The sequence below is a fragment of the Spinacia oleracea genome, chromosome 4, assembly GCF_020520425.1.
Source record: "Spinacia oleracea cultivar Varoflay chromosome 4, BTI_SOV_V1, whole genome shotgun sequence".
In the NCBI taxonomy this organism is placed as follows: domain Eukaryota; kingdom Viridiplantae; phylum Streptophyta; class Magnoliopsida; order Caryophyllales; family Amaranthaceae; genus Spinacia; species Spinacia oleracea.
The window spans coordinates 152989708-153061796 of NC_079490.1; the positions used below are offsets into that span (position 1 = coordinate 152989708).

Consider the following 72089-nt stretch of genomic DNA (forward strand, 5'->3'; position numbering starts at 1 on the left):
CTAGAATCGAGTGCTTTTTCTTACGCTTTCGTAGCAATTCTTTTTTACGAACGTTTTTTTTTTGGTGCTACGTGTTTTTTCCTTTTGCGCAGGCACCGAGGCTGCTGCGCCTGACCAGAAGGCCAAGCAGCAACTTCGGCGCCCAGCGTCGGGCGTGAGAAATTCTGGCGCCCAGCCAGGGGCGTTGAAAATGCGTCCCTGGCTGATTCTCGTTTTCTGTTTGCGTCTACTTTTGTTTATGCGACTTCGATTTGCGTGCTTGCCTAGTAACGTTCTTTACGCGTTGTGCAGCGTTTGTGGGATTCGTTGCAGGCCATCCCGAGCGTCGCTTATTTTGTGGCGATCATTCGGGTTTGCGGAACACGTATTTCGGTATAAATCTTTGGCAAATTAGTCTATGAATGTTTGGGCAATTTTTAAGGTCGTTGGTTTTCTAGGATAGTTTGTCACACACAATCACATATTTCGCTACACATAACTAACATTCATCATGAGGCGATAATAACATGTCATGTAGTTTATGATAGGCTTCTACGGGTAGTTATTTGCGCCTGGTTTGGTACCGCTTCTATTTTAGATCCAACACATGCCCCGGTCGAGGTAGTGTCTTCAACAGACGAATTTCGCCCAAGAGGCCAACCCGCAAGTGCAAGCCAAGGGGGCATGCAGGCGAGAGGGACCTAGTGGCGAGCGATTGGGTTTGGGACAGGTGTACTACTAGCGAAAGTGCCGAGTGGACAACATTCGAAGCGTATGCACCCCCCGATTGGCGATGGGTATCCTTAGTCCAAACTCCCTGAGGGAGCCAAGATTCATTATGCGGTTCTGCCTGTTCACATTAATATGCTGATTTTTAGGTCGTCCCAACTTGATGGGGAAATAAACGCGGGGTAGGATCGTTTCACCCTTCGGCTATTTTGATTACCTACAAGCCCGAGTATTTCCTTCACTTTCCCCAGTGGAGTCGCCACTGTGAGGGGGTCGAAAAAGCACGAGGCTAATGCGTGACCTCGTCCCTCGTGGGTGTGACGATTCTTTTTATTCAATCAAGTGTAATTGGATTTCCTGTGAGTTTACACCCAATTGACTAGTAATATAGGAGTCGCCATTCAGTTTTTAACGACAATGAGAAAAACTGACAAAACCCGGTTATCGTGACATAAAGGGAGTGCAATTATGTTTGACCACGACGGCCGTAGGTTCCCTTGTGATCCCTGGTGTGGGGATCTCTCAACATACACCCGCAGGGTAGAGATTGAGGGTTCGGGGGACTGTAACTACCAAGAGTAGTACTCGCTCGTCGATAACTCCAGAGGCAGGATATCTTTACTAGCTCAGCATAAGCAATTGAAGGGACATGCGTTAACTATTAAACTAATCTGAGTTGATTTTAGCAATATGCAACATATAATAGTAGATCGATCGCGATTATCTGATTTAGATTGCAATAAGGGACCTAGCATGATAATCCAATTTCCCAAAAATATTATATTTATTAAGCGTGATAGAACAATCAGATTTAGTTAGTTTAACAGTTCATAAAAAGGGCGAGGAAAGCAATTAAATCATAGAAAAGGGACACATTACGACGCACCCTTGAGAGGTGCGTCACGGTTCTCAGAAAACTAACCACTTTGACTTTGTTATTTCTCCTTTTTATTTAACGAATCTCAAATTATGGGACAAGATACGTTCTGTTCGATTTATGGATCGATTGCGACAGAACGCGTGAACAATTTCGCAGCGTGAGGCTTAGGCTAAGGGTTGGAGTCAATACTCAGAATATGAATTGTGTGTAGGGATGGAAATGGGTGGGATTTGGATCGGGTGGAGCATCACCCGCATCCATCCGCTCCACACGGTCCATCCGTCACCCGCTTTACTCATCACCCGCATTCCGTCCATCCATCACCCGCGGGTGAACCGGGTGGATCGGGTGATATTCGGGTGAAAATGGTAAACCATTAAAAAATCACCACCTAATAATATGCATAATAATTAACCAAAAGAAAAAAATTATATACCTACATTCATCTCCGAAACATATAATTATTTCTTATTACGCATAACTTATAACTAAAAAAAAAAAAACAAGCACTAACTTTAATAAGTAATGGATTTATCAACACATTTTATGTTTAAATATAAATATAAATAATATATTTAAAATAAACGGGTGACGGATCGGGTGGTAAACGGGTGATGGATCGGGTGATGGATAAAAAAACATCACCCGCATCCGACCCGCATCCATCACCCGCTTCACCCATCACCCGCTTTTCATCCATTTAATTCGGGTTTTCATCCGTTTAATTATAGCGGGTGACCGGATTCATGGATCATCCACTGGATATTTCCATCCATAATTGTGTGTTGTGATTTCACGTCGAACTTGGGCTATATTTATAGAAAAGAGTTTGTGGAAAGATAGAATTGCAGAGCTCTAATCCACGAAGAATTAGGAAAAAACACGTACCCAGGTAATTCCAGCGCCCAGGCCTGGGCGCCGAAGATTTCGGCGCCCAGAGCCAGGCGTTGAAAATAGGGTATGGGCTGTTTTCTTAGTCAGATTCGGATTCCTGAAATCCATAGTGTTTGAGACTTAATCGAGTCTTTTGGTGCGTATCAATTTCATGACGGAATGCGTCTGGGCCCGTTACGAACTCTAGGCTCGTTAGGATTTTATTTAATACGTAACTCTTATTTCCGAATCATATTAGGAATAGGATTCTCGCAGTTTTCTATCTCATTTAGGATTTATGTTGGAGTGCAACACCTAATTCTGACAGGTTTCTATCTTTTATGACTTGCCACTTTTAGAAGCTACCCTTTACGGCAGTTACTATTTTTAGCAGGTTTCCATAAATAGCAGGTTTCGGGTGAAACGAGAAGGGTGATTGAGATTCGTTATTTTTATAGGAGATGCGTTGTCAAGTGGAGATTTATGTTTTCATCATCGAACCTTCCCTTTCGGGAATGGGGACAAAAGTAGGTGTCTACAGAAGGGGAGATAAGAAGAGGTGTTTGATTTTCATATTCTAATTGGAATATATTTTTGGATAGTTTCTACTTTTGGAATATTATATTTGGGAAGTTTATGTATTGGGAATATTTCTTTTCGTGGAATGTTTCTACTTTTGGAAAGTTTCTTTTTTGAAAATATTAATTCTTGAAATGTTTATACTTTTGAAAATTTACTATATTTGAAAATTTACTATTTATGAAAAGTTACTATTTATGGAAACTTACTATTTATGGAAAGTTTCTAATTTTGGAAAATGAATCTTTTTTGATTTAAATTAAGAAAGTTTGAATTAAATGGTTTGTGAAAGTATGTTCAACTATATATAAATGTTTTACATGTCTTGCATATATTCGTACTTAGCTTTTGCTAACCCGTATTTCCTATTTGTTTTGGCTTGGCCCTGTTCACCTTTTGGTGAGTAGTTTTCAGGAACTTGATGTGATGATGTGACATGCTTGCATACGGGGTTAATGGAAAGTTGAATAGTTAGGATTTAGTTTCTAAGTTGGTTTCATTTGTGAGTTCAGATTTTAGTATTTTAATTTCAAGGGTTTATCGAACATACACTATTATTATTTCGATTACTATTATTCAATAAAGAAAAGTATTTGAGTTATTCCGCTGCATTAGTTGAGTTAATTAGCCTTTAACGTAATCACGTGGCGGTAATACTCCTAAGTTTCTCTTAAGATTGGTCTTATTTAATTAAAGGTTGTTTTTAAAAAGAGAGAAATTTGGGGGGTGTTACAACAGGGTTTTCAGAGATTATCTTATTTAGGCGTAATTAATAAAACAGATTAGGTGAACAAATTTATATGGTGATGAAAGCGGTAAAAAGGTAGAATTCAAGTTACAGTATAGCGTAGGCTATACTGCGGTTTTCAGGAACACTAACCACTTGATTTTTCTACCTTTCCTTTTAGATTTCGAACTTCCTAGTAACTGACTGATTATGGGGTTAGATTCTTCCAGAGTTCCGTGTGTTTAGGCTATGGATTTTTTCATAACTTCGATAGTATTTGGACTGGATCGAACTGCCGTGCGGGCAAAGTCTGATTTTTTCATAGAAATATTTGCATTCTCTCTTGCTTGTTCCACAATAAAAGCCCGGTTCTAGAATTTTGTAGTTATTCCTTTGCTTTTGTTAGTTTGTTTTTAGTCTTTCTTTTCTTCTCAGTGCTTGCCTTGGCCGTTTTTGGAGAGTTATGGGTCAATCTCTTGGAAAACCCTTGCGAGATCCCACTCGCCCTCATGAGCGATCGTAGGGTTCAAAGAGCTTGTTGCATGTGCTTAAATGCAACCGTGATTCCTACGACAGTGAGTTAGTGTTTATTCTTTTAGTTCTTGGTAGTGTGCCTTTTAATAATCTCATTCTCCTCCCGTTCCTTAATTGATTTGCTAGAGGACTAGAAAAGGCTTAGCTTGGGGGAGTTTGATGAGCGACATTTATGTCGCTCCAAACCTTTATTTTCTTATTATTTCCTTTTAGTTTTCGTTCTTATTTTCCCTTTTATTCTATTATTTCGCTTACATTTTAGTTTTAATTCAATTCGTAGTATTTCTTGGTTTATTTCATGTTTCCTTAGATTTTATTTTGTTTTTGTTTGATTTTATAGGATTCCGGATGGAGTTGAAAATGGAAAACAAAGTCTGAGTGAGAATGCAGAACGGTGCGCTCGCACCTAGTTCTGGTGCGCGCACACAAATGAGAGCCAAGTTACAGGAATTTTTGATTTTTGAAAAAATGTCATTTCGGTGAAGGTGCGCCCGCACCAACTTTGGTCGCGCCCGCACCAAAATGCTCAGAGTTACAGGAACTTTTGGAATTATCAGAATTAGAATTTCGGTGAGTGTGCACCCACACCAATTCAGGCCGCGCCCGCATCTGCCTCCGTAGTTGGTTTTTCACTTCATGTTGAGCCTCTCTAGGCCTCTATCGCCTCTGAGGTGTGCGCCCGCACCGAAGACGAAGCCTTATAATCCCAGTTTTCTCTCACTCATTGGTGCGTCCGCACCCAATTTGGGTGCGCCCTTGAAGACCCTTATTTGTGCGCCCGCACCAACATCCGAGAATATAATTTTTAGTTTATTTTATTCTTTTTTAGGAAAGAGTATAAATACTCGTTTTTTCCCAATTTTTAGGGATCTCATTATTGTTCTTATTTTCCAGATTTTAGAAGTTTTAGAGAGAGAAACACATAGTTAGATTTATTGCTTTGATAATCAACCAAGTGTAGAAATCTTTTGAAGCTTCAAGTAATTCCTTTCCTCTTTCATCTTGTTCTTTCAATTTTGTTCTTCATTCCTTGTTTCTCTTATTATTATTGTTGATTGCTTTCAATTTCACTAAGAAAATCCCCAAATATCTTTGTTTGAATTGTTGAATTTGATCTTGCTTTGTTTAATTAGTATGATTTCTTACATGAATTCCATGTTTAGATTGAATTTCATTTTAGTTTCCATGTCTAGTGAGTAACTCTTTGCTAGGGGTAAGGGTGATGCTTGGGAATCATTTGGGGTATTAGAATTGAATTGATTGTGATTTTGTGATTAAATTTGATGTGTTGGATAGGATTTCCATGTTTGGCTTGACTAGTAGTTGCAAATGCTAGGATAGTCATTTTGATTGGAGTGTTCTTCATTAATTTGTCAAGAGATTGAGAGTTAGTGATAGCATAAGAGTGGGCTTGTTGACTTAATGAACCATGATAGTTTTGGGGAGACGTGAGAGTGTGGTTTTGGGATTAGCTAGGCATTGCATTCTAACCGAGAGGGGTGATATGCTACATTATTGGTTTGCTCCCTTGATTTCACGTCTTTGCATTATCATGCTTTAATTCCATTCGCCTTTCCCCGATAAAACCAAGTTGATCCCCAATTCCCTTAGCTTTTTCCCCATTGCTTGACTTGCTAATTAGTATAGAATTGTTAGCTCCCATAATCCAATTTACTTTCTTATTCAAAGCTAGCTTGACTTAGTTAAATTCATTTATCACCGTTCTCTTGGGACGATCCCGAACTTATCGCTATAATCAATATAGTTGATAGGCTAGGTGTTCTTATAAATATTGTTTGATTGAGGTGTATTCGTTTAACGACGCGGAAAATGCCTCATTACACATTATTTCTAATTATATCCCTAACAATATCGCGCATATCTCACGCGAACGTGCCTCCTTTTACTAATGTAGGATTGCTTATTCGCTTCCCCGATATATGGAAACTGATGGAGGCGACTTCCCCCATAATGGAATATAATTCAGCAAGTTTCTTGGCCATTCGACTTCCTAACCTGCCAATTCCAAAGTAATATACTCATATTCCATTGAAGATTTAGCAATAGAAGTTTGTTTAGATGATTTCGATGAAATAGCACCACTAGAAAGAGTAGAAACATAGCCACTAATAGAACGAATCTCAGCATTACCTGACACCCAATTAGCATCACAATATCGATCCTTCTAGAACACTAGTATTCTTTTATAATGAAAACCTCAATCGTTAGTTTCTTTCAACTACTTTAATAGTCTAACCAAAACTTTTCAATGATCACGATTAGGGTTATAAGTATATCTGCTCAATCTACTAACGACATATGCATTATCAGGTCTAAAACTATCACCTTTATTCTTTCTCAAACTAATACTAGAATATAATTATACGGGGTTTTCGAAGGTGTAAAACCAAATTGGTTAAACTTCTTAAATATTTTCTCAATGTAATGAAAAAGGTATAAAGACAACCCATATGCATATGAAGTTCTAGTAATTTTTATGCCAAGAATAACATCTGCCTCTCCTAAATCCTTCATTTCAAAGAAAGAATTTAGGAAGGCCTTGGTTGCATTAACTACGTCTATATTGGTTTCAACAATTAGCATATCGTCCACATATAAACATAAGATAACACAGCCAAGCTAACAAGTTTAGAATATACACAAGCATCATAATCATTAACACAAAACTATCAGAAATAATAGTTTGATGAACTCCTTCAAAACCCTAATTTTTCTAGGGGCTACCACCAACCATTAGGTTGATGGTAAGCCCCTTTTTTCTTGTTTTTCTAGCTTTTGATTTTCATGTTCGGAATAAATCTTCATTCTCTTCCTATTGGAGAGTCTTTTTACCCATTTATTGGGTTATCTCTACCCATTTATTGGGTTTTATCTCTCTCCTTGTGAGTGTTTGGGCTATGATTTTAATTTCTCAGGAAAAGTTAATTTATTGATGAAGATTTGTGCGGCGTTACAGTGGATGTCAGTCTTACGTCTACAATCAATTGAGTCAAATTTAATTCAATCTCAAAGCTACAACAGATCGAAAGACCCCCTCGTAGAAGGTTGTATCAAACAACGATGTGAAAGAGGGTATTCATCATTGTCAGATCTCATCTACAACGATCGTGGTTTTGCTAGATTATAATTTCGTTTGATCCAAATTTTTTTGTATTTGGTAATTTTGATTTCTATTGTAGATGTCGTATGACCTTTTTATTAATGAACTAATTTTACCTTTCAAAAAAAAAAAAAAAAAGTTTGATGAAACTTGTCGTACCCTTATTTAGGTGCTTGTTTATACCATACAATTATCTGATGAGCTTACTGCTTACATAACTTGTTTTCCTGCATAAGAGCAACACATCCCTCTGGTTACTTTATGTAATTAAATCTCCTATTTTAAATCACCATTCAATATGCACAAACAAGTGAGGTATTATCTTAGTGGTTAAAAATGGGGACTTATGAACAATATTTTACATGTTTAAATTCCTTTTCTCCAATTTATGAATTAATTTGTATAGCCTTGTGACTCATTTGGAAAAAAAGGATAATAGTTATTATCGGTACAAGTCTTATCCTTCAATATAGATTAGCAGATAATTAAGTATTTACATGAAGTATATATATGTATACACCTCGAGCTTCTAAAAAAAAGAGTTTATATAAGCATACATATTTGAATAGAATTGAAACAAGAAATCGAATTGGCTAGAAATTAATCTCTATTACATTTTGGTATATATGTACAGAAGTAGTACTTATCAAAACGTGGTTACGTAGACTTGAGCTTCTCCAGCCCATATGAACTCTGCAGGAAGAAGTATATATGCATAAGATCGATTTGGTAAGATTTAATTTGTTTAGGTACGTAGTTCGAGATCAAATGTTTAATTTGGTACTGTAAGATTTAATTTGTTTAAATAGCAAATCAAATATTTTGTTTATCAATCTTGTCAACTTTGAGTACGATTTAATTTGTTCTTGTCCTTAGTCATTGTAAAAACATAGGTAGTACTAAGGTGGAGTAATTCTTAACATTTAGTACGGATGGATGGGAGTAATTGATACTTACTAGAGTAGAGTGTAGATCTTCCAGTAGGGGCACGAGTAATGAAATGAAAGCTTGTATTTCGTCTTTGAAGGTGTCAATATTTTGACCTTTGTCCATGAGTAGGCTAATGAATGTATCAGTATCAGGTACTAGTTTTAGCGCTACCTGCATGGATCACAAAAAATCACAAAGACACAAACGCACGACGACGTTCATACTTAATTAATTAATTAATGTGGTACTTATATTATTTTGAAACAGAGATAGTAGCGCACTAGCTAGGTAGGGCCGGGGATTGATATTCAATAAACGCATACTTTATAAGCAGCTGATGAAATCCATCCATGCCAAGGTTTCAAAGTGGTCTCGTAAGATTTCCCCACAATTTGCTCCATGTTTTCCCTTGGTTCACCTATTAACTTTTCAAGCAATGCTGCCGTAAAGTCCAGGGACCTTGCATTCATTATTCAAAACAGAATGAAAACATTATAGTACGTCCCATGAATATATACGATATGGACACAAGGATTATATACAGGCCAGAATAATATCTTTCTATGTATATTTATAAAATTCTTGTAAAAGACAGTCTAACATATTTTATTTTATCAAACCATGAATTTGTTAAGCAAAACCAGAATTGATGAATGATGATATATAAAACTAACTTGTGTGACAAGAGTAGACCTACCACCTACGTACTAATATTGTACGTGAATGTTTGAAGACATTGCTCAATTGTCGAAATATTATTATTGTCTATTCTACTACTAAATTGGCTAATTCTCCCCCATCTACACTCTATTGAGATTTGTTAAGATATGTTAAGATATTAGATATTATTCTGTAAATATTCTGTAGAGTCCTAACTATGGTATGTTACCTAATGTGTACCTAGGGTTTAGGTAACTGAGTTGTACTATATATACGTGTGTGATTAATGAGAATGATACGAGATTACACAATATTTGACATGGTATCAAGAGCCTAGGTTAAAAATCCTAGTTTTTTTTTCCGCAATAATCTGAGAGAGTGTAGCCGAGTATTGAGAACAGCGAATTTCTTCGCTTGTTGAGTATCGAGATTAGGAGTTAACCATTCCTTAAGTATCACCATGAGTTCCGATGAGGAGGCACCATCAAAGGTCATCGCCGCCGCCGTCGACCTAGACTACTATCTCGGGTCAGGCGACGGTCCCGGTATTGTTATCACCCCTGTGAAACTAAGAGGAGCATCGAACTACGATGAATGGGCCAAAGCCGTTCGTCGCTCGATGATTTCAAAATTCAAATTTGGATTTCTTGATGGTTCTGTGAAGGAACCCATTACGGACGCAACGAAGATGAAACATTGGATTGCGGTCAATTCGATGGTGGTGTCTTGGATCACAAACACCATAGACGAGAGTTTGCGTTCGAATCTGGAAGATTTTGATATTGCTCACGAGTTGTGGTGTCATTTGAGGACGCGGTACTGCGTCGTGTCGGGAACTAGGGTCTGCCATATTAAGATGGCTCTGAGTGGCTGCAAGCAGGGCACGTCTGAGGGCGTCAAGGAGTACTATGGCCGCTTGTCGAAGGTATGGAAGGAGTACGTACAGTATACACGAGTTCCAAGGTGTATATGTGCGGGTTGCACGTGCAACATAGCGAAGCAGGTGGGGGACATTCATGATGAAGATCGTCTGCACTATTTCTTAATTGGCCTAGACGATCACTATGAAGCCATTCGTGCACAACTGTTAGCAAGATCGCCGTTGCCAGGCCTCGACGAGGCATACCAGACGGTTATGAATACCGAGACCATGCGCGCCAAGGCAACGAGAGGTAAGGAGAGTGTCATGGCGTTCAAGGTCGAGACTAAGGGTCGGTCGAGGTCGGGAGATGCGAGTGACAGATTTTGTGGTCATTGCAATCGTGAGGGTCATGAGGAAGAAACTTGTTATCAGCTGATTGGTTTTCCCGAATGGTGGGATGAGAAGAAACGAGGTGGTAGAGGGCCTGGTCGAGGAGGCAGGACGTCGATTAGAGGAGGTAGAGGAGCTCGTGGGGCAGCGTCGTCGACCAGTGGTGTCGCTCGCGCCAATGCCGTGAGTAATACCACAGCAGGGGCGACAACCACTGTGACGAGTGGAGGCGGATCGCAGGGAGCAGTGACGACAACCAATCATGAGCTTGTTGGTGTGACGAAGGAGCAAGTCCAGCAAATTGTTGACATCTTATCACGACCACCAAGTTGCAAGGTAATCTTGATTTACGATGGATTGTTGACAGTGGGGCCTCACGTCATGTGACGGGTGATATTTCAATTCTGAGAAATATCAAAACATCGAGTAATCAACAGGTTGTGTTACCAGATGGTCAACCTGCAAATTCAAATCAATATGGTTCGGTGGTCTTGGAGGATGGTTTTGTGCTCGATAATGTTCTATTTGTGCCTAAATTGAACTGCAATTTAATTTCTGTAACTCAATTAAGTGACGAATTACATTGTGCTGCTCAATTTACTAACAAAATGTGTGTTCTTCAGGACCGCTCGACGAGGATGGTGATTGGCGTGGGTGATCGACAAGAAGGACTATATTTTTTCCGTGGGGCTCCAAGGGTTCGTGTGCTAGCAGTGGAGTGTGTGGTCGACTTGTGGCACCAACGTATGGGGCATCCGTCGGAAAAAGTGTTGCGGTTACTTCCTCCTGTGAGTCATAAGATTAGGAATAATAAAAACATTTGTGATGTATGCCCACGGGCGAAACAATGTAGGGAGAGTTTTCCAAATAGTGATAGTCGTGCAAGTCGCCCATTCGACCTTGTTCATCTTGATTTATGGGGGCCTTACAAAACACCCTCGTCGAGTGGGGCGAAGTATTTTCTTACCATTGTGGATGATTATTCTAGGGGTGTGTGGATTTATTTATCGTGCAATAAAATGGAAGTTGAATCGTCGTTTCTTAATTTTGTTGCCATGATTAAATGTCAGTTTAATCGATCCCTGAGAGTTGTTCGCAGTGACAATGGTACTGAGTTTAATTGTTTGCAAGGTTATTTCTTTAAAAATGGGATTCTGTTTGAGTCGTCATGTGTTGGGACACCTCAACAGAATGGGGGAGTCGAGAGGAAGCACAAACATATTTTGAATGTTGGGAGAGCGTTACGGTTTCAAGGGAATCTTCCTAAAAAATTTTGGGGGGAATGTATTATGGCTGCTTGTCACTTGATCAATCGTACACCTACACCGGTCCTTGACAATAAAACCCCTTATGAGATGTTATTTGGAAAACCACCATCGTATGTGTCTATCCGGGTATTTGGGTGTCTGTGTTATGCGTATAATCTCCAGAGTAAAGGGGATAAGTTTGCGTCTCGTGGTCGCAAATGTGTGTTTCTGGGTTACCCGTTTGGCAGGAAGGGATGGCAACTGTACGACCTGGAGACACACGAGTTCTTTGTCTCAAGGGATGTAAAATTTCATGAACGGACGTTTCCATTCGCAGACACGTCGACTATGTTGCCTGCAATGCATGATGGTGGTGGGGTGCTTGACCAGTGGGGTTTGGATGAGAGTGGGACTGGATGTACTCAGGAGGTGTCGCCTGCAGGTGACAATGAGGAAGTGTCGTCACCTGCAGGTGCCACAGAGGAGGTGTCGTCGCCTGCGGGTGACACGGAGGAGGTCTTGTCGACTGTGAGGGAGGAAAAACATGATACACCTAGTCGAGGTGAATCAGACGTCGTCTCAGGTGTAGATGAGACAACGGGTAGTGATGAGAGTGAGACAAGGCAGTGTGTGGAGGATACGGAGTTAGGAAGGGGGAAGCGTGTGAAGTTTCCGTCGACAAAGCTGAAAGACTGTGTGATACATACAATACGGGAAAAATATAGTACTTCCGACAAAACACCTACGGCGTCACCACCCTCAGGTACTCCTTATCCTATCACATATTTTGTTAATTATGAGCGTTTTTCGTCAAAGCACAGGCATTATATAGCAGCATTGCAAGAAGGGCAAGTTCCTAAGAGTTTTGAACAAGCGATGCAACATGAGGGGTGGCGTCAGGCAATGGCTGCTGAAATCGACGCGTTGGAGGAAGAGGGGACATGGACGTTGGAAAATTTGCCGGAAGGGAAGAAAGCACTGGGGAGTAAATGGGTGTATACTGAGAAGCGTGACGAGGATGGAATTTGTTGAGACTGAAGGCTCGATTGGTATGTTTAGGGAATCATCAGGAGGAAGGGTTGGATTATAATGAGACATTTGCTCCCGTCGCGAAGATGGCGACAGTTCGAACTTTCCTAGCTGTCGCAGCTGTCAAACAGTGGGACGTGCATCAGATGGACGTCCACAATGCGTTCTTGCACGGTGACTTGGAGGAAGAGATCTATATGAAGATTCCTCCTGGATTCAAGAAGAATCACTTTGACAAAGTGTGTCGAATGAGAAAGTCGTTGTATGGGTTGAAACAAGCACCTAGATGTTGGTTCCAGAAGTTGTCGACGGCATTGACGCACTATGGATTTCGACAGTCGCTGTCCGATTATTCGCTCTTTACTCTGTCTAAAGGTACGTTGCAGCTGAGTGTGCTCATTTATGTGGACGACATGATTATCGCAGGCAATAACAAGTTTGCGCTTGAGAGTTTTAAGGCATACTTGAAGGAGTGTTTTAAAATGAAAGACCTCGGGGCTCTGAAGTACTTCCTTGGGTTAGAGGTGGCACGAAGTAGTCAAGGGTTCTATGTATGTCAGAGAAAATATGCCCTCGACATCATCTTAGAGGCCGGATTGTTGGGAGCAAAGCCTGTGGACTTTTCCATGGAACAGAATCATAGGTTGGCATTGGCAGACGGGCCAGACCTGTCGGACAGTGAGCAGTATAGGCGTCTGATCGGACGTCTGGTTTATTTGGCTGTCACGCGACCAGACGTTGCCTACTCTGTACATGTCCTATCTCAATTTATGCAAGCACCAAAGGAGGCACATTGGGAAGCAGCTTTGCGAGTAGTGAGATACTTGAAGAAGTGTCCGGGTCAAGGTATACTACTTCGGTCGGACAGTGCGTTGCAGTTGGAGGGGTGGTGCGACTCGGATTGGGCAGGGTGTCCAATGACGCGTCGGTCGGTGACTGGATGGTTTGTGTCACTTGGTATGTCGCCAGTTTCTTGGAAGACCAAGAAACAACATACTGTTTCTCGGTCGTCTGCTGAGGCAGAATATCGATCGATGGCAGCTCTGACGTGTGAGTTGAAGTGGTTGAAACAACTACTACGCGACTTGGGGGTGACACACGACCAAGGCATGAGGATGTATTGCGACAGTCAGTCTGCGTTGCATATTGCACAGAATCCGGTGTTCCATGAAAGGACAAAACACATCGAGTCAGATTGTCATTTCATTCAAGATGCAATCAAGGAAGGGATCATCAGTCCGTCGTACGTGTCGACGAAGGTTCAGTTAGCAGATATCTTCACCAAAGCGTTGGGGAAGGCGCAATTTGAGTTTTTTTTGAACAAGATGGGCATTCGAGATCTACATGCTCCATCTTGAGGGGGGATGTTAAGATATGTTAAGATATTAGATATTATTCTGTGAATATTCTGTAGAGTCCTAACTATGGTATGTTACCTAATGTGTACCTAGGGTTTAGGTAACTGAGTTATACTATATATACGTGTGTGATTAATGAGAATGATACGAGATTACACAATATTTGACAAGATTGGACAATCAAGTTCTTGAAATTCATATAAGTAGTACTTCGTATTTATCACTACAAGCTCTTTTGTCGTGTGTACGTACGTTGCTAAAACCGTCGGAATCCGCAAGTACAAAAGGCTTATATATTGTGATGATGTTTTAGTTTATATTAACAATATAGTAAGTAATTAACAAATAATTAAGTATGTGAATTATATATAAATAAAATAGGTAAGTTAAGTACTCCGTACCTGGTAAGCCATACCAAGGCTTTGCTACAGGTATCACCTTTTTTAGCACATCGTTCAACTGCTTCTTTGTTTAATATCTCTACCAAATTTGAATATGTTGTCGGATCAGTATCGCAAAGCATCTCCACTCTCTATGGTCAGGCCGATTTCATCAACAAAACCAAAACCCATTATCATTTTTTTCTAATTAGGTATATCTTGTCTACCAATTAGGTGAAACTAGTATAGTACCTATATGTATGATGCACGATTTATGATATGAATATTAAATTTGCATATCTAAGCTATAACTATATATAGACAATTATTATCAAAATAGAGATAATAGATAATTTTTTATCAAAACATGATGGATAGATTTGTTAGTGCCCCATTCCGTGTCTTATTTATTTAACAAATTGAAAAAAAACAAGGGTATATAGATAAATTTATGTTCTTCCCCTTTCATAACCCATGTCAAACATAAATTTATTCTCTTCCTCTCTTTACTTCGATGGTCATACATATTTAATACTCCCCTATCATCTACTATCATTACCCGATTATTCAACATCTACCACAACCATATACTTTATTCAGCTAGAGTTAAGTTTGAAGCGAGGTGGGGCAGATCCCTCAACACTTGTGCCTGCCTAAAATTCTCATCCCCATGTCCGTCACCACGATAGGTACGATACTCATCCCCTTCTTCACTCCACCTCGCGGGCAGAAAATAAAAGTAACCTCGCTTCATCACCCATCCATGTATCCACACCCACCTACAACAAAGCCCTATATGGTTGTACGAGACATTGTTTTTTGATTAGAGAGTTTTGAATTTTAAAACTTGACAATTAGGTTGTATGATTACATTTATTATACTTTGGACACATATAGCGTATAGATATTCTCCTAATTAAAATTAATGTTGGATACATTTGTTATTGCCCCATTCAGTGTCTATTTTATTAAAAAAAGAAATCAAATAAGGGTACATAAACAAAATTATTTTCATCTCCATTCATCACATGTGTCAATCATAGTGTTATACTCATCCAACCTTCACTTCGATAGTCATACCTACTTAACCAGTTTATATTTACATCATTACTTGGTTACTTAAGACTTACTTTGCTATTTACTTTATTCAGCTAGTCATGACTTTGAGGCTGATCGGGTCTCCACACTCGTACTTGTCTAAAATTATCATCCCTATCTCTATCCCTATCCCCGTCATTCCGTCCCCCAGGATAAGAAATGTACTACCCTCCCAATCTCCATCTTAATGGGTAAATAATAAAACACATCCCCGATCGGATAACCCACCTGTGTATCTACACTCGCCTCAAACCCACCCTTGGACTCAACATTTTATTTTGGGGTAAGAGAGTTTTGAATTTTAAAATTCTACTGCAGAGTCTTCTGCAACTCCAGTGTCTTATTAGTATAATTGACTAAATAAAAAAATTATTAAAATATGTACTCTCTCCGTTCGAAATTAATCGTTGCAATAGGCTTTTCACGGAGTTTTATGCGATAAGTTATTGTGAGCTTATCTATTATAATTTAATAGAAAAACAGGTATGCTGGGAGATAGTGAGAATTTTTATTTTTTTTAGAATCAAGTATAAGAGAGGCAAATCAAAGAGAGATATATCTACACATTAATTTCCGTTATCAGAAATTGCGCGCAAAGATTTTTCTTTAGATTACAATGTAAAATAAAGGAAAATATATTACCCATCAAATGATCAAAGACAAAGAAACTAATAATATAAAATAAAACAAAAAAAAATTCTTATAATTAACTTTCACTTCAAAGATTAAGAAACTATTAAATAAAAGGATCAGTAGAAATTATAAATTCGAGAAAGAAAAAATACAAAGTTATTAATTAAACAATTTTTTTTTTCCAATAAACATGTTTTACACAACCTTGATAAATACTACTTCGGATATTAAAGCAAAGGTAAATATTCGTTATGCATATCCATAATCAATGTAAGACACATATTTTAAATAAAAACTTACAATGCATAGGATTACATGAAACTTTTATATAAGGCGGTCTTACACAAAAGACCACCTCGGTGTCATATAAGTTAAACAATACAATCAATTAGTTAAGCACTAAAACCAATTAGTTAAGCAATGCAACTAATTAGTTAAGCACTAAAACTAATTAGTTAAGCAATGAAACTAATTAGTTAAACAATGAAACTAATTAGTTAAGCAATCAAAGTGGTCTTTCTGGTAAGCGGTCTTATACAAAAGTTACCATACAATTATTCGTTAGCAAATACTTCCTCCGTTTCAAAAAGATCTTTACACTTACTATTTGCACGGACTCCGGTGCAATGTTTGACCGTTAATATATCCAATTTTCTATGGAAAAAATTTATAAAAAGTTATATTCTCAAAATGAATAACGAGACCAATCTAACAAGATCTTACATGTAACATTTTGATGTATATAATAGAGGGAATTTACGATCAAAGTTTTCATACTTGGGACACATTTTCCAAAGCGTAAAGAACTTTCCGAAACGGAGGTAGTATAAGTTAACTATTTTAATACAATCTAAGGGATGTTAAAATATTAAATAAAAATATGTTTTAGACAACCATGTTAAAATATTTTTATTTTAAAAGGATTATTGTCATATTTTTATTGTACACCTTGTGCGCGCAAGACCTTTTGTTCTTAGTATAACTTTTTAGTCAATGATCTTGATGTATATATAGTATATTTCAACATGTTAGTTTAGTAATATATTTAAATAAAGAAATTTAATTCCATAAGTAAATAAGTATTTCGTAGTATATTTGATTTATTACCCTAAGTAATTAGAAGTTTTACGTAAAAAATATACAAAGTACATTAATTATTTTATTTTAAGTTTAATTATTTATATTAAAAGAGAGGTGAATCATAGACATTTGTCATCTCCACATTGATTTTCTATACTACTAACTGCTAAGCAATAAACATGCCACTGATTACAATTTAAATCCAACCAAATTCGTCTTTGCGAATCGGAAAGAAAAGAAATTAGGCCAGATGATAATATTAAATATGAGCATGGGCAAGTTACAAATGGACATACGGAGTACAAAATTTGGGGTGCTAATTATATGCTAGAGATCGAGAAATCTTGAATAGTTGAATATGTCCATTGATTCCATTAACAAGCAATCGGTTGTTAAAACAAGAGCATCCACAAGAAACGTTGTCAAACATTAACTAACTATGTGGTAATACCAATTGTCTGTTGGTTCAGTGGTGATTGGGGCTGAACTTGGTAGGGAGAACTCGTGTACGAACTCCCGCAACAACAATTGAGAGGGGACTGGAACCTATCCACCCAGAACTCGCCCTGAATCCGAATTAACGCTAAGGGTGAATCGGGTGCTAACACCAAACAAAAAAACTAACTATGTGGTAATATAATCAAACTTAATTTGATTTTAAAACTCTTACTACACATTTTATGCAAACATTATTCAGTCGATTTCAGAATCATACTTTATCAATTATTATAAACTTTAAACATATATTAAATTTATTTAATACCCCCTTCACCTCTTTTTATTCTTCTTAGATGAAATCCTTTCTCTTTTGTTTGCATCGAACTCTTTTGTTTCCTCAGTCACTAAATATCCTTTTGAAGGAATTATGTCCTTAGACATTTCCGGCAATTACTAAATATAAATAGGAATTAATTATGAAGATAATAAATTAATTATTTTAGTAATCATATTTGCTTGCTAGAGAATAAATGTGATTAGTAGGACAATATTGATTGGACCTACAACTAAAATATATTAATCCTATAAGGTCACACATATAAGCACTAATTGGAATGGGCCCAAAAGGTCCTATGGCAACCGGCCTGCTAAGAGAAATAAGGTTGGGCTTTGTGTTAACTTAAAAGCCCTAAACATTATAATAGTTATAATGTCAGGGATTCAATAACAACGTTCATTGAATATCTGACACAAAAAGCAAACACAAAACCCTAACTGTAATTCTCTAAACGCCGTACATCCCAAACAAAGCAAGAGACGGATTGTGATCGTTCTCTTCCGTACTAGCATACGTGGGATTCAATTCGTGCTTGTGGACTGAGTAGAGGAGCAACAAGTGGGGCTCTAAGATCTTCGAAGCTTGCATACGACCGGGAGAACACGCTTCAAAGGTGATTATTCTTTCGACTTAATCTGATCTATACTATCGTTATGCATGAGATCCTGTGATAGATGCTAGGAAATTGTTTCCTGAAATTCCGCTTTATGCATCTATATGTTCCTACAGTGGTATCAGAGCTAGCCTCTTGCATAATATTTTATGATCATGATTGTATGAAACATTATTATTTTGATTCAATTAAGGGAAGATTTATTTATGGCTTGAATTTGCAAAATTAATATATGATATTAATTGATTGGAATCATTAAATCGTGATTTAATTAATTTTTGCTCAAAATAAATTTATAAAATTCCGAAATTTTTATCACAGGGTCGAAATTAACAGTTAATATCACATAAAAAATTTCGGATTTTTTAAAATTAAATTCGTCAGATTTTAAATTATTTATTGGTTAATAAGATTAATCATGGAAATAATTTGTTAACAATTAAAGATTTGATTTTTAATTTGTTAAATAAATCTACTGATTATCCCCTAATTTTTATACAACAGCCGAAATTTTTTGGTAATTTTTTAACTAATTTTCGGAATTTTTGTATATTAATTATTGAATTTGGTTAATTTTTATGTTTAATTCGATTAATCATAAAATTTAAGGATAACAATTAAAAATTTTGATTTATTTGTTAAGAAAATTCAATAGAACCGCCTAATAATTTAATTCGAATTTTTCGGATTATAATTGTTATTTTTCTGAATTATTTGAATAAAATGAGATAATTATGCCCTAAAATTTTGAATTCTTGTTAGATTTAATTTGAATAAAGATTCTAATTGAAACCTAACTTTTTACAAACCTAAAATTCAGTTTTAATTTTGTTAATTTATTCAAATTTTCTGCCATAATTTTCGGATTATCACACCTAATTAAATTTGTTAATCATTAAACAAAAGTTGGATAAAGATTAATTAAATTTGGGTAATTGTTGCACAAATTTACAAATAAAACAACCCACCATGGCTGGGTGGCCCCACCTGAAACGGTGGAGCCACGATGGAGGGCGATTAGGGTGGCAGAAGGGGCGGCGTTCCCGGAAATCAAAGGTGGCGGAAGGCGGTGGCAGACGCAGCACAGCAGGCTGCTGTCTCGCTACAGCTCCACCGTGGCCTAGCGCTGGTTGGCCTTGCTGCCGGCTTCGTCTGGTGGCTGGGTCGACCAGCGTGACTGGAAAATTTGGGTCGCTGGCCGGCGGTCCTGGTGGCTGCTGGCCGGCGTGACTGGGTTTTGGCGATCGTGCTTCATGGCGAGGAAGGTGCGGGTCTCATGCCTGCCTGCTGTTCTCTTTATATTAAATTAAAAAAAAAAAAAAAAAGGAAATTCACCTCCTAAATCAGTTATTCAGTTTCACGTGCACATTGAAAGGAAAATCTGATTTTCCTAAACAAGGTCCAATTTCGAAAAGTTGGAAATTAATTTTATTTTTTTTTGAAATTATTTTAGTTTAGCCATTCTAAATTTAAAATATTCTTATTATTATGAGTAATTTGAAAGTATTATTTTTAGAAAATCATATTTTCTTTGTTGAGCGAAAATCAATAAATTTCATTTAAATGCAAATTAGAGATTAATAAGATTATTCTAGCCATATTTAAATAAGTAATTGAATTAAAATAATAAAGTTTCCTAAGTAATATTGAACTTAAATTGTTTAAGTTTTTATAATTATTTTGGAAAAGTTATTTGCTTATTAACAGTTAATAAGTAAATAATTTGTGTTTAATATAGTTTGATATTATATGCGTGTATGGAATATATATGATATTTTGTTACAGGCGAGTGACTAGTATGGCCCAAAATAGGATAGAAAATACGATCTGCGTATCGTTTTGTATTCTTGTAAATTTTGAAATACGATCTGCGCATCGTTCTGTATTATTGTAATTTAATTCAAAAGTTTAAATTAGATTATAAAGTTCGTATTATGAGCTCGATGGAGTAAGAAGGTTCAATCCGAAATTCAAGGATGGAGATCCAAGAAAGATGAACAGGAACCCAAGAAGATTTGAGCTTATTTTTTAGGGGCCATACTAGGATCAAATTCATTTTTATGCATGTTATATTGCCTTAAAATGCTTATTGAGTTTATGTATGTGGTTATTTAAAGCAATGTGTTCACTTTTAATTAACCAACATAGTAAACTTAGGTCCCAAATAATATTGAGTTTATGTGCTTTTCCATACAACACCTATAAAGCCTTAAATCATGAGTAATAGGTTCTGCCAAAGCAGGGTGTTGCTTATAATTCCGGGGATAGTAGGGTAAGTTTTTTTGAAACTTACATGTTAATGTTTGGTTTAACTCAACAAAACTATCAAAAGACAAAGTTTTGGGTTTTGAAGCTAAGAGATAGGAAAATACAAAGAGTTGTTAACCTGTCTACCAAGAGTTATAATCAGTTATAATTAGTAAAATGTTTACTTACCTCGAATACTATAAATTAAAGTAGCAGGGCCAAAGTCCGTTTGATTGTAGTGGGAGGGGATCTTGGTTAATTCTTTATTCAATGGGGAGTTCTAATTTTGAATAAAGGGTAGTAGTTAATTAAATTTGTTTAATTGCTACTTTTGATAAACATTATATTGAATCTTGCTTTACCTTTTATTGTAGTTATCATGTCTGGTGCAAACAACAACTCTACTTTTAACTTGTGCCCTCTAATTGAAAACAAACTGAATGCACACAACTTCCTACAATGGGAAAAGGCTATGAGAATTGTTCTCAGAGCGGAAGGAAAAGAAAGTGTTCTTGAAAATCCACTCCCTCTTGAACCCCCTGCCACAAAATGCTACTGAAGCTCAATGTCGAGCTAAACAAACTCTCCAGGATAACTCTCTGCAAGTAACATGTTTGATGCTTGCTTGCATGGAACCAGAGTATCAAAAGCGTTTTGATGGTCTGGATGCCTACACAATAATCCAGCAACTGAAAACTTTGTTTCAGAAGAATGCTAGATTAGGGAGGTTGCATAGTATGATGGTTCAGGACGAGGGGAACTTACCTGGTGAACCTGAACATAAGGATGTTCTAATGGTCAAGAGAGGTAAGCAGTTCAAGAGTATCAATGTCATAGAAGTTAATTTAGCTACAACTACTTCCTGGGTATTTGATACCGCTTGTGGGTCGCACATTATTGGTAATGTGCAAGGACTAAAAAGAAGTAGAAGCTTGAGCAAAGGCGAAGTAGATCTCCGAGTAGGCAATGGAGCAAGAGTTGCTGCTTTAGCTGTAGGAGATTATAGTTTACGCTTTCCTTCTGGTTTAATATTAGAACTTTATAATTGTTATTACGTTCCAGTTATTACCAAGAACATAATTTCTATTCCGATTTTGGATTCGGAAGGTTTTTCATTTCAAATTATGAATAATTGTTGTTCAGCATATTTGAATGGTATGTTCTATGTCTCTACTAAATTATCAAATGGTTTATATGTACTAGACTTACAAAACCATTTCTATCACATAGAAAACAAGAAACACAAACCAAATGATTTGAACCCTACTTACCTATGGCATTGTCGATTAGGCCATATAAGCTCAAAGCGCATAGAGAAACTTCATAAGGATGGAATTCTCAAATCATTTGATTTTGAATCATTTGAAGTATGTGAATTTTGCTTAATGGGAAAAATGACAAAGTCTCCTTTCACAGGCTCAAGTGAAAGGGCCAATGATCTTTTAGCCCTCATACATACTGATGTTTGCGGACCTATGAGTACTTTGGCTAGGGGAGGGTACGGGTATTTCATTACTTTTACTGATGATGTGAGCAGATTTGGATATGTTTACCTCATGCGACATAAGCCGGAATCCTTTGAAAAGTTCAAGGAATTCCAAAATGAAGTACAAAACCAACTTGGAAAGAAAATTAAAGCATTGCGATCCGATCGTGGTGGTGAATATTTATCTCAAGAGTTTGGTGATCATTTGAAAGATTGTGGAATACTTTCGCAATTGACTCCACCAGGGACACCACAGTTGAATGGGGTTTCCGAAAGAAGGAATCGAACTTTATTAGATATGGTTCGGTCCATGATGAGTCTTGCTAACCTTCCTGCCTCATTTTGGGGATTTGCGCTTGAAACAGCGACATTCACACTCAGCAGAGCTCCTTCCAAAGCAGTAGAAAAGACGCCATATGAGATGTGGACTGGAAAAGTTCCAAAATTGTCTTTTCTAAGGACATGGGGTTGTGAAGTTTATGTAAAACGTTTACTTTCTGATAAGCTTTCACCCAAGTCCGATAAGTGTCTTTTTGTGGGTTACCCAAAACAGACTAAAGGATACTACTTCTACAACCAAAGCGAAAACAAAGTGTTTGTTGCTCGCGATGGTGTCTTTCTGGAAAAGGAGTTTATTTCCAGAAAGACAAGTGGGAGTAATGTATATCTCGAAGAAATTCGAGATGAGCAACAAATGGATGAGGTTCACACCTCGTCAGAGACGACACAGCATGAAAATGCTCAGGAGGCGGTGCATTCCATTCATGCGCCTTCTACCGTCCCACTTGGAGATAATCCATGCGAAGTCCCTCAACCTAATGAGGTGGAAACTTCTCCTGTTGCTCCCCAGCGTAGGTCTAGTAGGACCGTCATTCCGTCAAAGAGATATATTGATTTCCTTTTGACTGAAAGTTCTGAAATAGAGATTTTAGAACATGAGGAACCTACTAGCTACACAAATGCTTTGACGAGTCAAGACTCCGAGAAATGGCTTGAAGCCATGAGATCCGAAATGGATTCGATGTTTGAAAATCAAGTATGGGACTTGGTTGCTTTGCCTGATGGGGTTAAACCCATAGGTTGCAAATGGATTTTCAAACTGAAAAAGGACAAAGATGGAAACATTGATGTCTTTAAGGCAAGACTAGTGGCAAAAGGTTTTAGACAAATTCATGGTATTGACTATGATGAAACCTTCTCACCAGTAGCCATGCTGAAATCCATTAGGATAATTCTTGCGATTGCTGCCTTTCATGACTATGAGATCTGGCAGATGGACGTCAAAACCGCTTTCTTGAATGGGTTCTTGAAAGAGGATATGTACATGACACAACCACAAGGTTTTGAAGATCCAAACAGTCCAAGAAAAGTTTGCAAGCTTAAGAAGTCCATTTATGGGCTTAAGCAAGCATCCCGGAGTTGGAACCTCAGATTTGATGAGGCAGTCAAATCTTTTGGCTTCCTCAGAAATGAAGAGGAATCTTGTATATACAAGAAGTTGAGTGGGAGTAGTATTGCTTTCCTAGTCTTGTATGTGGATGACATACTTCTCATAGGAAACGACAAGACCATGCTTGAGTCAGTCAAGGAATGGCTTAAAAGTTGTTTTTCCATGAAAGACCTAGGAGAAGCTGAATACATCTTGGGAATAAGGATCCATAGAGATAGATCCAAAAGGCTGATTGGACTTAGCCAAGAGACTTATATTGATAAGGTTCTTGCAAGGTTCAAGCTGGAAAACTCCAAAAGAGGTTTCATTCCCATGCAACATGGCATTTCACTTGGCAAGACTCAGTGTCCTTCGACACCTGATGAGGTCAAGCGCATGAGTAATGTTCCTTATGCCTCTGCAGTAGGGTCCATTATGTATGCCATGGTATGCACTCGACCGGATGTTGCATATGCTTTGAGTATGTGCAGCAGATACCAGTCAAACCCAGGAGAGGCGCACTGGATGGCAGCAAAGAATATCCTTAAGTACTTAAGAAGGACTAAGGATGATTTTTTGGTCTATGGTGGAGATAATGAGTTGGTTGCCACTGGATACACCGATGCAAGCTTCCAAAGTGACAAAGATGATTTCCGATCACAATCTGGTTTCATATTTTGTCTCAATGGAGGGGCTGTGAGCTGGAAGAGTTCTAAGCAGAGTACCATCGCAGATTCTACAACAGAGGCTGAGTATATTGCATCAAGTGATGCAGCAAAAGAAGCTGTTTGGATCAAAAAGTTCATTAGTGAACTTGGTGTAGTTCCTAGCATTGAAAATGGCATTGAGTTGTATTGTGACAACAATGGTGCCATTTCCCAGTCCAAGGAACCCAGATCGCACCAAAAATCCAAACATGTGCTCAGGAGATTCCATCTTATTCGAGAGATCGTTGAAAGAGGGGATGTGAAAGTAAGCAAGGTTCATACTGAGGATAACGTGGCTGATCCTCTGACTAAACCGCTTGCTCAACCTAAGCATGAGAGTCATACTAGGTCTATGGGGCTTAGGCATATGGGAGAATGGCTTTAGTTTGTTTACTTTATGTTTACAATTGTAAAGACATTTATTATGCTTTGAATGTTTATCAATAAAAATTCATTCTTATTTAATTGTTTGGTTTAATATTAAATAAAATGTCCAAATAACTTGTGTTTTCAAATAGGATTATCGAAAACGTTTTGATAATGGAACCCTATAAAGTGAACTGAAATCACAACTTATTAAGTCCCTAGTCTAAATCACTAAATTGGACATAAGTGATTTATGTGAAGACTAGCATGTAATTAATTGATAGTGCAGTTCCATGGGCTATGGAGACATAGGGATGTCTAATTGATTATATGGATGTATACTTGATGCATTGAGACTTGACCTAACTAGATTCTAAAAGTAGAATCAAACTTCTATATTTAGTGGATTCCTTAGACATGAGTATGTCTTAATAACCACGAGACAATTAGTTTAACTTTGACGCTGTTAAACGCCGCGCCGTAAAAGGAGGTTATAAAGGCAGTGATCAGATGGGCTAAGAATTGAGTGGGAGTTATGGTCATACAAGAGTGAATAAGTCCTCCTATTTGATAGGAATGGTGTCTGGGCCTCTTGATGAGCGAGAACTGAAAAATGCATGGCCATGCGGAATGGGATTAAAAGTTAATCTTTATTTGAACAGTTCGAACTCGGCGATCAAGAAACTAGAATTTGAGAATAACAGTGTGTTATCAAGTTTTGGCATTAAGAGACTTAAGGAATTTAGCATTGCGTTCTTGTCTTCGGACAAGTGGGAGATTGAAGGAATTATGTCCTTAGACATTTCCGGCAATTACTAAATATAAATAGGAATTAATTATGAAGATAATAAATTAATTATTTTAGTAATCATATTTGCTTGCTAGAGAATAAATGTGATTAGTAGGACAATATTGATTGGACCTACAACTAAAATATATTAATCCTATAAGGTCACACATATAAGCACTAATTGGAATGGGCCCAAAAGGTCCTATGGCAACCGGCCTGCTAAGAGAAATAAGGTTGGGCTTTGTGTTAACTTAAAAGCCCTAAACATTATAATAGTTATAATGTCAGGGATTCAATAACAACGTTCATTGAATATCTGACACAAAAAGCAAACACAAAACCCTAACTGTAATTCTCTAAACGCCGTACATCCCAAACAAAGCAAGAGACAGATTGTGATCGTTCTCTTCCGTACTAGCAAACGTGGGATTCAATTCGTGCTTGTGGACTGAGTAGAGGAGCAACAAGTGGGGCTCTAAGATCTTCGAAGCTTGCATACGACCGGGAGAACACGCTTCAAAGATGATTATTCTTTCGACTTAATCTGATCTATACTATCGTTATGCATGAGATCCTGTGATAGATGCTAGGAAATTGTTTCCTGAAATTCCGCTTTATGCATCTATATGTTCCTACACCTTTGTCCATTATATTTTTGTTTCTCATATAATCTACTTGTAAAAATTAAGGAGCTAAGAAAGATGATTGATCGAACTTTGGAGCAAGAGTGCGTAGCAGTGTTTACCTGAATATTCTTGTCAATGTCTTGTCTCATTACAGCCATGGTAGGTCCTATCTTATCTGCAATTATTTGACACAACCATCCATAATTAATTCTAATCATTACTACACATTCCGTAATTTCATTAATCATGTACTTCTCGATCGACTAGATAGATACACTACGCTGCGTACAGAAAACGTACGCAAGGTGCTACTACATTACAACCAATTTTGTCAATTGCAAGGAGATAAACCAATCATTCATGATCCATAGTAGAGGTGAGGGACTGAGGGACACTGAGTACCCGTTCAATTTTCATTGAAACCGGCTCCAAAACATAGGAACTGGTCTAACCATATCCAAAAGTGTGGAATATGTCTCAGGACCACTAGAAACTTTCTTGCAATTTTTCAATAAGTCACAAGGACGTTATAAAATTATAGCAGAAATGGAGAATTTGAACGCGTGATCTTTCACACACAATCTCCCAATTTTTACCCAAGGCCGAAATTAACCTCATTGACCCCTAATTAAACATTAACGATTCACCTACATTGATACACAAACTAGAGTTATAAGAAAAATTGATTGTGACATGTATCATATAATCCCTTGTGCACGTGGCAGAGGTGTTAACATTCTCTCAATTTCTTTTCATCTATTCCCTATTATAAGACAGATGACAAATTGTCACATAAGCTACTAAAAATCTCACCAAACAAAAGAACCCCTATAAAACATTCACAAAATCACAAGCATTAATCTAAGAAATGGATTTTTAATTTCTTTTAAGAAATGGAGAAGATCCTAAATCATACTAATAGGTACGAAGTATAAATGTATAAATGAGCTTTTTCTAGTTGATATCGAGATGACATTTAACCTAATACATTAATCATTTGATAAGGGAGTGGGGGGCTTTTAAATTAATGAAAGAAACGGGCTTACGGGCCCAAATACATAGTAAGAGTAATACTTCATCCGTATTCATTTAAGGGATACACTTGGTCGGACACGAGTATTAAGAAAAAGAATTGAATAAAATAAATAATAAATCAAATGGGGTTGGGTGGAGTGGGTTTATAAAATTATTTGTTTAATAGGATGATGGGTCATAAGATAAATTAGATTTATTATTTAATTAGATGGTGGGATTGATACGTTACTACAAATGAAAAATGTTCTTTTAAATAAATACGGCGGGAAAAGGTAAGTGTATTCCTTAAATAAATACGGAGTGAGTAGTACTACTATTTGAGATATAAAGATGGAGTTTCTGATGGGTAGATAAAAGTGTGGTTAGTTGAGTAAAAGCCACAAAACGACATTTACAATACATGAGGCATCCACAAGCCTGATATCGACTAGCAGGTAACCCAATTAAAGTTGAAAGCAACTCTTCCAAAAAACAAATCAATCTACAGTACATAAATATTATAATCAAGAGAGAAATTCTGAATAATTACCAAGAACTTGAATAATCAAGGAACAAATCGAGAGAAATGGTCTTGTCGGTATGTTGGAAACCACCAATTCTTGCTGAATTTGTTGTTGTTTAAGATGATCAGCTCCCGCAGCACCAACACCAGTCGCCGCCGCAGTAGTAGCAATAGTATTAGAATTAATGTTGTTTTTATTTCTTGTAGTAAGTTTAATGAGCAAAGAAAGCTCTTCAATGGCAGATTTTATCTCTGTTTTCCTCTCCATCTCTCTCTTCCTCTTCATGCTTTTTTTGACTTAATAAACTCCCTCTAATTTTAACGATAAAAAAGTCTTCTCTCGGTTGAATTTATATGGCGGTGTCATTAAAATAATATGATGAGAAAAAGAGAGCCAAACAGAAGAAGATTGCATTTGTATTATTGTTATTTCATATACCAATTCAAGTCTTATTAGATTCTTTCTCGAATTATTTTTAACTAATTATATATACTAATCAGTTTTTCTGTGACTATAATCTTATCTGTTTTTCTTATTAACAATTAAGTAAATGGTTAATTTTTTGGGTTACCTTCTATTTGTACTGATTTTATTACACTATTGATAGTGACCTTAAATTTGACTTGATGAGTAATTTTTATTTCACAACCAATCATATGTGTTTCCCAATTTCTTTAGTGTTTTTTGCGTGATTACTCGATTGTTTACTTAAAACACAACTAGTCTGAAACTAGAGAATGGGGAAATTATGAATCCTAAATGTGTTATGTGTTATTACATGGACTATTTGACTTTAATAATCAATGAAGTTTTGAAGAAGGGTGTTTTTGTATAATACTACCTACGTGGTACGTAGGTGACAAATTTGAATTCCCTTTTTCTATTTGTAATTTGTAATATTCTTATGACTCTATCAGAAAAAATAAAACCATTCGACTACCATAGCGTAAAATAGAAGTATGTACTATGTACAATAGGTATAGTTGGAGGAAACACACATTCTTATTTAAAGGTGTTTGTTTATAAATATTGTATATCGGAGTAAAATTAACTCAAAATGTTTAAAAGTAACCCCGATATAATGTAAAATAAAGTTATTTAATTTTTAGTGGTAAATTTTTTCATTTTAATAAAAATTATTTTTCAGAATTACTAATAATGTATAATGTAACAATTTAACCCTTAAAATGTTTATCCATAAAAAAAAAATCGTAACATAAAATTAATCAAAATATGTTAAAAGTTTACCCCAATGTACAATAAATTTATGGTACATCGGGTGCTTGCAAGATCATTTGTGGAAGAAATATACGTAGGAAAACATGTTCATATATTAATAAAAGAATTTGTGTAGTGTATGTTTTAACCTTATATTGCACATTTGTTCCCTGGAATATTACAATATCTTATTATATTGACAAGAAATGCAAATTAAATTGATTGTCCATTTCACTCTGCATCTCTCCTTGTACAACATCTGGCAAGTGGCAAAATATAAATAAATTAAAAGTATTCCCTCGGTCTCTCCTATGATTGACACTTTTCACTTTCTATCTTTTACTATCTCAACCGGGATATTCACTTTCTAGGGTTAGTCTCGACATTTTTCGGTGACCTCCATGAAACGATGTAGTGGAAAGTTGTCGGCGAATCCTTTATAAGTTTTGGAGAAGTTATAAATTAAGTAAAAGATGGCATATCTAAGGGCTCACACATCCCAACCAACAATGTCCTTCTTTTTTATCAACCATTATATACAAATAGGTTTTAAGGAAAGTTGATAACGAATTAAATCGTCAAAAGGTTTAGGCCAATCGCCAGAGTTACGATGATAGAGCTAAAGATTGACAATCAGAGGAGGGTGTTTTTTATTTATTGTGTGCCACATGCCATATTTTCGTGGAAAGTGTACGAGGATAGTTACGCTAAAGTGCAAAGTGTACTATTTAGTACTAATCTCTTTTACTTTATACTACTTTGTGAAACTCACTTCTTACTCCATACTGTTCTTTAAGTTAAATTAATCATTGACTTTTCTTAATGTTGATATGCTACTGTCAATGAAAAAGGACATCCTAGATTGGGGTCATCCTTTAAGTTTTCATCCACACGTTTTATCCCTAACTCTAACGGTAGAAAGATATATTGAGATGGAGATTAAGGTCATCCTTTAAAGTTTTCATTGAACATGGAAGGAAAAGGTTAATACCTGGTTATAAAAGTGAAAGGTTGAAGAATGACGAGAGACATCCAGGAGATCGAAAGAGGAGTTCTAGTACTGATTGATTGATGTTTTTTTTTACTTGCCACCTTTTTTTTATGCAAGTCGGGTTAGCTCATTCATAAACTGAAAGTATCAAAGTTAAGGAGGTTTATCCTCCCAAATTACATCATCTAGATAAACTGGGGGTAAATCCCACAAATACAGAAAGTCTATTACAAAATCCTCAGTTCTAACATGCTTTGCCATTTTATCCTCTACCTTGTTGCCTGCTCTACCTTCGAACTCTAGCTTAAGACCAACAGATATGTGAATTAGGTCCTTGGATTGATTTACATCCAAGTAATTAGCATCCCTAGCTCCCGCCCCTTGAACTATATAGTTCACTGCTTGTTGAGAATCCGAACTTATAATACAATTTGTCCATTGTTTATTCTCAACCTGTAGCAAAGCCACATGGATTGCTTTGAGTTTGCCAACAAGTGTTGAATGCAGTGTTCATTTTAGCCCAAAACCTCCTCTCCATAGTCCATTTGTGTCCCTGAATACACTTGCTATACCCACATATTCATCACATCTTTTGAAACAAGTATCAAATTTAATTTTAATCCAAGAAAGGGAAAGGGGTGTCCATCCAAGGGCAGAGGGTTATTGTGTTTGAGTCACAGAGGAACAACTTCTTGAGGAGTGATATTTCCAAGCTAGAGCTCGGGATTCAAGAAGACATCTCGTTGTTGGGGTTTTTTGTTGGCGAAAAACACTCTCATTTCTCCTAATCCAGATTTTCCACAGGGAAATGGAGAAAAGAGTTTGCCAAGGGAGAAAAATATAGTATGAGTTGGTGTTAGGTTTCAGGGTAAGGTTCGAAGAAATCCAATCAGGGAGTGAGTCATTGAAAAAAGCTTCAGCTACATTGAGTAAATCCCAAACTTCTCTTGCTCGTGGGCAATCACGAAGAATATGAGAGAATTTTCCGGAATGTTTACACACAAGTCACACGCATTAGATTGAATGATATTTCTCCTGTTTAACAGAACTTTATGAGGTAACCGATCCCGGAAAACAAGCCATATAAAAAACTAAATTTTTGGAGGAGTTATAATTTTCCAAGTCCAACTTAACTTCCAGTCAAGGGTACCGTTTTCATTTAAATTTTCATCAAGAATTGCAACAGAAAAATCAAATTTGCCATGAAAAGTAAGATCCAAAAACATGAAATCTTGGGAATTATAGGACTGCTTTGGGTAATTAGTGCTCTAACATTGGTTAAACAGATTTTCAGGAAGGGAAAAAGAGATCATAGAGAAATCCCAATGATCGTCTTTTTGTAATGGCCCTTGAATTTGGAATCTCAAACTACCCGAACTAATACACCAATCATTCCTAAAGAAAAGCGAAGACCCGTTACCAATCCCCAATTGAATTTTATCTTTGAATCGATCACACACTTTGCCCATACCCTTCCATAAATGAGAACCCGAGGCAAAAGCTCTAAAGGAATTGTTAGACTTGCAATATTTATTCTTAAGAATCCTCACGGCCAGATTTTTCTCTTAGTTAAGCATTCTCCACCACACTTTCAACAAATACGCTCTATTCAACTTCCTGGCACATCTTATTCCCAACCCCCCTATCCCTTTGAGTTTAGCGATCTGATCCCATACCACTAAGTGGATCCACCCCTTTCCCCCACAGAAAATCATCAATAACCTTATTTAGCTTATTAAGAATAGACTCAGGAATAAGCATACACTGTATATAATAATTAGGTATAGTGTTAAGGGTAGAGGAGATGAGGCAAAGTCTCCCTACTTTAGAAAGGAAGACAAACTTCCACGAAGCAAGTTTCCCCGTGATTTTTTGAAGGATGAAGTGGAATTTTCTTTCTGAAGGTTTGCTTCCAGAAAGAGGAAATCCTGAGTAAGGATTAATCTCACTAGTTTCCTGAATGTTCAAAGCATCACAAAAGAGCAACCTATCCTTCTCCGAGGTATTCTTTGAAAAAAGGATCCTACTCTTCTCCACACTAATATATTGGCCCGAAATTGCATAAAAATGATCTAAAATCCCATGGAGAACCTAAGTATTAACCATGAAAGTCCCCCCAAAAAGAAGAATGTCATCTGCAAAAAGAAGGTTAGAGATTGGGGTCTCTTTCCTTCTCATAGTAAACGGAATCCACACCCCTTTGTTAGTTGCATCATGTATAAGTATTGATAGGATTTCCATACATATGATAAAAATATAGGGGGGGGGGGGGGAAAGACTTTGTAGGAATGGCATTAACCAGAACAGAGGACGTAATACTCGAAACACAACTCATAATCATATCAACAGAATGTGGATCAAGGCCATAAAGAGTGAATGCATTCCTAATAAAAGCCCACTCTAACTTCTCATACGCCTTTTTAAGATCTAATTTGAGCATAAACCAACCCCGCTTCCCTTTCCTAACCTTCATTGAATGGGGGATTTCATTGGCAATTATAACATTTGTCTTCGTACCTCTACCCTGGAGAAATTATTTTGGTTTAGGGAGATCCTACTAGGAAGAGAAACACGAAGTCTATTAGCTAGAATTCTGACAATGATTTTGTACATCGTATTACACAAGCTAATTGGCATGAATTGCGAAAGAGGGATCATTAATCTTTGGAATTATATCAATCTGGGTCAAATTGATTTCAGGAGGAATGTGACAAAGAAATTTCTAACAAATAAACATAAATCACTTTTTATGACCCCCCAAAATTTTTTATAGAAAAAAGAGTGGTAGCCATCGGGGGCCCGGAGCTTTGAAAGAGCCCATTTGAGATATTACTTTCCAAATGTCTTCCAATCAGGGAGATGGGACTACCTCTATTAGAATCTACAATTGAAATATCATCCCACAAGTTTTGAGAACAAGCCGTGGCAGAGGAGAGGAGGTCAACAAAATATGATATAATGTACTCGCTAAGAAGAATAGGGTCTACAATTTCCTCACCCACATCAGATTTTAAAGAGATAATTCTAGAACTTTTCCTCCTAACAAACACATATTTATGGAAGTAGGCAGTGTTTCTATCCCCTTCAACTACCAAGTTATCCCTAAATGTCATCATCCAAAAAAGTTCTTATTGATGCAAAATAGAAAGAAGATCCTGCTGCAAGTCTGACTCTAAATCAAATAAATCATTTGAAAAAGCTAATGACCCTTGAACTTTTTGGATACCTTCATTTCTAGCAAAAATACGAGCTTTTTCTTAAAATATTACCAAAAATATTTTTGTTCTTCAACTGGAGATTAGAAGACATATAATTCAATTTAGCGAAAAAAAGTTTATCAAAATTACAGCAATGATCAATAATAGTAGCATCGAAATACGGTTTAAGACACCACATTAGCTCAAAACGGAAAGGTTCAGGTTTCTAGAAAGAATTTTGATTGCTCAAAAAGAGTAAAATAGGACAATGGTCTGAGGTAAGCTTCGGAAGAACTTTCAAAAAACCGTAAGAGAACATATTAAGCAACTAGATAGACACCTATGCCATGTCTAACCTCTCCATGATTGGCCCAATTTTTCTTTTGTTTGAGCACTTAAATTTGTGACCCGAAAAACCCATGTCCAACAAGCCACAAGAAGCCATACAGTTTAAATAAGTCGTAGCTCTATATTTCTTTATACCCCTGCCCCCAAATTTTTCATGTTGGTAGCATAATTCGTTAAAATCACCTATTACAATCCAAGGAAGATCCATCATTGATTCAAGACAACACAATTCTGACCATAAATCTTTCCTAAATCTATATTTCGGATGAGCATAAATATTCGAAAAAAAAACAATTATGAGAAGATAGTACCTGCAGAATGTCCTGAATCCCCTTTCGTGACGTTCTGATGGGTTAAAAGGAGATAAAGACTGAACTCCATAGAATCACGATACCACCCGAGAAGTCTATTGGTTCCACCATCATCTACGCATCATATGACAGTTTCCTCACAACCTCGACCGTACCTGCCTTACTGATTCTCGTTTTTGTAATCACCAGCGTGTTGGTTAATTGGTGTTGTTGAATGAAAAGATTAATATTTCTTGCAAAAGACGGGTGAGCCATGCCCCTTGTATTCCAGAAAAGGACTGACATACCACAAATTGTTGAGGGAGATGAAATGGCTCTGGATCTTCTCCCAGAACCCTTAGGCACTCCCTTTCTTTCCCTATCATAGGTTCGAGCAAAAGAAAATTTCTCGATTCCATATATATTTTGATTTACCTTCCTAGCTCTTCCGCTTCGCCTGACACCCAATTGGCCTCCAGCTGAACTTGTCTCTCCCTCCTGGTCTGAATAATTTTGACGTAGTTTGATCAGCTGATTGTCTCGTAAGATACTTCCATATATTCCATCAGTACTATTTCCCTTAATCGAGGCAGCAGTGGCGGCAGATCGAGGATGTTCAACACCTCGGTAGGGACCACATTCCACGAATTCTCCGTTATTAATTTTTCCATAGTACTCCAAGCAAAGTATATTCGAGTTGATTCCAGTAAGAGGCCCAGATCCGAGTAGTTTAGGAGGTGGGAAGGAGTTAAATCTCCGTGTTTTGATAGAATTTTCAGCTCCTTCCATTCCTCCGGTATAGACGTCGGGGCACATATTATCTTTTGAAGCAGACTTGAGCTCTCTATCTGAATGTCCTCCATGGAAATAATTTTGATCATATATTGGACTAGATTCGGGTTTAGATCCGACACCCCCATCGCCGGTGGAGTGAGATCCCCTGTCGAAGGTGGTGTACAGGTGACTGGTTGCGGTTGCTTGTGGGTGAAGGTTTGTAAGAAGGAGAGTGGCTGCAGTTTTTGGATGTGTGATACATGTCTCTTACTGGGGAAGAATATATGGTATGTTTCATAGTTCCAAATAATATTCCGATGAATGGTTTTCCGGTACCTGAGAGGACAAAAATTGAAAGGAATTTGAGGTTTTTGTTTGTTGGTGGTTTCTTTGTCCTGGGTTGGAATTGTGGGCGGCTGGGTTAGATGATTTTGAGTTAGGGTTAGAAAAGGTTAGGTGGGGGGTGTATGTTTGTGATATTTCTGGTTTCTCCTTGTGTCACACGATTTAGGTTGGGGCCAAGTTGATGACTTAACATAATCTCATCCCTTGAAATAGTTGAGCTGATTTTGCCATTAATAGTAACTCCGCGCTCTTTTTAAAACAGATTGATTTTTTATTTTTTCTCCCATTATTAACTAGATCTTCCTCTCACCTGCGAATATTCCAGTGCACCGCCTAACCGGCGCACCTTTCCAACACCATGGTCCAAGTCTTATCTTTTCTATTCCCTGGTTCTTTTTCTTTTTGGTGAACATTACTTCCTCTCCTCTCCTTTTCACATTCATTGGTCCAGTGGCCATATGATTTGCAAAATTTGCAAAATCTTGAAGCATCTGGGAAAATAACTTGTTGGGCAATGTTTCTAATCGATACCACTTCAGGCGTGGGTTTGGAGAGGTCCACCTGAATGAGTAATTTAGCATATCACACTCTATCTCTTTCGATAGTTTTGACATCAATTTTGATTGACTTACCCATAAAATTTCCAATTTGTTCAAGGATAGATTTATCATATAATTCTATTGGAAGCTCTGGAAGAGTGACCCATAGGACCACAAAATCAGTCTCGACTTTCAACGGTTGGAAACCAAGTTCCCAAACCTTTAGAAACAAAGGAAAGAACGCCACCGACCACGTACCACCTGCAAATATGGGCTGCAAGTCTCTCATGTTTTCAAACCGAATTAGAAAATAACCCTTACCTAACATGAACAATTCCCATTTCCCACAGGATGAGAACGCCTTTAACAGATTTTGTTTTAAGAATGGGAAAGAAAATGTTTTTCCAATCATTTTTCCAATTAACAAAAAGGACCATGGAGAACATATTTCGTCAATAGGAACAAAATCGTGAGATGACGGAACGAAATTGGCTGGTGGTGAAATGGCGAAAGAGAGGTTAATTGATGGTGGGAAAACAGAAGGAAGGAGTTTTGAACTAGCAAATGATTAAAGAGAAATTTTGAAAGATTTTTGTTGGGCTGATGGTGTTGAATTTGATGCTGGTTGGAGATGCGACTGAGCTTCAGAGGCACTTTGGAGGTTATTGCCGGAAACTGTCAAAGACGACGATGAATGATGATGGTGAATAGGTTTCTCCGACGGTGCAGGGAGGGGCAGGGGAGGGGGAAGGGGAGGGAGAGGACGAGGGTCATGACATATGAACTAACACTTACCACCTTTTGTACACCATAATTGGATACTTTCGACTTTATTAAACTTTTTTGAAAATAATTTACCACACCTTGAGTTTTCTAAACGTTTTAATATTACCCCCACTTGACGTTTTTTGTTCATTTCTTACTCTCCACTCATCTTCTTTCTTTCTCCTCCGTTATAACCGCCATAACCACTAACCACCAACTATCTCTCCCTTACTTTTTCCTTTTCCTCATTCTCTCCATAAACTTCCTTAGTTTCAAAATAATTTCATCATTTTGATTTTCACATTTGACAACGCATAACTTTGCTAACAATAAAGTAAGATATATTTTTATAATAACTTCAATTTCTTTGTAAAAAGTTTTTCAATTTCCACCAATGACAAATTTAATCGTCGACAATGTTAATATATTTTTTAAAGAATAACAAAATGATGAATTTTTTTTGGGATATATATAAAGACTTAACTGTTGAAAAGAATACTATTGTAGTTTAACTTAGTAGGAAAAAATTAATTAAAAATAAATAAATTATAATGTAATGCTGAATTGTTTTCTTATACAGAGTAAAATCTGATACAAAAATTATTGAATATATATGTTATACTTGGTAAACAAGATCTACTCTGTGTTATATAAAGAATGATATACACACAAGATTCTATTCAAATATCACCAAATCTTTTTCAAAAAAATAATAGAAATATAAAAATTGTCTAAGGACACACCAGGAGATGACACGTGTATTCCGGTATCTTTTAGTATATAGTTATAGATTGATTATTAATACGTAATACTAAACATCCAAACATAATATATTTTACAAACTTTTATATAAGGCGGTCTTACACAAATGACCGTTTTGGTGTCATATAAGTTAAGCAATAAAATCAATTACTTAAGCACTCGAATTAATTAGTTAAGCATTGAAACTAATTAGTTAAGCACTATGAGCAATTAGTTAAACAATGGAACTAATTAGTTAAGAACTAAACCAATTAGTTAAGCAATGTAACCAATTAGCTAAACAATCAAAGTGATCTTTCCGGTAAGGCGGTTTTACACAAAAGTTGTCGTATTTTAATTTGTACATTCTAGATAATAAATAACATAATATGTATACGACATATTTAAGTAAAATTGAAAAATCTCAAAAGAATAATTGAAAAAAAATTAGAGATTCAGAGCTTTAAGCTTATCTATGGGGAACGTCCAATACGCCTAACGCAACCACCAACCAGATGTGTCTAGCCCAATACTGAAACACAAAAGAAAAACTAGGAAATAACGTCTGAAGTGGACGCTACAACCTAGGCAGAACCTTTTGCAACCAATATCGTCAACTAGGCGAAGCCGTTTGCAGCGAATACCACCACGTAGTTAGGCTTCATTAAGTTCACCTTATTTCTCCTGATCTGATCTGATTTGAACTTATTTTTTCTAACTAATTTGATCTTGACGTTTTTTTATATAATCCGATTTGATTTGAACTTATCTACTTTGATCTGATTTTCGTAATTAAGATTTAAATAAAAACTACAATTATTATTAATATTTTAATATATTAGTGTTGTGATCATTATTACTTGTAACTTGTAATAACATTTATTTAAATTAATAATATCTATACTATATATTAAAAAGCTAGCGTATCCATAAACGTCTGCCACGTGACACTCTTCCTCAATCCTAAATTCATGCTATCAGTCAACTTTCATTTTAAAAAAATGAGAAATATGGTTTGCATAAGATTTAACTTGTGACCTCAAATATCAACACAAAAGAAAAACTATATATATATGTCCTTGCCTAGGAGATAGCGTCTGTAGTGGACGCTACAACCTAGGCAGAACCTTTTACATGTTATTTTTACAAAATTGTTATTAATATAATACAGAAAAATTATCTTGTGAAAACAATTCAAACATAATTTCATTAAAGAATATACTACCGGCCTCCGTTTAAAAATGATATTTACATTTTTCGTTTTTGTCTGTTTCATATTGTTCTTAACAATTTGCTAGCTTTATTCTATTTTTTGACATGAAAATTTACTACCTTACCCTTCTTAGCCCCATAATATTTACAATTTTCCACTCACTTTCTCTACTTCATTCATTTTTTCTTGCACCCACCCACATTTTTACACATTTCTCTTACTTTATGCATATTTTATTATATTTAACCAACTTTTTCATTTATGTCTTAATATTTGTGCAAATAGTAACCGTAAAGATCTCTAAGAAACAGAGGTAGTAGTAATTAATTGTTATTCATATAATAGGGGCATCGCCCGAGCCCAAATACTAGTTATAATTGTAAGTTACGCATTATTGATGTGACTTTATTCATGATTTACTATTACTTAAATAATAGAAACTGAGTTCTTTTTCTAAATATTTTTTTTATTATAAATACGTACGCTCCAAAAATTAAATGATTAACTTGAAATATTATATTAATGCAACAGACACTAACTAAGTGTGCTAACGTTCCAGTATTAGCTAGCTAGTAGTCTAGTACTCCGTATTAATGAACAAAATGAAAAAAAGAAAAAAATTACCTATTTTTAACAGACTAACAAGAGGAGTGACTTATATTATACTATACTAGTCTTATATGCACGTGATGCGTACGGAATTATTATATGCATCGCGTGCATATAAGACTTATGAAATAGGCAAAGTATAATCTTGCTAAAGCATCTTGCATTTTAGATTAAAATCCATAGATCAATCAAGAATATTGTAGTAACTATGAATCTTCCCTAAATCTCGAAAATAAAATGTAACTATTACAATCCCATTATCAACCTATGAAACATTCAATACAAAAATAGACAACCTACTTTACTAAAAATAAATGACACAAATTCAAGAGGCTATAGTTGACAAGCTTGCAAAAGGTCAAAGATCAGTGACGGTGGTCCAAAAATAAAGGTGTGTCATCTCTAAAAGCAGAAATCTGTGCAGCTACTGCCCAAATTAAGCCATTAATCTCCTCATAACCACTTTATCTCTTGCTGTTCAATGCAGTGGATGCCGCCGCCTCCTGCAGTTTAAAAAATGTGACATAAATGAATCCACTATATTGAGAAATATCGTATACATAAATGTGCATATAAACAGTCACAGTAACGAGGGGGTCGAAAAAGCACGAGACCAATGCGAAAAAGCACGAGGTTCCCAGCAGAGTCGCCACTGTGAGGGGTTCGAAAAAGCACGAGGCTAATGCGTGACCTCGTCCCTCGTGGGTGTGACGATTCTTTTCATTCAATCAAGTGTAATTGGATTTCCTGTGAGTTTAGTTTTTAACGACAATGAGAAAAACTGACAAAACCCGGTTATCGTGACATAAAGGGAGTGCAATTATGTTTGACCACGACGGCCGTAGGTTCCCTTGTGATCCCTGGTGTGGGGATCTCTCAACATACACCCGCAAGGTAGAGATTGAGGGTTCGGGGGACTATAACTACCGAGAGGAGTACTCGCTCGTCGATAACTCCAGAGGCAGGATATCCTTACTAGCTTAGCATAAATAATTGAAGGGACATGCGTTAACTATTAAACTAATCTGAGTTGATTTTAGCAATATGCAACATATAATACTATATCGATCGCGATTATCTGATTTAAATAGCATTAAGGGACCTAGCATGATAATCCAATTTCCCAAAAATATTATATTTGTTAGGCGTGGTAGAACAATCAGATTTAGTTAGTTTAACAGTTCATAAAAAGGGCGAGGAAAGCGATTAAATCATCGAAAAGGGACACATTACGACGCACCCTTGAGAGGTGCGTCACGGTTCTCAGAAAACTAACCACTTTGACTTTGCTATTTCTCCTTTTTATTTAACGAATCTCAAATTATGGGACAGGATACGTTCTGTTCGATTTATGGATCGATTGCGACAGAACGCGTGAATAATTTTGCAGCGTGAGGCTTAGGCTAAGGGTTGGAGTCAATACTCAGAATATGAATTGTGTGTCCTTTTCACGTCGAATTTGGGGCTGTATTTATAGGGAAGAGTTTGTGGAAAGATAGAATTGCAGAGTTCTAATCCACAAAGAATTTAGGAAAAAAACACGTACCCAGGTATTTTCAGCGCCCAGGCCTGGGCGCCGAAGATTTCGACGCCCAGAGCCAGGCGTTGAAAATAGGGTCTGGGCTGTTTTCTTAGTCAGATTCGGATTCCTGAAATCCGTAGTGTTTGAGAATTTAATCGAGTCTTTTAGTGCGTATCAATTTTATGATGGAATGCATCTGGGCCCGTTACGAACTCTAGGCTCGTTAGGATTTTAATTAATACGTAACTCTTATTTCCGAATCATATTAGGAATAGGATTCTCGCAGTTTTCTATCTCATTTAGGATTTATGTTGGAGTGCAACACCTAATTCTGACAGGTTTCTATCTTTTATGACTTGCCACTTTTAGAAGCTACCCTTTACGGCAGTTACTATTTTAACAGGTTTCCATAAATAGCAGGTTTCTATAAATAGCAGGTTTCGGGTGAAATGAAAAGGGTGATTGAGATTCGTTATTTTTATAGGAGATGCGTTGTCAAGTGGAGATTTATGCTTTCATCATCGAACCTTCCCTTTCGGGAATGGGGACAAAAGTAGGTGTCTACACCTGCGCGGTTAGTGACGCAGACCCCGCCGGCTGAAGATGGCGAGCCTGTTTTGTTTGTTTTTGGAGAATTCATTTTTTTTTCTTTGCCTATATATATTCTTTATAAAAGGCTTTCGTGATTACGACCTAATTGTGGATCGCAATATTTTCCAAGTGGTCGTGTCCTATAAGTGGGTCCACGCCGTGTATGTCTCTCGTTAATAAATAACGAGATTTTTGGAATACCGTTGTTTTTCCGCGGGAAAGGAATATTAAGACAACAGATAATTCTTACAAAAGGAAACTTGCGCATGCCCCGACAGCGAATATTCGCTGTCTGGGTAAGCATTTTCAGCGCCTAGGACTGGGGACGAGAATTTCTAACGCCCAGAGCCGGGCGTTGAAAATGCAAAGGGGAGGCTGGCCTTTAAAAGCGCGGTCCGTCTCCTTCTTCCTCCATTCTTTCGCCATTTTCGCCCGAGCTTCTCACTCAATTTACTCATTTTCCACTCGTTTCTTTCATTTTTCTTCACGAATTCTACTCCAAGTCACTTCCTAATCCTCCCAATGTAAGTAATTTTCAGTAATTTTAAGCTTTTTGTCAATTTTGAGCATTTTTTGTTGAGTGTTCTTGAATTTAAAATTGATTTGGGGGTTTTTGATTTCGTGCCCCTTTCTTTCAATTAGATAGCTGAAAATGTTCTATATGACATGTTAATTAGTTTGTGCATGTTAATTTTCGCAAGTATGTTGGTTTTTGTTGAATTTGGGCACATTTATACTAGCCCCCAAGTGTACCTACGATTCTAGTATTTTCTTGCAATGTAGGTGTTCTTGGTATACTGATTGTGTTGCTCATAATTCATGAGTGACAAATTATGAAAGAATTTCGACTTTGTTGGAGTTAATTTTTTGTTTAGGGAAATTTTGCTCAAATATGAACTTAATACCATGTTTTTTAGGGAACAAAAATTGTATGACTCCATTTCATGAGCGGAATGCACTCTTTTTAGGGATGGTGTGAGTGCCAACTTTGTTAAAGGTATAATGCCTTATTGTTGTGTCATTGACCAGCATGTCTGGCGAGTCATCACCGTCCTCCGGTGACCATGCGGAGCGTGGCATGACACGTCAGTCCATTGGTGCGGGACCCCTATGGGTGGGTCCTGAGTACTATGACGGTCGGGATCTGCACTACGACTTGGAGCATCACGTGACCACCCGTCTTCACGCGAGGAAGCATACTACAGTCCGTGGTTATGGTGCGGAGATGAGCGAGACCGTCTTTGGTTTCCTGAGTTCGGACGCCCAGGCTTTGGTGAGGGAGAGTTCGTTGTTCCCGGTAGTTGAGACTTTCTGGGAGGTACTGCGACTCAACATCTCCCTCTCTTTCTTGCGGTCGTTCATGAGATGGTGGTGGGATACCACCAATACTTTCCACTTTCCTTGGGGCGAGATGACGATTACTCCCGACTGTTGCTGAGGGCACTAGGCTCATGGGCTTGTGGCTAGGTCAGAGATTGCCTTCGTACCAGGCCCGTGGGATACCCTATGCTTACTTGATATGGGGCCTGGAACGTGGTGTGGAGGAGTCGCCTTTGAGACATGCCCGGCTGTTTTACCTCCACTTCATCACTTCTACCTTTCTGTCGGGCCCTACTGACACCTTTGACCCGAGGTGGATAGACTGGGTAGAGGACGTATCTTCGCTAGGCGCCTACTGCTGGGGTGATTTGGGCTATGCGACGCTCGTGGGCCAGATGAGTCTGGCGGTGCGAGAGTTGGACCCCCGTAGACATCATTTCGTCATTGCATTGGCGGGGGTGCCGCGCTTGATTGAGGTATGTGCCTCGCTCTTTTTTGCTTTCATGTCTTTATTGGGCTCTTTGATATACATTTTGTTTTACTGTCCATTTTCTTTCTTTTATAGCTTTGGGCCTTTGAGCATTTACCTTGGCTGGCTCCCCGAAAGGGGCAAACGCCTTTGGAGTACCCTGCTGGTCGTCGTTGGGGCTGGAAGAAGAAATTGACGGCGCGTCTGCCGCCTGATACCGTGTGGGATCTCATTCGGGACGGGAACCCCGAGCATGTAAAGCACCTTTTCCCTATCTCGTTTCTTATTATTTATTTTTTGTGTGCGAGATCTGATTGTGTTTGTTATTCACAAATAGGTGGTCTGGACCCCATGGCTCTCTTTTAGGGGTGCATACGCTTCTGTCAGGGATAGTTATGCCCTGAGCCAGATGCGGGTTTTATTCGTTGGTCGCCGTGACCCCGTCTGGTATCTGGGAGAGCGGGTACGTATGCAGACTGTTGGAGTCTTCTCGGTGCCTCATCCTCCACCTTCGACCATGTTGGCCACTCGTTCGATAGGCGAGGCCTGGAGGGTTCATTCGAGAGCGGGCGTCCCGGCGACGGAGTTGGTGATAGCGGGAGCTAACTATCATCAGTTCATCCTGAGTTCTCTTCGTCTCCCGGAGCCTGGCGCTGTAAGTCGCTCTTTTTATTCTTATATATATTTTTTGCTGCATTCCCCTGCTCGTGCCCATGTATTCATGTTACCGTGTTTCGTGCAGGAGCATCCTGATCCTTTGTTAAGGGGATGGGTGCCTCCCGATGCTCGGATCTCATATATTGGGGAGGGTGGATCCGAGGTTGTGGAGATTATCCCGGAGGGCCGGGTTTTCCATGCTCCGCTCCCTGAGGGAGTACGAGTGGTATGCACCTTTCATTTATGCATCTTTCTTATTCTCTTTTTGTTTTCTTTTGTTACTGACATTCCCATTTCAGGTTCCGGCCCGTACGGCCAATGCGATGGTGGGGGTGATCAACCGGTTGAAGTCCGCGTTGGTTTGGGCCCGATCCGCACTTTCTTACAGGAGCCCCCGCTCTACTCAGGTGATGTGCCTGCTTTTTGTACATTTTCTTTGGTTGTCTTATTCTTGTCACTCATTTTTTCTTTTGGTTTCTACAAACGGAGATAAGGCGAGCCGGGGTCGATGACACAGGGCCGTCGGGGTTCGGGGGACGCGGCCCCAAGGAGAGAGAACGGGAACGACACTCGCCCTTACGGCATCGCCGTTCTGACGTGGGGACGAGTACTTCTGGGGCACGACCTGAGCGCGAGCGTGGGCGGCGTTCCATGTCAGTGGCTCGCGAGTCTAGCCCCGAGTTGCAGCCGCAGCCTCAGCATTGGGAAGGTTCAGCCTGGGGGTCCTCGCACCATGGGGGGTGGACGGGATGGACCGGTGAGGCTTGGAGGGGTGAAGCCGAGGACGAGCCTTAGGCTTACTTCCACTTTTGTATTTTATTCATTCTTGTATTTCGCACGTACATATGATTTATTATATACACACACATATATATATATATATATATATATATATATATATATATATATATACGTTTTTTTTTCTTTCTCTTTTTTTTGCGAATCTTTGGTGCAAGAATGTTTGATTCTTCATTGGGCTTGCTAGGTTGCCTTTATCACATGAGGTCTCAACACGTAGCATTATGACGGTACTAAACTTTCAAACCAACGACAATCCCTTAAAAAAGAAAGGAGTCCATATATTGTAAACAAAAATGAGTTCGTACAAGAGTGCACACGTACTAGACTAGCCGATTACTTGGGGGGTATTACATATGTATATTTTCTTATGTCTATATTTGGGGTTTTTGTCCTTGTCAACTCGTGTCATACTCCTCTGTTGGGTTTGTGCCTTCATCAGTTTCTTGTGGCTATCCTTTTCTATGTATCTTTGGACTTTTAGCTTTGCTCGTTAATGGGTCGGGGTATAGTGCCCTTTGTAATGTCTTTCCCTCTCGATGTGTTCCATGACTTTATTATTCCCCTTTTTTTTATTGGACCGAATCCTTGGTAAGGATTGCCTACGTATCTTTGTCAGAATCAGGTCGTGCGTAGTTCTTACTATATATGCTTTGCTTTTTTTTTTGAAAGGGTGTTTATTACACGTCTGCTACCCCCCCAAGTGTTCGTGATTCTTTTGGTAATTCGAGAAAGAAGTACGAACACTTGCAGAAGCGGGATGACTGGTGGCAGAAGAGAATGACGCCCAGGTATGGGCGTTGGAAAAGATCGGCGCCCAGGATCATGTCATGAAGTACGATTTCTTTGTGTATCATGTCATGAAGTAACGTAGTGGCTGTTCTTTGATAGGTGGCCCCCGCGTTTTTCAAACCAAAAGGCATTACAGTGTAGCAATATGTACCCCAAGGGGTAATGAAGGTTGTTTTTTCCATATCTTCTTCTGCCATAAGTATTTGGTTATATCCTGCGTACCCATCCATAAAGGAGAGAAGCGCATGTTCCGCTGTGTTGTCTACTAATATGTGAATGTGAGGTAGAGGGAAGTCATCTTTGGGACTGGCTTTGTTGAGATCTCGAAAATCTACGCACATTCGCACTCGTCCATCTTTTTTAGCTACGGGGACAATATTGGCCACCCATTCTGGGTAGTTGGAGACTTTTATGAAGCTCGCGTCTAGTTGTTTAGTGACTTCTTCTTTTATTTTCAAGGCTATTTCTGGCTTAAGCCGTCGTAGCTTTTGTTTTACTGGCGTCATTTTGGGATCCAGTGGAATCCTATGCTCAGCGATTTCCCGATCTATTCCGGGCATGTCTTTGTAGGACCAAGCAAAGACGCCCTCGAATTCCCATAAAGTGGAGATTAGATCGGTTTTTTCAATGGGAGTTAAGGTGAGGCCAATTTTAATGATTTTAGGATTTTCTTCTGTTCCAATATTTACCGATTCTGTATCCTCAATTATGGGGGTTTTGAGTTCTTGTTCATTTACAGCTTTTATTAATTCGGTATATTCTTCTTCTGGCTCTTTTTCGTGCTCATTAGTGGCGAGGCATTCTGCATTACTACTCGGATTTTTAAGCGGCGTATACTCAAAAGTTTTGTTCATCTTATTAAAGTCGTGAAGCATTACATCAAAAAGATCTCCCGGAGTGGATATTTCCGGGTCTAGACTAGTTTTGGGAGGGATTACAATTTTATTAGGTTCAGACTCGGATTCAGACTCGGATTCTTCACACATTGGGCCTTCTCTCGCAGATATCTTGAATTTCATTCCACGAGCATTAGTCCATTTGAAGGTCTTGCGCCACCCTAGCTTGTTTGGTTTGGTCAATCTTTAGGGGTGATGGGGCGATCAGTTTAGTGGGATCAAATAATTCATCTTGAAGGGCCAATGCCATGATTTCTGTTTTGCTCCTTGTTCTTTTCTTCTCTAACCCAAACAATAGCCCGAAAGCATGTGTTTCGGGGAAGGCTTTTGGCATTGTGTAGCTCTTTGAGGCGAGTGGCCTTTTAGAACGTAGAGGGTCGTGTCCCAGAGCATGCATCTCTTGGGTTTGTGCGACCTCTAGGAGTGGATGTTCAGGATATGCCACTTCCATTGTGATCCTTGATGGCTATCACGGGTAGGTATTCAGGGACTCTGTATTAACATTATGGAGTACGAGACACATTAGTTTATTTTATGAGTTGGCCTTCTAGACACTTTATGACTACCCTTAAGTCGGACTAGTACATTTGGACTATTGTGTGTGCACTCTATATTTTCGAAAATCTTTACCCATGTGACATTCAAAGTTATTTTAATTAGCTTGCTCGGTTTTGGTGGCGAACATTGCCGTCATAGGAGGCCTAATGACGACACAAAGAGTCCTTTATTTTATAAGTCGTTCTTAGAATCGAGTGCTTTTTCATGCGTCCTCGTAGCAAATTTGTTACGAATTTTTTATTGCTATGTATATTTTGTGCGCGGGCACCGAGGCTGCGGTGCCTGGCTAAAAGGCCAAGCAGCAACTTCAGCGCCCAGCGCTGGGCGTGAAAATGTTTGGCGCCCAGCCAGGGGCGCTGAAAATGCGTCCCTGACTGGTACTCGTATTCTGTTCGCGTATTATTTTTTGTACATGCGACCTAATTTTGCGTGCTTGCCTAATAACTTCCTTTACGCGTTGTGCAACGTTGTGGGATCCGTCACAGGCCATCCTAGGCTTCGCTTATTTTTGTGGCGATAGCCCGGGGTTGCGGAACACGTATCTTGGTATAACTCTTTGGCCAATCGGTGTTTTATGAATGTTTGGGCAATTTTTAGGGTTGTTGGTTTTCTAAGATTATTTGTCACACACAATCACAATATAATCATGTAATTCGCTACACATAACTAACATTACAACATGAAGCAGAAATAATATGTCACGTAGTTTATGATAGGCTTCTATTGGTAATATTTGCGCCTGGCTTGGTACCGCTTCTATCGTAGATCCAACACATGCCCCGATCGAGGTAGTGCATTCAACAGACGAATTTCGTCCCAAGAGGCCAATCACGATGTAAGCCAAGGGGGCATGCACCAATGAGAGGGACCTTAGTGGGCGAGCGATTGGGTTTGGGACGGGTGTACTACTAGCGACAAGTGCCGAGTGGACAACATTCGAAGCGTATGCACCCCCCGGTAGGCGATGGGTATCCTTAGTCCCAACTCCCGAGATGAAACATGCCAAGGGAGCCGAGATTCGTTATGCGGTTCTGTCCGTTCACATTAATATGCTGATTTTCAGGTCGTCCCAACTTGATAAGGAAATAAACGCGGAGTAGGATCGTTTCACCCTTCGGCAATTTTGATTACCTACGAGCACGAGTATTTCATTAACGTTCCCCAGCAGAGTCGCCACTGTGAGGGGGTCGAAAAAGCACGAGGCTAATGCATGACCTCGTCCCTCGTGGGCGTGACGTCGTCAGATCAAGTGTAGTTAGATTTCCTGTGAGTTTACACCCAATCGACTAGTAATATAGGAGTCGCCATTCAGTTTTTAACGACAATGAGAAAAACTGACAAAACCCGGTTATCGTGACATAAAGGGAGTGCAATTATGTTCGACCACGACGGCCGTAGGTTCCCTTGTGATCCCTGTTGTGGGGATCGCTCAACGTACACCCGCAGGGCAAAGATTGAGAGTTCGGGGGACTGTAACTACCGAGAGGAGTGCTCATCGATAACTACAGAGGCAAGTTATCCTTACTAGCTCAGCATAAATAATTGAAGGGACATGCGTTAACTATTAAACTATTCTGAATTGATTTTAGCAATATGCAACACATAATACTAAATCGATCGTGATTATCTTGTTTAGATTGATTTAAGGTACCTAGCATGATAGTTCAATTGTCCAAGTTATTATCTTTATTAGGCATGATAGATCAATCAAATTAATAGTTTAACAATTTTATAAAAGGGTGATGAAAGCGATTAAATCATGCGAAGGGACACATTACGACGCACCCTTGAGAGGTGCGTCACGGTTCTCAGAAAACTAACCACTTGGCTTTCCTATTTCTCCTTTTATTTAACGAATCTCAGGTTTCTGAGCAGTGTTCCAGTATTTAGGCTTAATTCATCAGCTACAGGGGACAAGATACGTTCTGTTCGACTTTTGGGTCGATTGCGACAGAACGCGGGATCAATTTCGTAGCGTGAGGCTTAGGCTTAGGGTTGGAGTCAATACTCAGATTATGAATTGTGTGTCCTCTTCACGTCGGTTTTGAGGCTGTATTTATAAGGAAAGAGTTTGTGGAAAGATAGATCTTTAGAATCCGAACCCAAAGAGAATTCGGAGACAACATGTCCCAGGTGTTTTCAGTGCCCAGGGTTGGGCGCCGAAGATTTCGGCGCCCAGACCCAGGCGTTGAAAATAGGGTCTGAGCCGAGTCTTTGTCAGATTCGGACTCTTAATCACGGAGCTTTTGAGACTTATCCGAGTTTCTTCGTGCGTATCAAATTATGACGGAATGCGTCTGGGCCCGTTACGAACCCTAGGTTCGTTAGGAATTTAATCAATACGTAACTCTTATTTTCGATTTATAGCAGGAATAGAATTCCTTTTGCCAATTCTATCTCTTTTAGGACTTATGTTGGAGTGCAACAGCTAATTCTGACAGATTTCTATCTTTTATGTCTTGCCACTTTTAACAACTACTTCTTACGGCATTTACCATTTTTAGCAGGTTTCCATGAATAGCAGGTTTGGCTGAAATGAAAAGGGTGATCGAGATTCGTTATTTTATGGGAGATGCGTTGCCAAGTGGAAATTTATGTTCTCATCATCGAACCTTCCCTTTCGGGAATGGGGACAAAAGTAGGTGTCTACACCTGTTAAATAATAAACTCCATTGTCAGACCAAAATCAAACAAATTACAATATGAAATAAAAATAAAAGGTCGAACCGAGAAAACAAAAACTGAGAAATTAAATTAAAATTGAAGAGATAAATAATTAAAATAATTAGTAAATTACCCTCTTTTTCTTGCCGAAATCCTTATAAACATTCGGAATCGATGCATTGATGATAGAATCAGACACCATGGTTAAAGATAAAACTTGAATTTGATTGAAATCAAAAACCTTAATATTCCAGAAATGCCGGAGGAAGCTCGAATTCGGTATTGAGCCAGAGTCAACTCGCCATGAATCTCTGAGTAATCTCGTCGATTAAATGGTGAGGAACGCCGAGTCACTCCTCTGGGATTTTATTCGTCGTAATATAAAGCCCTCTATAAACTTGGATCTTATCGAAAGATCCAACTTTCCTAAACCATTAGGCCCCAATATAACAACCGCTTTCACCTCTTTCTCCTTCCCTCGACGCCAGTGAAGGCGGTCGTTTTCGGCGGCGGAATGAAATTCAAATGTGAGAGGAGAGAGAAAGGGAGGATGAAGAAGATGGAGTCCAAGAGAGAGAGAGCGTGCGTCAGTAAACTAGGGGTTAAACTAGGGGCGAGGGTATATCGTCTATTCCTAGGGGGACACGAAAAGCGTGATTACCAAAAAGCCCTCGACTCTTGACTTATATAATAGAGATGTTCTTTAATGCGTGTTAATTTTACGCACATATTTTCTAATAATAATAATTATTATAATAATAATAATGATGATAATAATAACAATAACAAAAATAATAATTATTATGATAATATTGATAATGACAATAAAATAGTAATCGTAATAGTTATAGTAACAATACAACAAAATTAATGTATTGAGTAACTAGTGATAATTTGCAAAATAAGTTTTATGATATGATCTGATTAATTTGGACTTATTTTTTGTTATCTGATATGGTCTGGCTAATCTGATTAGGTCTGAAATAAGTAATAACTAATAAGGTTTTCGATAACTAAGTAGGATGAGTTGGCTAAGATTAAGGTTTACTAGTAAAATTAATATCTCCAAGGTGTATGTATATTGTATGATTAGATTTTGAAATTATGGTAAAAGGTCGCATCCCTCTTACTTCAAAGCGTCAACGATTATGGTGAAGTTGACCTTCTTAAAATGGACATAATTTCAATTAAATGTTTTTATTTACATTTTTATTATTATATTTGAATTTGGAATTTGGAATTTGGAATTTGGAAATAGTGGGAGCATGAATAATACAAGATCAAGCTGTCGGAATTTAAGTTAGAAATAAACGCAAACATTTGATTTATAATTGTAAATGGAAATATATAAAATGAGATACGATACAAATGTACATGTTTCTATTTTTAATGTAGTCTCGTAATTTGGTGGAAGGAACGCATGAAGAAGGAGATAGTGTGATTAGTTTGATACTTAAAGCTTATCTACTTAGATTTTATTCTAGGAGTTGACCAACTTTTTTGTCAAGGTTTTTATTTTATGTATAGTCATCATTAATCGTTATATGAACTACAATAACTAACGTTTTGTTTTGTGTTAAGTATCAGACGTATTAGTGGAGCACATTAATCAATGAGCATGTATATAGATTGTGTTAACCACTTACTTATCTTGTCTCCTAACGAACAAATTAATTACTACCTCCCTCATTTCTAAAAAATGGTTGTTTTAACTAATTTTTTTTGTTTCTAAATAATTTTTCTTTTTAGAACAACAATACACACTACAAGAATTTGTACTATTAACGACGGGAAATCCCGTCGCGAAATACCAATAATCGTTGATTAACGACGGGATTTTCTGTCGCGAACCCGTCATAAAAGGGGGCCGTTGTTAATAGAAAATTCCGTCGTTAACCTGTCGTAAAAGATATTTGCGACGGTTATTCCCGTCTTTGTTTGGTTGTTAGCCCCGTCGCAAAAGCCTTTTGCGACGGGATTTTTGACCCGTCGTAATTAGGTTGTCATTAAACATACAAATTCTTGTAGTGACAATTTCCACATTGATAATTTAAATAATTGTCACAAAATTAAAATATTAGTTATCATTATGAAAATGTGTAGGAATCATAAAAATATGCATAGGAAAATACGAAATTATAGCATTTCTAAGAGAAACTTAGGAGAAACAATATTTTCAAGAGAATTTCAAGCATTACGTTACATGGATTAAATTCAACGTCTTTAAATTAATGAAACAAAGGAAATATCTTACAGTAGCTTTTCTATAAGGTCGTCTTATGATTATAAGACCACTTGCCTTTGTGGGGTTGGTCATTTTTTTTGCACTAGCTAAATTAGTATAGAACATACCAATTTAGTTGTCACATTTCCTTTTATGGCATTCATACCCTAATATTTTATCACTTCTCTCTTCCCACCTTCAAAAGTTAGTTAGAAGTGATAAAATATTGTTAGTTATGGAAACTAAAGTAGCCAAGTTAGTTGTCACATAGAAGAGAAGTGACAAAGTAGCCAACTATTTGCTCACAAGCAGCATGAGTATTAATGCTATAAAGGGAAATGTGACTACTAAATTGGTATAAGTACAACTATTTGTAATTGAAATCACAAGGCGTTACAATCGTCTTGTGTCGTTACTATTCTTTCGCTTCTTTCCTTGGTTTATACTATTCCCGTTTTCATTTTTGGCGTTTCTAAATGTTGTTCCCATTGTAAATCTTTAATATATTTGGCCATGTTTTTTTTACTAAAATACCCTAATATCCCTTTCTAATTACCAAAAAACCTTAAGATTCTACCCACATTCTATCATTAATTTCACCACCTTCCTTATTTTATTCATTCACCCTTCCCCATACACCCACCCTCCATTATTTAATCCATAAACCATTCCCCATACACCACCCTCATAACATATCTCCCCTTTCCCTTATTTCTTTAATATTTTCTCTCTCCTTACTTTATTCTTTAAATATAAAATCTCTTACACCCATTTATTATTCTTACACCCAATCATTACTCATATCCCAATACAAAACAAGATTCGATTTTTTTTAATTGCCACCCACATTCTTTAGGGGAACAACATTTAGGAACGGAGGGAGTATTATTTGTTATTTGTTACTTGTTACTTGTTACTTGTTAATTGTTACTTACTACTTATTATTTATTATTCATTATCAAATTCATTATTTATTATTTAGGAGAGTAAGGGGAGAAGAACGGGGAAACTAAACACCATTCTCAAACAAAGGGTTTTCATTCCATTTTCCTTGATTCCCATTCTCATTCTCTTTCCCTTTCCCCTTCTCCAACCAAACGGCCCATCACAGAGTGTTTACCGCCTCCATCATCTTTCTTCATTTTTTTTAATAATTCATCTCTCTTCATTGTTATCCTCAATTTTTCAACATTCACAATTGCAATTAGAGATTCCGTTTAAGGTGATGTCGATCGGTATTGAAACCTCATCTCATAGGTGAAAAAAATTCTTTGCGAAATCATACTTCTTTCTCTTTTAAATTGAAATATAGGGTTTTTAATTTTATTATGGTTTAAGTTTCTTTAGATTCAGTTTTATGGTTTGCTTATGCCTTTGAAATTGAGTTTGTAGTGCGTTTTGTGTTTTAATTTCATGTCAGTTACAATGTTTGCTTGTGTTTATACCAACCTATTTATCTATTTAATTTGCTCAATTGAACCTCCAATTTCTTGTATTCTCTCATATCCTCTGTTTGCCTGCAGGACACAAATAGGGTCATATATTCGCCAACGTTGACATTCGGGTTTCCATATCAAGGTGAGTCTTACATATTACCCTATTGTTTTCCCTCTTTAGCAGCTAGCCAACTTAATTGGTGTGATGGTTTAATTTATTAATTGCTTGGGAGGAAGGGATATAGAAGGAAAGTTGCAGTAGCAAGATTTAGTTTAGATAAACACTTATGCTCAATAGTAGTGGGTGTTGTGTGAGAGAAAATTAGCAACCATAGTCAAAATAGATTTCGAACTTTAGCTGTCTATTGTTTATAGACAATGAGCACTTACATTAAAAAATTTATGTACTGGTTTCATAATTTCACCTACTAACTATTTCCATTGTCGATTTCTGTAGAAATTGTGCTTAACCTAATCTAAAATGTACATTTTTTGTTTATTCTATTCATGTTTACTAAAGGCTCTAGACTTTAGCATTGAAGATTACATGGTTATATTCTTTGTTCGGATTTTGGTGAGTTAGTTAATTTCCTTTGTTCATTATTGGTTGGCCTAGATTTCTTAACTCAACTTTGGCCCTCTTTCTCTTTTGAACTTTAGTTGATGTTATTGTTATATAGATATATTTACAGTTTGAATTTTTATTTTTCAAGAATCTTGAAGTTAGTTACAGTATGAAAAGGAGGATATGTGCAACATTGGATCTTTCCATCTAAGTGTGTGTTTGTATTTTCGAGTCTGTTACACTAAATAGTGTTGATATCATTATTATTTTTATTCTTCTGAATTTTAGTGAAACCATGGTTTAAGAGTTTAGTAATATATGTTTTTTTGAGGAGTTCTTGAAGAATCTTGAAAGTTTCCAAGGAACGAAAAAAGGAAGCGTACACAACTTGGAACTTCTTGATCATAAGTAATCATTTTCTCTTATACGACGTAAAAAGATTGATTGTCTCATTTCTTTATATCCTTTCTAGATTAAAATTTTGAGTTTTTGATCTAGTTTTGAAATCTTGCTAAATTTAAACTTTGGTAAACATGTATTGTATGATTACATTTACATGCTTGCTTCCTTTTATTTGAAAATATTTCAACTAAATCTATGTCGCCTTTGTTCCTGTTTCTTATATAATTTGATCATTTTTGTGAACTTACTATACTCTTTATATTCCTAAGTGGAAACGCACTATATGTAGTGCTAGCTTTTTTTTGTGGTAAGTGTTAGTCCAGATACTCTCTTATTTTTGTTATCTAGGTTGTCCGTTCTGTTGATCATGATGTTTCTTTAAGAGGATGTTTCTTATGTTCATTCATCAATTCATTTGTACTCATAAATAAAAATAGAGTTGTGGTTGTTATTTGTATGTTTATGTTGGGCCTCATTGAGTGGATTATCGCAGGGAGTCACGAGCCATGTAATTTATTTCTTCTCTTTGTATGTCCTCAAGGGTTTAACTCTATTCTTATTCTTATAAGTGTCGAATCTGTATTTTCCTTCCAGGTGACGATGATTCCATTAATGAGGATATGTTGCTATGATCATAAGGTTTTTGACATCATCATACAGACAGTTTCAACTACTCTATTCATGGTTACTAGGTTGCGTGAACTGTTGTACATTGTTATCTCCCTTGTTTACGAAACGAAGTAACTATTATGTTTACTTTAGAGCCTACTTGGAATTATTGTGTAAATTAAATTTAGGGTGTTGTATTGTAATAATTGTTACTTCAATGAAAAAGTTAATTATTTGGCTAGCTAATATATATTTTCTTTCAAAGTGGAGTTAATTTTGTGTTATTCAATTTTATTATTTTGTAAGTTCCAAATTAAAGGGGTACATATACTAGTAAAGAAAGGTAAAAGAAGGAATTGAAGTAATGGCTTTAGGTGACATTTATTTGGTGCTTTACCAACATTTACATAAATTGTCGCTAGATGTTTGGGCGACATTGGTTCTAGCGACATTTAAATAAATGTCGCTACAGCTTCTAGCGGCATAAATAAATGCCACCTAAGCCTAAAATAAATGCCGCTAGAGGCACCTTTTGTTGTAGTGAGTATATCAGTATCTTAACGCAAGTAGACTCCTAAGTCCACCCGCGCGAAATGTGTAATTTTGTAACAAGTTCCTTACTAAATTGAACGACGTATCACAGATTCACGAGTTTACTAACCCCAATTTTATAGTCGGAGTTCAACCTCTATATGGCATTTCCTGTTACAAATTATATTCTGACATTCAACTAAGCCATTTAAATTAATTATCTGGTTGTCTCAATTTATACATATATGTAGAATTAGAGTTATTAATTAATGTTCCATTCATAATAAAAAGTTTAGGACTTGTTCGGTATTACTTTTTTTTTCTTTTACGGTTTTTTCATGAAATTCCCTTGAGGTTTCACATACGCACCAAATGTTGATCTTTGAATAAGAAGAAGAAGAAGAAGAAGAAGAAGAAGAAGAAGAAGAAGAAGAAGAAGAAGAAGAAGAAGAAGAAGAAGAAGAAGAAGCAACAACGTATGAAATATGAATACAATTCAGAGAAAAAGACAGAGCTAATTAATTTCTGATATTATTGAATGATTGAATAATGGGAAATTATCCTTACAAGGCTTATATACCCAGGTGTAATAAACTACAATCAGTTATGCAAAATAGGAAAGGAAATAACAAACTTCTAACAATAATTATCCTTTGCTGACATGGCATTACTCATCATAATCCAACACCCCCCTCAAGTTGGGAGGTGGAGTAGACATTCGATTCCCAACTTGGCTAAGAGGTTATTAAATTGAGAAGAAGGGAGAACTTTAGTAAACACATCTGCCAGTTGGTGCCGTGTAGGGAGATATGTCAACTGAATCAAGCCTTCAAGCACTTTCTCTCGGGTGAAAGGACAATCAATTTCGATGTGCTTGGTTCTCTCGTGAAAAACGGGATTCTTAGCAATATGAAGAGCGGACTGATTGTCACAATGAAGAGTTACAAGTCTCAGATTGTGAAGACCCAACTCTTCTAATAGCCGAACAACCCAAATGACCTCTGAAGCAGCTAAAGCCAATGCCTTGTACTCAGCTTCAGAGGAGGACTTAGATACCGTACCTTGTTTATTAGATTTCCAAGTAATAGGAGAACCACCAAGAAGTAGAACATAACCAGTAATAGAACATCTGGAATCTGAAAAAGATGCCTAATCCGAGTCAGAAAAGGCCTGCAAACACAACTAATCAGATGCTAAGTAAAATTCCTTGTCCTGCTGTGTGCTACACATATCTCAGTGTATGATGGAGTGCTAACTGATGTGAGGACCTTGGACTTTGCATGAACTGACTAAGAGACTTCACTGCATATGCTAAGTCAGGTCTTGTATTAGTTAGAAAGTTCAACTTTCCCACAAGTGATCTGTAATGCTCCGGGTCAACGAGCAGAGCTCCATCAAGTGCAGCTAGTTTCGTGTTCAGTGGTAATGGTGTAGATGCTTTCTTTGACAGATCAAAACCAGAATCATGCAGTAGCTCTTTGGTGAATTTCCTCTGACTAAGAATGATACCATCAGAGGTATAACCAACTTCGATGCCAAGAAAGTAGTTCAGTTTCCCTAGATCCTTGATATTGAACTGTTCATGTAAATGGATCTTTAATGCCTCCATTGCCTCTAAGTCAGTTCCAGTAAGGATTATATCATCGACATATACTGCTGCAATGCAGATTGCTCTCCCTTTCCTCTTGATAAACAGACTGTGATCATTGTGGGAATTTTAAAACCCTTGTTGTCGCAACGACTGAACGAGTTTCTCATGCCATTGTCTCGAGGCCCGCTTTAATCCATAGAGAGATTTTTGTAATATGCAAACTTTATTGTGAGGATTTGGAACTTCTTCAGGAACTCTCATGTATACTTCCTCCTTCAAATCTCCATGTAAAAAGGCATTGTTGACATCAAGTTGAAACAATGACCATTTTTTACTTGCTGCAATGTCAATCAAGTTGCTCACTATACTCATCTTAACCACTGGACTAAATATTTCTTCATAATCAATCTCGTACTTCTGATTAAATCGTTTATCTACCAATCTTGCTTTACACCTCTCCAGTTCTCCATTGGCCTTTAATTTCACCTTGAATACCCACTTGCAGCCAATAGATTTCTTCCCTTTAGGAAGGTCAACTAATTCCCAAGTATTATTATCTTCAAGGGTGTAACACCCTAATAATTCCTTATTTTTATAAAATCATTTTTCATCTTAAATCAAGGAATTACCAAGATATTACCGCCACTGTGATAACAGCTAAGGTTATTTACCGTAATTACACAGCGGAATTTAACCAACTTTCAAACATAATAAATAGTTAGTGGCTATCGTACAACTCGGAACCATTAAGGCCCAAACCCAAAAAGTAAATAGTTCAAAATCCATTAACTAAAAGTTTAAGCAATTAATGTAGTCATGACTAGAAAATCATTATAAAGTTTATAAATGAGGAAGAGGAATAATCTCTCAAACTCAATCCCATGATGATAACTTCTCCCGCAAGTTAACTCTACAAACATGTTATTTAAAATCTACTCCCCAACAACGCAAATGCAATGATGGATCATCATAGGGTCATTAAGGGAAAGGCCATGACCGAAGGAAACATGAAGCACAAAGTCAGCGACACTACTACAAATCATCACTTGTGCCACGAATTATGCCACGGAAATTTTAAATTCGTGGCAATTTTACATCTTGCCACGGGAAAAATAATATTTAGTAATAAACTAAGAATAACAACAAAATTTATGCCACGGGAAAAATACATTCGTGGCAAACATACACTTATGCCACGAAATTTGCCACAAAACTATTTTCGTGGCTAATAAAAAAACTATCACATATTTTTTATTAAAAAAAACAAAACAAAAGCGGGAAACTTTTGGTGAATCACCGCTTAATTCCCTACAACCCTTCTCTCTGATCGAACTCCTCCAAAACTGCCAAGAACTCTTCAAGCGGCACCGCTACGAAACCTTCAAGCGCTTCTCGCTGCTGATGAAGAACGACGGCGAATTCAACAGAGATTCTCTGCCGAGGTAATTCCCCTAAATTAGCTTCAATTTATAGGAGTTAATTCCCTAAATTTATCGCCTCTTTCTCTCACCTCTTCCACCATCCTGCTGCTTCCCCTTTCATGCTTATTTCTCAACAATTCTATACTCCTTGCTTCTATCAGACATTAATATTGAATCTAAATCATATGATATTTCAATTATGCGATTTTTTGTAAGTTCCATATAGGAGTTTGAATTTCAATCACACCATATTTTCAATTTGCGATTGATTTCTTGTTTTCGTAAAATATTTTTACTTATTTTGTTTGATTGATTTGGTTATTATTAATTAACCGAAAATTATATTGCTGATGATAATCGAAATTGTCTGATGATGTAATTTGACTGAATTTGCTTCTATTGGGTGTTAAAATTTTGTGGAATATTGTTAATGGATTAGAAACTGAGCAATGGCTACATCATCTGAAAGTGACGATTCACCATATTGAGAATCAGTGTTCTCAATTAAGTTCATGATTAACTCTTTTGGTAATTGGGTGCTCTTATAGGATTTGAAAGCAGAGGTAGAGGACAGGGGAGAACAAGGAGGTGATCTATAGTTTTCTGTTGCAGTTTCTTAGGGAGGTAATCAGAGAAGAAGGTAATGTTCATCATTATTTTCTATGTTTTATTGCGTTTTTATTTTTTTGTAATTTGGACGATTTGGCTCTTTTTTTTCCCTCCTGTTTTGGATGACATAAGTTTGAACTTAATGTTTGTTTTTTTATTTGATTTTATTGAGATTATCTGAATTTTGTTGATGGATATTTGTTTATGATTTTTTAGCAGATTTGATAATTATTGATTTTTGGATGATATAAGTCTGATTTTAGTTGATATAATAGCTAGACAATTTAGTTTGAACTATGTTGGCACTAAGCCACTGTTCTGGTTCAACAGAGTTGATGGCGTTTTTATCTTTTATATGGTTTTGGGGCCTTCGGTTCTGGTACCGAGTATAGCTGATTTGGGCTCTCGGACTTAGGCTATAGTGATTCTGCAAAACAGAAACCTGTTACAGTGAGCAAATATGTGGTAGATTCTTGTAAGTTGTAATTGTCAGATTGAGTATTCTGAATTTATGCCATGAAAGTTTGAAAATCAAGGGGAAGGCGCTCATGAAAGTGTGAAAATTGAGCAATCAGGATTTAAAGGTATGGCTAGAGAATTGCTGCAAGAAATTTGTATTTGTATATAGAAATATACTTAGGGCCTTTCTTTCATTGTAGTTAACAACTCTAGAGAACATAAATATTTCTTCAGTCACAATTGAAACTTGCATGATTGTTTATGAAGACGAGATCTAAAAGGATTTTTACTATTTTAACCTGACCTATTTTAGAGAGAGGGAGAGGGAGAGGGAGAGACTCGAGAGAGAGAAGTTTACGTTATTCAACTTCGTGAGATAGATGAGAGAGAGTACTTGATTCAACTTTGTGCTTCTGTCTTGTGGAAGGTGTATTTGGGATTATTCAGTGGGTTGGAGGATGTATTTTTATGAACAGTTAGGAAGAGCTTCATAATGTCGTAAGACGACTCAGTATCGGAGTACTTCTACTAGACTAAACTAGTGGTACTATTATAAGTATAACTGATGTTTGACTAAAGATACCAGACAACAATGCAGCACGCTAAACAAAACAACACGAAGATCGACATAGTACATCGATCAGATCTAATTGAACACTTCACACCTACTTAGATCTGAACAATGCAACAATTAAATAAAAAATAAAGATTTAAAAATGTATACCTGATCAGAATCGGAGCTGGTGGGCCCAAGAGAGAGAGCATCTCCCATACCAGGTCCAGGAGCATCAGTACTTCTAACGACCCATACAAACTTTTGCTCACTTTTTTCCAATCCAACTGCCAACTTACTTATCTGCTAATTGGAATGTCTACCCTCGAACCGAAGGTGCATATCTGAGAATTGTTGCTTGAGTTCCCTGCTTCTTGATTGATTAACTCCACTGTTTGCTTGTTATCAAAAGCCAGAATTAGCTTCTCCCACCCCTTATCTCTAGCCACCAGCATACCCATTCTAATTGCTAAAACTTCAGCTTCCAGAACTGTAGAAACCAATTGTTTTCTATGTCCCCCCCACAACCATTTCCCCTCATAGTCTCTACCCACTACTGCAATTCCCGCAATCCAAGATTCTTTATCCCATGAAGCATCCACATTAGCCTTGACAAAGCCTTGTTGGGGAGGGTTCCAGGTTTGGGGGTAATTTCATGGGTCTGGTTACTCACACTTTGACTCACATGCTGGTTTGAGAGCCATTTCCAGGCTGATAATTTGGCAAGTTGATGTTCCGAAGGCTCTCTTGTCATTGATGTTGATGTTCCGAAGGAGACATAAATCACAGAATCTGTTTCTTGTCTGTCAAGCCACTTGAAACATAGTCATGTTTTTAAAAAAAATATATTTATTTATTAAAATTCATTTGTAGTTTGAATACATGGTGGTTTGATTGGTTTTGGAGGGAGTCAATGAGAGTGCTTAGATGAGTTTTGGAATCAATGAGGGTTCTGGTAACGAGTGTAGCTGATTAGGCTCTCGGACTTAGGCTATATCTGTTACAGTGAGCAAATTATTCATATAGTTTTTTTCACATCTGAAGTGTTGTTGGACTACAGAGTATTGAATACCATTGTTTTGATTGTTTTTGGGTAATATTACTATTATTATTTAATAAAAATAATCAATTTACATTTTGATCATTGCTATGTAATTAAAATCTGGAGATTAATTGAATTCTGGAGATTTATTTATTATTATATGACATTCTTATTATTATATAACACTAGAATGTGCCCGTGCATAACCATGGGATATATAATGTTGCAAATAAAAATAATGATTTATAGTGTTGAGTAAATATTTGGTTCAATATATGTTGTGATCGACCGATTATCTTCTCAACGTGCTGTCCAAAAAGTGTAACACGCATTGCACTTGTGTGATCAATAGTTCTAATTTAATCTAAGAAGAAAAAATTTACTTAAGTAACGTGGCGTTAATATAATAAGAATTTATGAGTTTATTTAAAAAAATGTACTTATAGGATTTTAATTATTGGTAATAACAGGTGTAAAACTACGATCAAAATATATTATTTCAAATAAAGAAAAATACCTCTCGTCAAATAACACAATTCTTTTTTCGTTAATTGCTCAAACTATTGTTCAAATACGCGTACCCCTCCTCAACTGATGATAGTCAAATCTGATAATAAAGAAACTCTTTATATATATAGGACTGGTTAAAAAAATTAAACAATACAGTACATGACAAATATAAGAATTAAGGAGACTACATAGTATATACAGTCATCTCACATCAAGTATATCTTATCCGAAGTATAATACGGAGTATTAGAAATGACATATAAATATTAGAGGTTACTCTAGAAAAATCTAGATGGGTAATGAAAAATCAAGTGATGATGTATCTAGAAGTATTTTATGCATGTAATGTGGATTTATGTAATATTAGACAAGTGTAGAAAAATCTAGAAACTAGGATATACTAACTATAAATATGTTGTATACACAAGTTGAGAGGTGGGATAATCGAGAGAGCTCCCATAAAATATTAGGGGTAGAAACAAGTGTTCTACCAAAGCAAATATTGTTGTACAATTCTCATTAATGTAATAGAAAAATATAATTTTGTTAAAATAAAAAAAATGATTTTGTCTGTATTCGTTTTATTTATTTTAGAATTGATATTCACTCGAGATTTCGACTATTAACTGAATGACATGCTACAAGCGTATTTGGTAATAAAATTGATTTTATGTGTATTACTTAATTCTGTGAATATTTTTTCGTACTTTTTTGTAGTTGTAAATCTTCTAAAACACATGGATAGCTCAGATATGTTAAAGAAGAGGTTAGAGTGGATGGAATGTGATGATAGGACGAATTTCTTATATATAAACGGAGTGAATGAGTTTCTTGATTTTGCTTTTGGTGATTTGGCTAATAGTAGTGACATAGGAGAAGATGAAATTAAAGTTCCTTGCCCATGTAACCGGTGTAACAATAGTAGACATAAGACGAAGGACGAAATTTTCAATGATCTGTTACTAAATGGAATTGTGCGGGGATATGTTCGGTGGGTTTATCATGGAGAATTTAAACCCCCACAGAAAAGAAAAAGAGCGGATTTGGGAAATGGTAATAATGATGATATAAGGAGAATGATCTACGATAGAAGTGGGCCATCTTTCTTTAATGACCGTGTAGATGAGGAGTTTGGTGATGAGCAAGCTGATGGTTTTGATGACGACCAAGTTAATCTTGAGCCAAATGTTCATGAATACGCTAAGGGTTCCAAGGAGGCCAAAATGTTCGACAGTTTAATGAAAGATGCTGAAAAAACTCTTTACCCTGGGTGTGAGAATTACTCAAAGTTGTCGTTCATTTTAAAGTTGTTCCAAATCAAATGTATGGACGGAATGACTAATAAAGCTTTCAATAATAACCTTAAAATGTACAAGGATGTTTTACCAAAAGGTGCAGATGTTCCATCGAATTATTATGAAGCACGAAAGAGATTACTGATTTGGGGTTTGATTATGAGAAAATAGAAGCATGTAAAAATGATTGCATGCTTTTTTGGAAAGAGAATGCAAAGCTCGAAAAGTGAACAATATGTGATAGAAAGCGTGATCGAAAATCACCAAAAGTGTTGCGCTATTTCCCACTAAAACCAAGGTTGCAAAGGTTGTTTATGTCATCTAAAACCGCAAGTGACATGAGGTGGCATGCTGAAAGTAGAGAAGAAGAGCCAGGAGTCCTTACACATCCAGCGGACGGCAAAGCTTGGAAGCATTTTGATGAGAAACATCCGTCCTTTGCTTTAGAAACTCGAAATATTAGGTTAGTTTTAGCAAATGACGGGTTCAATCCATTTGGAGGCTTAGTAATGACTATAGTATATGGCCATTTGTACTTGTTGTTTATAACCTTCCTCCATGGATGTGTATGAAGCAACCTTACACCATACTATCTTTGTTAATTCCTGGGAAAAGTGGGTCGGGAAATAACATTGATGTATACTTGCAACCGTTAGTTGAAGAATTAAAGGAGCTGTAGGAATCTGGGGCCAAGACTTATGATGCTTCCAAACATGAATATTTTCAGATGCGAGCTGCATTATTATGGACCATTAATGACTTTCCCGCTTATGCAAATTTGTCAGGATGGTCTACCAAGGGGTATAAAGCATGCCCTCGTTGCATGAGTGAAACTCCTTCTACTTGGCTACCTAACTATGGAAAATGTTGTTACATGGATTATCGTCTATTTTTGCCTACTGATCATAAATGGCGAGATAGTAAATCTTTTAATGGGAAAGTAGAAAGAAGAGGCCCTCCAAATGAATTAACTGGTGAGGAAATTTTGGCTCAGGTTAGTGATCTGGAAAACATGAAATTTGGAAAAAAAATCACCATCACTGCCAAAGAGAGATGATAACTGGAAGAAAAAGAGTATTTTTTTTGAATTGCCATATTGGAGTTCCCTTTTACTTCGTCACAATCTTGATGTCATGCATATTGAAAAAAATGTGTGTGACAGTATTATTGGTACTCTCCTAGATATTGAGGGGAAATCCAAGGATAATTTAAAGGCTAGGCATGATCTCAACTGTTTAAAAATCATGAAACACCTTGCTCCTAAATTGATCGGTGAAAAATGGCATATTCCTCCTGCACCATGCTAGATTGGAATCCTAAACTAACATGCTTCACTCAACAATATAATAATCCACATGCAAAAGCCATTTAATAAACAAGTAATCATGGAGACAACACCTGAAACTTGACACGACTCTTGACTCACAAATTAATTAAGAATTAGCTTTGAACGAGTAAAAGAAAATATCCATAAAAGGAAGAGAGGTGTTGGAAGCCAACCACACACCAAAATAATAAATAAATGTTGGGCGATACCAACTGTTAGGCCATACCGACAGAATTCCCGCAATTAAAAGAAAGAATGAAACAACGTCTTGTATCATTCAAGGAGTACAAGTTTTCCGGCAAGACTCCCCCCATTGTTCATACTCAAGGTATATACGTTCCAAGAGTTTTGAAGCTCGTGCTGGTTGCACTTTACGTTCATTAATATTTTTGCACAAGGTGAACTCAAGACACAACGACAAGTCACAAAATACAAGCAACCAAACATTGACACTTTATTTTAATCCTTTAGGACTTGTGATAAAACATAGGAGTCAAGTGATATTACTCCCATTGTTCCTTCTCAATATACTATTGAGATAACCAGACATTGACAGTTAACAAGCGGGGTGTGCACATGGCACGAATAGTCCTTAGTTCAATTCACATAAACTACCCAAACATACCCTACAGACGGGGCATTATAAACAGTGCAACATGACACGAAAACTTGGCTCAAAGTATGTTAGACATCCCGTACATTAGCATAAACATAATCCTTGCATGTGACACACTCATACATGGATATAAACTTGAACAACATGCTTGACATAATTCAGCGAATATAAATGATCAACATGACTATTCACATAAGCTTCATAATTCAACATAAACCATAACATGCTTGTTCACAACGCCAAACATGAATTCAATAATACTTCAAGTCGCATGATTCACAAATAATAATCATCACATAGTCCTCATGAATTGGTGGTCCCCATAGGCATATACGTACCTCGAATATCTAAGTACATGGGCCACTTTGCGAATCACGACTCAAGGCTAGAAATCACCTCCTATAATTAAAATAATAAAACTTAGTTATTATTCATGTTTACTAAAATTCCAACAACTTTATAAATTCTAAAACCTTTGATTTAATTAGAAATTTTTGTCCATAATTAAAATAATAGTCTCACTTGAAAATAAAGTCCTAGGACGAAAATATTAATATTTCACCATTAAAAACCATTAAAACGACACTTTTAAGCCTTCAAATTATTCTGAAAAATATAATTGATTTTCATAACTAAATTTAACATTAAATTACGTCAATCAATCAAACATTAAATTGGGATTAAAACCCTAACCCTAATTAGTCATAAAAATCACTTTAGGACATTAAAAATTGACAATTTATTAAATATATAAATCTGAAAATTATAACTTTGATAATTAAAATCATGTAAATTAATCCAAGCATATAATCCTTAAAATTCGTTGTTCATAACCGATCCCAGCATTTTAATACAACAAAATCAATAATAATATATAGTTTAAAATACGGAATTTAAATAGAATAGACAAGAAGAAGAGAATTATACCAAACCGGCCTATAGCATGGTAGAATCACGAATTGAATGTGATAGGGCGCAAAAGTATTAACGGACAAGAACAATACTCACAATACACACGAGTGTCGTGTGTCTGTGCGCGGGCAGCGATGAGCAAGGAAGCTGGGGCTTCAGGTGCTCGCACGGAAGCGCGTGACAAGAAGCAAGGCTCGACAGCAGCGCTCAAGCGAGAGGGAGAGCTGCGAGTGTGTGGGCTGCGTCGAGGGACAAGCAGCAAAACCAACAATACGAGCAACAACATGAAACAACATGCATGAGGGTTGTGTTGCGCGACGAGAAAGAGCAAGAGGCGAGAGTGTGTGAGTGAGAGGCGGGCTGCGTGCACAAGGGCACAAGGCAGCGAGAAGAGAGGGGCGAGGTGCATGTTGTGTTGCCTCTCGCACAGAAGGAAACAAGGGCGAGGCGAGGGATGGTGCACGAAGGAACGAGGTGCAGCGAAGAGCAGTGTGCTCGTGCTCGTGCGAGCGGGTGAGGGGCGACGGGAAAGAGAGCCGAAGAAAGAGAGATCAAGAGGAGGAGAGAGAATTTCTGAAAATTAAGGGGGATCATTAATAAGGGGAGGGTGTATTTATACGTTCCTAATCCCTAGTGGGCTTAGGTTTAGGGGTTTGCATTGGGCCTTCACAATTGGGTTTGGTTTAGCATTTAATACTTGAAAACTCTGTTGGGTTCACCAAATGCATTGACTTAGGCTCGGAATTAATTTAAAATACGACCTAATAAATTTCCCAACATTAAAATAAAATAATGAATTCGTTTAATTTATTTTGGAAATTAATAAAATAATAATTATATTATTTAAAATAAAAATATATTTAAATCATTATTAAATGCAAATTTTAATTTCTAAAAATCACAAAAATACTTTATAATTATAATAAATTATATTTATAAATTCAGAAAAATACGAGGTATTACAGTCTACCCTCCTTAAAAGAAGTTTCGTCCTGAAACTTGGGCACGGTAATCAAACTCTTAAGACTTTATAGGACTTTACTGCTTTTTCTTGCAAAAATTTTAGTTGTTGTACTATTTAGGTGATTCAACATGACAATAAGAAGTGCAAATTCAATAGAAAGCACTGAATTTAGCATAAAATAAGGGAAAATAAGGTAAAAAGCGCGAAATTCTACCGCACTCTACCCCCCTTAAAAGAAACGAGTGACGACCCCGTAACTTAACTAACCTCGGGAAAAAGCTCGGGATATTTCTTTCTCATTTCTTCCTCGACTTCTCAGGTAGCTTCTTCAGATTCCTGATTAGACCATAACACTTTGACAATCTTAACATCCTTAGTCCGCGTACTACGCACTTTACTATCAAGGATTTGACTTGTCTTTCCTCAAAGGTTAAACTTTGGTCCAATTCTATGGTCTCCGGTTGCAACACATGCGACTTATCCGGGACATACTTTCTCAATTGGGATATGTGGAACACATTATGCACTTTATGCAAGTCCTTGGGAAACGCTAGTCTATAAGCTACTTTCCCTATCCGTTCCAGGATTTCATATGGTCCTATGTACATTGGGCTTAACTTTCCCTTTTTCCGAAACCTCATTACACCCTTCATTGGTGAAACTTTTAGCAACACTTTGTCACCTATCTGGAACTCTTCATCCCTACGTTTCAAGTCTTCATAACTCTTTTGATGAACTTGCACCGCTTGAATCTTGGAATGAATAGTCGTAACTTGATTCATTGTGTCCACTATCAACTGAGGTCCTAACACAACGGTTTCACTAATGTCACTCCAACTTAAGGAACTTCTACATTTTCGTCCATACAAGGCTTCAAATGGTGTCATTCCTATACTGGAATTGTAGCTATTATTATATGAAAACTCAATTAGCTAGATCTAGAGTATCTTCCCATCCTCCTTGAAAATATATAACGCATGGTCGGAGTATATCCTCAAGAGTCTGAAGAGTCCTTTCAGTTTGTGTACTCATTTTCAATGTCGTCCTAAAGTTCTTCTGTACACTTTTCCAGAATTTTGAAAGAAACCTTGAATCTCTATCTGATACGATATCCTTAGGAACTCCATGTAGTCTCACAACATAATTAATGTAAGCTTTGGCAAGTTGTTCCATCTTCCAGGTCTCCTTCTTTGGTATAAACACTGCTGACTTAGTCAATCTATCTACCACTACCCAAATGGTATCATCTCCAATAAAAAGAGAAAATAAATGTAAAGAAATAGAAGACAAAAAAAGAGAAACCCCTATAGCTCCCCCTTCAAAAACCAAAACACTTAGACCCCCCCCCCCCCTTTTTTTTCTTTGTTCTCGATGTTCCCCCAAAACTACGGAGCTTCTTCCCCTGCTTCACACCCAAGCAATTCACCATCATAAATCATCAATCATTCATCATCATCCATTAATTCATCATCAATCCATCGTCATCATCGCAAATCAAGGCCCTTGGATTGCTTCATTGAATCGCAGCCACACACATTCATTAATCCGTACCAATACTTGAGCGCTCGAAGGTTCGTCCGAACACACGGGAGGTTCGGGCAAACTACATGAGAGTCAGGGAGAAGTCAATGTGGGTTTGGTTGAATCCAGAATCCTTCAATTTTGGCAGTAGCTTTCCCAAAAATTGGGTTTGTGAGTTCGACCAAACCATATTACTCTGTTTTCCTCTACTTCTTTGTGTGATTTTTGGTGTTTCTTTCTGTTGGAAGAGGTGTAAATTGGTGTTGTTGTAGGGGTTGCTCGCGGGGTGGCGTAGGAGTGAGAGAGAGAAGCTGCTCGTGGTGGTTTGCTGGTGTTTGCGGTGGGATAGAATTGCCGGTGGTAGGTTGTGTAGGAAATAATACCGTAAAATCTGAAAATGATAATAAAATGTGGGCTGAATATTTGATGTATGTAAAGCTGTGACGTGTTATAAAACACTGTCTTAGAAGAAAAATTCACCCCGACTATGGTGCAATCGGAAATGGCGTTTCCCCCCAAGATTTAACACATCGTTCCTCCGAAATGTGCACTCAACTAAGGAGGAATTTGGAACTCATAATAATGCTTAGAATTTAGATGAAGAGAAGAGAAAGAGAGTTAGAATTTCAGTGTATCTAAACTGACCCCCAAAACTGATTTATATAGGAACAATATTTTGTAACCGAAAATCAAATTTTAATGAGGTAATCAAAACATTTAAAACTGAAGATCAGAATTCAAATGGGAGATTAAAACGTTTGTAACTGAAAATCTGAAGTTTAACTTTGCAATTAAAACGGATACGAGAATCAAGGAACCGTTTTCGTAAATCAAGCGACAATTACGAAGTGGACTTTGTAACTGATATGTCTCATAAATGCTGGACTATCCGTTACAACTCAGCCCAAAAAGGTGGCCCCACCACACCGCGCACGTGCCACGAACTCGAACCGGCCGGACAGCGGCGACGGCGTGCGTGGGAATGCCTCCTTCTAGTCCACTTCAAACATAATAAAGCTTGCTACTTTATTTAAACTAGAGAAAACATCATTTTTCCCTCAGTGTGGGACAACCACATTAATCATTAAATAGTAGGCTTCAAAGTCATCCTTTTGATTTTCTACCAATGAGGGACAAACCATTTTTTCACAAAATGGTGCAGTTTGAAAACTAACTCTTTGCACTATATCCAACAGGTTGCGTGAGTAAGTGAGTTAGAGGAGGGAGTTTTGGCATGGTAGTTGGGTGGTGAAGGTGCTGGTGCGCGATGATGGAGTGGGGCCGCAGGCTGCAACATTGGTTCTAGGAGAATGGAGAGCTGGAGTGGAGGAGATGTGGTGTAGGATAAAAGTTCATGTGGTGTAGGATAAGACTTGGCCTTTTTTACCAAGTGTTACAATCAATCGACCCTTGAAACTCGTACCATGACACTCCGGACATTACCTGCACACGAAAATCAAAGGCACTAGTGAAGAAGCGTCACAAAGAAAAATAAAACAAAAACAAATAATAATAATAATAATAATAATAATAACAATAATAATAATAATAATAATAATAATAATAATAATAATAAAAATAATAAATACTAAATATAATTTTTTAGAAATAAAATTGAAAAATAATAACGAAAAATAACGTACTTAAACTATAAAATTATAAAACAAATAAAATAAATAAATTATAAAATTAAGATCTAAAAACTAACAAATATAGCTAAAAACCCTAAACTAATCTATAAATAATTAAAATGATAAATTAAGAAAAATAAAGAATAAAAATGCTAAATATAGAATAAAACGACTCAAATAATATCTAAATTACTACCCTGTGAGTGACATGTCAGTAATAGGTGTAATAAATTGTGATAAAATATCAAAAAGATATGATATTCGATGACGTAGTTGGTAACGTTTTAGGAAGAAGATATCTAATTATATTAAAGTAGAATGTTATATATTATATTTATACACATATTGCACATATATTATACAAATATTGCACATATAATCACATGTTATATTTCTCATTTTAGCTAGGTTAAATAAGGCAACATATATTCATATTCAAATTTTACAAACGTTTAAAGGACTAAGATAAGTGATGTCAATTGACCCCTTTTATTTAAACATAACACTGCCCATGTCTCAAAACATAAATTTAGCTTTTATTTGAGAACAAACTATAAATCTAGTTATTAATATGTTTCTTGTAAATTTTCCCCACCTAATTTTAAAATGTTGGATATGCATGTATACATAATCTTATAACATATAATATTAATTTCGGGAACCTATATTTAAAATAACAAAGTATAACATAAAACTATATGTTCAAGCGTATGTGTCACTAGTCCTAACATACCTCTTCCATAGCCAATGCCTACTCTAGACTAAGCTAACTATTATAGAATCTTTTATGTTTGTTGACTCTGGTACAATAAATATTACGAATATAAAAATAACAACATCGCAAGGAAAGAATAAAAAGAAAACTATGTTTTTTAACTTACACATTAGTAAAGTTGAAAAGGTCGTCGTGATTGCATTTTGTAGAGGTCTTAGGGCCGTAGAAATTGTAGCCCCTATATGTCTTTCGTCTCTGTTGGGAACGACACCTCCAACTCTCAAACCAACCATTTTGGTGGAGCTAAGAATGCATCCACTGGCACGTATAAACCTCCAACAACTAGCATCAACTCCGTGGAACTAAGAAGGCATCCATTTGCACGTATAAGCCTCCAACAACTAGCATCAACTTGGACAAGGGAAAAATCTAAGAATGCTAACGTATGAGAATGCTTGTAAAATTTTGTGCCAAGTACTACCTATATAAAAATTAATGATGACATTAGTTGTTAGCAAGTAAGAAAACATATAGAAATATAGACGTCCGATGCAAGATTAATGCTTCACTTTGGTGATTTATCTGAGGGAAATTCTTTATTAAGAATGTTGGATATATTGAGATGATGCAAGTCACCTCATATTATATTGATGTCATAATTCATGTATATGTATGTTATATTATGTCTTAATTCCTGTATATGTTATATTGATGTCATAATTCTTGTATATGTTATGTAAGTGACTTAGTGTGTGCAAGACCTCCTTTTTACTTCTCAATCCTCAGTGTGACTCATGATCTTGTGAAACATTATGATTTATTGTATGTACTTCATATGTGACATTGTAGGGGAAGTAAATATACAGTGCTTAAGTTAATAAAGGCTAACTTTATCTATGTGAATTATAATAAACATAAAAATCAAAAGAGTTTAAGTTAGAATTTACCTCTAAAATCATTCTTGATGAGATGGAAAACAATAGTAGCCTTTTTCTTCCAAAGAATTTGATCACAACCAAGCTTAGAAAACGAAAAACTATTTGAATTAGAGTTATGAATATTGGAGGCAAATACGAAGCTTATTGTGAGAGGTTGGCTGATTTGATCAATAAGTCTATCTCCAATGGTTGTAACTAGAGACTAGTTTGAAATTTATAAAAGTTTCAAGCTAATAGTTAGACCATTGGAGTGAAAATAATAAATTAGCTTGCCAAGCAAATTAACCTAAACAAGCTAATTTGATTGACTACTAGCTCACAAAAGTTGCCAAATAATTAATTGACAAGTAGGACCAATTAAAATACTCTGTAACAAGTTAGTTGTTAGGCATTGGAGCACAAATTAGCTAGAAAATGTAATAACTTGAAATCTTATGTGGCATAACAAGCTAATTGTCAAATTAGATTTCGAATGGATATTCTTTTATAAGCCGAATAGTTAAGATATCATAATATAAATAATTATGCTTATGAGCAAAATATTTAAACTGCTACACGAATTAGTTATAGTACGTATAATACAAAGAGTTGGACTTATGAGACGAATAGTTAAGTTTTTATATAAGTTAGTTAGAATACAATATAAATAGTTGCACTTATGAGCCGGATAGTTAAGTTCTTGTATAGATTAGTTAAAAAATAATATCAATAGTTGCACTTATGAGCAAAATTTTAAATCGTTACATAAACCAGTTATAGTATAATACAATTAGTTGCACTTATGAGTCCAATAGTGTCACGCTCGCTTGCCAAAAAAATGACAAATGTGGTCTTATAGTCATAAGACTTCCTTCTTTTTAACATTTGTTAACATGTTATTTTCTTCCCCCCAAATTGCTATACAATGATAAAACGACAATTATTTGAAAATGAAGGGGTTAAATATATATAACACTGGAAAATGGGTTAACTTTTTGAGGGAAGACAAACTAAGCTAATTCCTTAAAGAACCTAGCTCAACTATCATGTTTCAGTGAGAACCAACTCTATGATGAGAATGAGAACCAATTTCGCCTCTTAAAAGTAAAGTAACAAGACATTAAAGTAAATCGTATTGACTCAAAAGTAAAGAACCTAAGAGCAACTCCAATGGTTGCATTTAAGGACTTGCTTGCAATTTCCAAAACTTTCAAGCAAGTAGCTTAAACCGTTGGAGGAATTTTGATAAATTAGCTAGACAAAGAAAATCAGCTCT

The 72089-nt window shown here is 36.9% G+C and overlaps 1 protein-coding gene and 1 long non-coding RNA gene across 2 annotated transcripts; one reads left to right on the plus strand and one right to left on the minus strand.

Annotated features, from left to right (window-relative positions):
- Positions 1–7846: 7846 nt before the first annotated feature.
- LOC110786233 (glycolipid transfer protein 3) lies at positions 7847–28179 on the minus strand. The gene is made up of 6 exons (XM_021990766.2): positions 27693–28179; positions 26248–26303; positions 14300–14430; positions 8676–8811; positions 8380–8523; positions 7847–8115 (listed from the first exon to the last, which is right to left on the minus strand). Exons 1-6 carry the CDS (start codon positions 27949–27951, stop codon positions 8080–8082), a joined length of 762 nt encoding a protein of 253 aa, XP_021846458.1. The 5' UTR covers positions 27952–28179; the 3' UTR covers positions 7847–8079.
- Positions 28180–52196: 24017 nt separating this feature from the next.
- LOC110786213 (uncharacterized) lies at positions 52197–54473 on the plus strand. The gene is made up of 3 exons (XR_002532819.2): positions 52197–52444; positions 52711–52765; positions 54185–54473. It is a non-coding gene; the product is annotated as an uncharacterized lncRNA (long non-coding RNA).
- Positions 54474–72089: the final 17616 nt, after the last annotated feature.

Bases quoted from the DNA above. Each gene is read 5' to 3' on its own strand.
- LOC110786233 (XM_021990766.2), bottom strand. From the start codon at position 27,951: ATGAAGAGGAAGAGAGAGATGGAGAGGAAAACAGAGATAAAATCTGCC. The intron at 26,304-27,692 runs GTAATTATTCAG...AAATAATTGCAG, and splicing joins CTTGATTATTCAAGTTCTTG to ATAAGATAGGACCTACCATG. The intron at 14,431-26,247 runs GTAAACACTGCT...GCCTGACCATAG, and splicing joins ACATTGACAAGAATATTCAG to AGAGTGGAGATGCTTTGCGA.